Here is a 72,089-nt window from a genome sequence, read left to right as displayed (position 1 = left end):
GGATCTACATAGAGGAAGACCATTGGAAAAGGAAAAAAATGAAGGTAGAATAAAATAATTTTTCCTTTCTTAATTGGTTTATAAGATAACTGTTTAAAGCAATGGCAGCATTAATATATAGGGTGGCTATAACATATGGATAAGTGAATGAATGATAACTATGTTACAAGTGACAAGAGGGAGAAATTGGCCGGGCGCGGTGGCTCAAGCCTGTAATCCCAGCACTTTGGGAGGCCGAGACGGGCAGATCACGAGGTCAGGAGATCGAGACCATCCTGGCTAACACGGTGAAACCCTGTCTCTACTAAAAAAAAGTACAAAAAACTAGCTGGGCGCGGTGGCGGGCGCCTGTAGTCCCAGCTATTCCGGAGGCTGAGGCAGGAAAATGGCGTAAACCCGGGAGGCGGAGCTTGCAGTGAGCTGAGATCCGGCCACTGCACTCCAGCCTGGGTGACAGAGCCAGACTCCGTCTCAAAAAAAAAAAAAAAAAAAAAAAGAGGGAGAAATTGGGAATACTATATTATAAGGTACTTATACTACATGTGAAACAGTATAGTGTTACATGAAAATGAACATTAGTTAAAATGTGTATTGTTAACTATAAGGCAATTACTAAAATATTTTAAAAAGTATAATTAATAGGAAAGAGAAGATACATAATGGAATCAGTAATACGGAGAAACTAACCCAGGAACAGAAAACAAAATACTGCATGTTCTCACTTAAAAGTGGGAGCTAAATGATAAGATCTTATGAACACAAGGAAACAACAGACACTGAGGTCCATTTATTTGAGGGAGGAGGGTGGGAGGGGGAGAGGAGCAGAAAAGATAACTATTGGGTTCTGAGCTTAATACCTGGGTGATGTAATGATACGTACAACAAACTCCCATGACATATGTTTATTTGTGTAACAAACCTTCACATGTACCCTCAAGCCTAAAATAAAAATGAGAAGAAATAAAAATAAAGACTGAGAAAACAATCCACAAAGAGAAAATATTTGCAGAAGACACACTGATAAAGGACTGTTATCAAATATATACAAATAACTCACAAAACTCAACAATAAGAAAACAGATGACCAAATTAAAAGTCAACAAAAGACTTTGACACCCACCAAGGAAAATATACAGATAGCAAATAAGCATATGAAAAGATGCTCCACACATGTCATCAGGGGAATGCAAATTAATACAACAGAGATACCACTACACATCTATTTGAATGATCAAAGTCCTGAACACTGAAAATATAAAATGTTAACAAGGATGTGAAACAACAGGAATTTTCATTGCTGGTGGGAATTGGTACAACCACTTTGGAAGACAGTTTGGCAGTTCCTTACCAAAACTTAACATACTCTTACCATATAATCCAGCAATCGTGCTCCTTGGTATCCACCCAAAGGAGTTGAAAACTTATGTCCACACAAAACTCTGTGCATAGATGTTTACAGCAGCTTTGTTCATAATTGCCAAACTGGGAAGCAACTAAGATGCCTTTCAGTAGGTGAATGGATAAATAAGCTATGGTACATCCAGACAACGGGATATTATTCAGCACTAAAAAGAAATGAGCTATTAAGCCATAAAAAGACATGGAGAAACCTTAAATGCATATTAATAAGTGAAAGAAGCCAGTATGAAAAGGCTATATACTATATGAGTCTAACTATATTATATTCTGGAAAAGGCAAAACTATGAAGAGAGTGCAAAAATCAGTGGTTGCTAGGGGTTGGAGGGAAGAAGGAATAATAGGTGGCAGCACAGAGGATTTTTGGGGCAGTGAAAATACTCTGTATGATACTACTGTATAAGGATGTATACAGTATAATACTGTAATTATACATTTGTCCAAGCCGCTGAAATATACAACATCAAAAGTGAACCCTAATGTAAACTATGGACTTCGGATGAGAATGACGTGCCAATGTAGGTTTATCAGTTGTGACAGATCCCACTCTGGTGCGGGATGTTGATAGTCGGGGAGGTTGTGCATGTGTGGCCAGGGGATATATGGAAAATCTCTGTACCTTCCTCTTAATTTTGCTGTGAACCTAAAACTTCTCTAAAAAAATGTAGTCTTTAAAAAAAGGAAAATATTCTTTTACAACTTTTAGTTCAAGTAAAATGCAACTTAAAAGTTCAAGTAATCTAGGTTATAATAATAATGATAATATCATCAAACCTTTACATTGTGGCTAAAACATTGCTCAGAGGCATATTAATAGCTCAAACTTCTCATATCTCACATAAAGATAAATAAAATATGGTAATTGTTTTTCCACCTGTACTATTTAGATAGTAAACAAGACAGTGAACCTAAACAAAATGTCAGAAAATAATACATAGAAAATAAGTATTAATACATTAAAAACCAGATTTATATTGGAATCAACCAATAAATTAAAGGTTATTTTTAAAGAAAAATATGGCAATTGGAACATTAGCTGCCTAAAGAAATCACAATTTCACAACACTTCAATTGGTGATTTAAAAAATCACAGGACGGGCGCGGTGGCTCATGCCTGTAATCCCAGCACTTTGGGAGGCCGAGGCGGACAGATCACGAGGTCAGGAGATCCAGACCATCTTGGCTAACACGGTGAAACCCTGTCTCTACTAAAAATACAAAAAAATTAGCCAGGCATTGTGGCGGACACCTGTAGTCCCAGCTACTCGGGAGGCTGAGTGAGGAGAGTGGCGTGAACCCGGGAGGCGGAGTTTGCAGTGAGCCAAGATCGCGCCACTGCACTGCAGTCTGGGTGACCGAGACTCTGTCTCAAAAAACAAACAAACAAACAAACAAAAACATCACAGGCACAGATGTAACAGGCACAGATGTAATTTAAAATATATATTTATTTATTTTCAAAAAGGAACTGGAAATACAAAATAAATTTAATCAGTTTCAAGGAAAATATGATTACCAAAATTCACTCCATGGTTCTGCAGACTATACAAGAAGCATAGTGCCAGGATCTGCTTCTGATGAGAGCCTCAGGAAGCTTACAGTCATGGCAGAAAGCAAAGGGGGAGCAACATTCTCTTTGCTTTTTGGTTATTTCATTTTTTTTTTTTTTTTTTTTTTTTTTTGAGACGGAGTCTCGCTCTGTCGCCCAGGCTGGAGTGCAGTGGCCGGATCTCTGCTCACCGCAAGCTCCGCCTCCCGGGTTTACGCCATTCTCCTGCCTCAGCCTCCCGAGTAGCTGGAACTACAGGCGCTCGCCACCTCGCCCGGCTATTTTTTTGTATTTTTTACTAGAGACGGGGTTTCACCGTGTTAGCCAGGATGGTCTTGATCTCCTGACCTCGTGATCCGCCCGTCTCGGCCTCCCAAAGCGCTGGGATTACAGGCTTGAGCCACCGCGCCCGGCTGGTTATTTCATTTTTTACTTGAGAGAAATTTTCACAGGTAGAAATATCCAGCAATATACAAAATCTACAAGAGAAATATATGCACTGAAATAATTGCAGGTATTAATAAAACATATGGATATAACCTCACAGTTCAGGTTTGAGGTCATTACAAGACGAAGGAAAATAGTGTGTTGATAATGTCTGAGAAATACATACCACTAGATGATGGTGAATTGCAAAAAAAAAAAATAGCCATAGCTTCTGCTGCTACTGCCATTTCCAGATCCTACTTCATTTAATGAGAATCATAAGCATCATTAGAAGCAAATAATATCACTCTGATCTGCAGTGAATGCTTCTTTAGAATGTGAGATTGGGGAGGTTTTCTGAACTGATTGATTTCAGAAATGCATGGAGAAACAGGAATTAAGGGGATTGTGGAGGGATCTGAAACATAATGAGGTATGTTTCCTAAGGAAAAAAAGTGAGTATTTAGTATTTAGCCAGAAAAGAATAGAGTACACCTCACTCAGACAGCGGCTTCCAAAAGACCCATACACTTGTTAGGATGCTCTATCTTACTGTTGCATCTTATTCTATGGGAAATGCCGCCAACTGAAGACTCTCTTATCAATTATTTTTTAAATAAAAATGAAAGTAAGAAACACATGTGCTTCAAAAAATCAATTCTATATTCACATTATCATTTGAATGAACCTCCCTTAAACTTGTTGAATTCACTGTTTTGGCTTGAGACAAAGTGACAGGCAGTTGTGAAGGATTATTACATCCTGCAGATGCTTAAAACCATTTCTTGATTGACTCTGTAATTAACCATTCTATGGGTAGGATCAAAACATAGGATAAATCATAACTTACCCAGAAACTGTTATCAAATCAAATCATCTTTCCATTCTTCCATCTGTCCAAGTAATTCTGAACACTTGTGGAACACTTACTATGGGCCAGAATTTGTCAATAAGAAATGATCTGTCTCCTTAAGGGGAACTCATAGACATGTTAGGAGTGACAAACAAGATAGCTAAATGTCAAATATAAAGTGTCAATAAGCATTATGACGGATGCTTGTACAAAGTGATATGAGGGCATAAAGGTCTAATACAACTGGGAGGAGGGAGCAAAGAGGTGTTGCATGAGTTGTACTTAACAGCAGAATCAAAAGCATGCACACATTGGTCCGGCCAGGCAGCAAGCAAACATATGAAAAATGGTTATCCAAGTAGTTAAACTTGGAGAGGAATTTGTGGGAGTAGGGCAGAATCAAGATGTGAGACTAGGGAAATAGAAGACAGATTGCTTCTACAGTCTGTACTTCTGTGAAACGGTAAAAGTCATTTAGAGTTTAAGCAGAATTGTAACTAACCAGATGATTCTCAGAGAGAATACCTTCTCTCCTTTCTTTAATCTCTCAGTTCCTTTTAGTTCCTTTTTTAAAATTCTATCGTAGTCACTTCCCTTATTTTTCCTCTTCTTAAAATCACCTCCAGCCTTAATCAAGTTTATCAGTCAACCAATTTTATATTATATATATGCAACTAATATATATTGAATATTCTGGATGCATTGCTGATCATTTTTGCTAATAGTTTTAGTTTTTGATCAGAAAAAAATTGTTTACCTACTATTATGCTTCATTTCATTTTTTCAATATTTGTGTGGTATTTCTTCATTTAATAGGCTGTGTATCTTGAATTTCCACTTGCATTTTGAAAAATCTATATTTTCTCACTGACAAATGTTAATTCTTTGTAAAGGGCATTTGAACTGCAAAAGTAAGGCTTTTATGAAATTAAAGCCATATAAAATCACATTTTGCTAGATTAATCTTCAAAGTTAGGCATTTTTGTTCTTTAAGATGTTTTATGTATATACAATACTGAATCATACTATTTTTTCTACTTTCTACTTCCACCAATCAAGTATAAGAGTTTCTACTTTCAAACACACTAGGATTAATCTGTGTCTCTCTTTTTTTCTTCATTTTTGTCTTTGCCAATCAGGAAAAATCAGTAAAAACAAAACAAAGCTGTTATTTTAAAATTGCATTTTCTTATGGATTAATGAGGTTTAATATTTTTAAATGAGTTTGGTTGTCACTTGTATTTTCACAATTGTGAGTTACTTGTTTTTATGCTTTTCTTTTTCTATTTAATTGAAACTTTCCAATTTGTAGTTAGCACACTAACATATATTTTTGCATAAATCATTTATATTTCTACTGATGAAAATATTGTTTCTTTTTCTCTCATTAAATTGGATCAACTAATATCAATTGACATTAAACTAAGAAATTCAGATTTCTAGAAAATAAGGAAATAAGAAAATTACTAATTTTTCTATTACTCAGAGAAAATAATTGGTAATTTCATTTTACTGTATTATCTTTGAGTCTTTAAAACAATACTTAAAAAAAAAAGAATTTACAGCAGTTTTAGGTTTATAGCAAAATGGAGAGGAAGGTACATGTATACCCCATATATCTCACATGTGCATAGCCTCCCCCATTAACATCCCCTGCTAGAGTGGTATGTTTCTTACAATTGATGAACCCACATTGACACATTATCATCACCCCGAGTCCATAGTTTACATTAGGGTTCACCTTGGTACATTCTATGGGTTTGGAAAAATGTGTTATGTATCTACTATTGTAGTATCAACAAGTCTTAGATTTGATACATGAATTTAGTAAATATTAATTAAGTACTATGTTGAGTACTTAAGTCAAATTTTTCTATTTTTGGTTTTATTGTTTGTGCTTTTGAGGTCTTGGTCATGAATGCTTTGACTATACCAATGTCCAGAAGAGTTTTCCTTAGAATTTATTCTAGTATTTTAATAGTTTCAGATCTTACATTTAAGTCTTTAATCCATCTTGAGTTGATTTTTGTGTACAATGAGATATAGGGATGCAGTTTTCATTTTTCTGTATCTGGCAGTCCAATTTTCCCAGCACCATTTAATCGTGAGAGTGTCCTTTCCCCAGGGTATGTTTTTGTTGACTGTGTCAAAGGTCAGCCAACTGTAGATGTGTGACTTTATTTCTGTGTTATCTATTCTGTTCCATTGGTCTATGTGTCTATTTTTATACTAGTATCATATTGTTCTAGGTACTATAGCCTGGTAGTATAATTTGAGGTCAAGTAATGTAATGCCTCCAGCTTTGTTCTTTTTGCTAAGATTGCTTTGGCTATTTCAGTTCATTTTTGGTTCCATACGAATTTTAGGATTGTTTGTTCTCATTATATGAATAGTGACATTGGTATTTTGATGGGAATTGTATTGGATTTGTAGGTTGTTTTGAACAGTATGGTTATTTTTATGATATTGATTCTTTCAATCCATGAGCATAGGATTTTTTTTTTTCATTTATTTGTATTGTCTACAATTTCTTTCATCAGGATTTTTAGTTTTCCTTGTAGAGATCTTTCACCTCATTGGTTAAATATATTTCTAGGTATTTTATTAAATATTTTTTGTGGGTATTGTAAATGAAATTGTCTTCTTGATTTGGTTCTTGCCTTGATTGTTATTGGTGTAAAAATGCTAATGATCTTTGTACATTGATATTTTATCCTGTTTTACTGAATTCATTTCAGTAAAAACTGTATCAGTTTTACTGAATTCATTTATTGAATCTAAGAGGTTTTTTTTGGGGAGGGGGAGAAGTCTTCCATCATGTGGAATATCTTTGGAAAAAGATATTTAACCTTTTACCTTCAGTGTATAAATGTCTTTACAACTAAGGTGAGTTTCTGATAAACAATGTATAGTTGGATTGATTTTTAAAATCCATTCTGCCAATCTATATATTTTAAGTGGAGCATTTAATTCACTTACATTCATGGTTAATATTGATATGTGAAGTTGTCCTCCTAAGGATATGACTATGATGTATGTTGAGTAAGAATGTTTGGCTTTGCTTCTGGGTGTGTTCAGCAGTGAAGTCTCTGTATGATTTCCTTGGTTATAAACAGTCTTAGTGTGGTGTCTTTCTTAAATGCTGGTTGTCGTTGTGGTGTTTTGGGCTGCTGTGTGGGCTCACTGCCTCCTGGGTAGCTGGAGTGGCATGGGTGATGGTGGTAGCAGAGATTGTAAGAAGCTTGTCTCTTACCCAAGTGTTGTACACTTGTGTCAACAGATGTTTACCATGATTTGTGTAGACTGACTTCTAGTCAAGGAGGTGGTGATTGCAGGTAAATTCAGAGGGAAAGGAGAGAGACCACTTAAGAATCTAACAAAGGACCACATCAAACAGATCTCTGAGTGAGAAAAATCTAAGTATATCACCCCATGTGCAAATAATGCAGAAAAAAATTTCTGACACTTTAAGATTCAAAAATTTAAATCATTTGTATAAATTATTTAAATAAAAATAAATATAGGAAATAATTTTTAAATGTAAATGTATACCAAATTTAAAATAAACACTCATATTTATGACAAAATAAGAAATCCTAATAGTCAATAAATATATGAAGAACATTAAAATTCATCTGTAATCAAAGAAATGTAAATAAAAAATAGAGTTGCTATATGTTTGTGAAACACTGTAAAAATTTAAAATAAATGAATTATATGTTATACATAAGCCTTTAGGAAAATAGACACCATTGTACCTTGCAATTCATAGTATAAATTATAAATCTTCTACAGATTATAATTTCAAAACATATATCAAATGCTTGAAAATTGCCATATGACTAAAATACAATTACAAAAAAATTTTCTTGAGGTAATAACAATAAATGAGCTAAAATATTTAGCTATTGGGCAAATATTTTACAATTATTTTAAAAATAGAAATAACCCAAATCCCCCCAAATAGAGAAATTATTCATTACACATCCAGCTGGAAGAGGGATTCAGCCTTATATATAGAAAAATAATACCATGGAAAAGTGTTCATAATGTGCTTTTAATTTAAAAGATAAAAGGTAGAACTCATAGATTCAAGAAGTGCAGTAAACAAGAGAGATGAATACAATGAAAACCATATCATAGGCTTATTGTAGTCACTTTGCTGAAACCAAAGACAAAAAGAACATATTTATGGTAGTGAGAAAAAGGAAGTTAGTATCTTCAAAGGAACAGCAAGAAAAATGATGACTATTCAATAGAAAATGTGAAAGCCAGAAGCATTGGAATAACATTTTATTATTATTACTTTATTTTAGGTTCAGGGGTGCAGTTTGTTACATAAGTAAATTGCCCATCGTGGGGATTTTGTGTACCGATTAATTGGTCACTGAGGTGATATGCAAACTACCTGATAGGTAGTTTTTTGATCCTCTCCTTCCTTTCACCCTCCACCTTGGAGTAAGCCCAGGGGTTTGTTGTTCCTTTCTTTGTGTCCATGTGCACTTTTAGCTCTTACTCATAAATGAGAACATGCAGTATTTGTTTTTCTGTTCCTGAGTAGTTTGCTTAGGATAATGGCCTCCAGCTCTATCCAGTCACTGCAAAGGACGTGATTTCATTCCCTTTAATGGCTGAGTAGGATTCCATGGTGTGTATATACCACATTTTCTTTATCCAGTTCAAGTGTTCAGAAAAATTAACACACTGGAATTCCAGATCCAATGACAAAAATATTTCAAATATGAAGAAAAAATAAAGACACTTTCAGATAAACAATAACTGAGAAGAAATCTAGGAAGCTTTTCTAGGCTGGAAAAAACTTTCCCAGATTACGGTAAATATGGAATGAAAATCATCTAAAAGGAGAAATATACTATATTGACTATTTAAACCACAACCAAAATAGCAACAACAAACAACAATATCATCTGGCATGATGATATTTGCAGACATAATTTTCAAAGGTTATTACAGTTGTTACTTTTTTACTGTGAGTATGTGACAATGAGGACTGCTACAATATCTAGTACAGGATGCCACTGTCTTGCTTTGTGCTGAATTTCACCTGTAGTTTTATTCTCCACGGCTTTTGCACGAAAATGAAAACACTCCTCTCTTATCCAACTACATATCTCTGTCAGGCCAGATGAACTTTTTATAATTCTAACGAAAGCACATGCTACAACAGATTTAATGCAGAGCAGATGCGAGAACTCAGCTGCTTCTATTCAGCCATATGCTGAAGGAATTTGCAAATAGGTAAAACCGTTCTGTTCTTCTTTATTACATTTTTGAACATATTGTTACTTTTCCTAAAATATAATATTTGTGGTAACTAATAATGCCTTATTAGTGTTATTTTTAAACATTAGTACATAAGCATTTAAGTTTTTAAGATTTCTAAACTGATAAATTTCAACAAACATAACCTACTTAAACAGAAGGTCTTTGGGGTCCCTAGTCATTTTTAGAACATAACAGAATGTCCCTTATTTTATCTGATATAGATAATGAACCCCCAACACATTTATTAAAAGAAAGAGAAGTAATACCCTAAGATTGTTAGTACACAGTACACTCATCTTTTTATCTTTTTTTTTTTTTTTTTTTAGAGATGGAGTCTTACTCTGTCACCCAGGCTGGAGTGCAGTGGCGTGACCTCCGCTTACTGCAAGCTCCGCCTCCTGGGTTCACACCATTCTCCTGCCTCAGCCACCTGAGTAACTGAGACTACAGATGTCCACCACCACCCCCAGCTAATTTTTGTATTTTTAGTAGAGACGGGGTTTCACTGTGTTAGCCAGGATGGTCTCGATCTCCTGACCTCGTGATCCGCCTGCCTCGGCCTCCCAAAGTGCTGGGATTATAGGCGTGAGCCACCGTGCCCGGCTTCGTCTTTCTTTTATTGCACATCTCCTAAAGACAATTACACGGTTTTGCAAATGGCCAAGGCATGAAGTTGAAGGAATAACATTTTCCCTATATTATGACTGATTCAGTTTTACTCTGAGCATGATGGGGAATGTTTAACAATTACCTTTCTAGGTGTCTCTTCAGGTAAGTTAGGTAGAGGGATTATTAATTGAAAGACTGATTTATCCATTTGTAAAAATAAAGATAGCAGTACTCAATTCACTGGCTTACTAAAAAAAATTAAGACTTATGTGACATCCTTTGCTCAAAGAAATGCTTAGCATAATAGAAAATTTCAGCATATGGTAGTGGATGTTGGAAGTAGCAGCACCAAGAGTAATAAATGTCATTAATTAACTTCAAGTCATCCTTAAGCACAGTCAAAATTATAGTCACACAGACCAGTCAGATTTCCCAGACAAGAAATAATTTAGCATTGAATGATTAATAAATGATTGTGGAATTGAGTAGAATCGACACAGATCTTTCATCTAGAGATAGAGACTACATCTGTGAGGTAGGTAATGTTTCACAGTTCAAAGTAACAGGTCAGATGTGACTAATTTAGGGACATTACTGTGAACGTTCCAGAGTGAGACAGTGAAATACCCACTGCAACCTAAATGCTAACATACTAGTCTCTTTATGGCATTTTTAATCTCTTTGTTTCTTAGGGTGTAAATGGCTGGATTTAGGAGAGGTGTGATGACTGCATAAAATACAGCAAGAAACTTGTCCACCCAGGGGATACTGACTGGCCACAAATAAATGAAGATGCAAGGCCCAAAGAATAACACTACCACCGTGATGTGGGCAGTGCAGGTAGAGAGAGCCTTGGATGTTCCACCCTTAGAGTGAAGGCAAACAGTAAACAGAATATGAGAGTAAGAGCTCAGCAACAGAATGAAGCAGATGGTTGCCAGTACCCCACTGTTATCATTTATCAACATTTCTAGAATATAGGTGTCTATGCAGGCTAGCTTGATTACCAATGGAATATCACAGAAAAAGCTATCCAATTCCCTGGATCCACAAAAGGGCAGCTTTGCAATCATAACTAGTTGACTTGCTGAATGCACAAAGCCAATAATCCATGATGTCATCACTAACCCAATGCACACATATCTGTTCATGATGCTGGAGTAATGGAGTGGCTTGCAGATCGCCACATAACGGTCATAGGCCATTGACACAAGCAGTACCATCTCGCCCCCTCCAAAGAAATGTCCAAAGAAAATTTGACACATACACCCTCCAAAGGAAATGGTCTTATTTTCCTTGAGAAAGTCTGTGATCATTTTAGGGGTAGTGACTGAGGAAAGACAGAAGTCAATGAATGAGAGATTGGCTAACAGGAAGTACATAGGGGAATGGAGATGGAGGTTAGTGATAATTATGATCACAATGAAGATGTTGCCTAAAATGGTAATCAAATAAAGTGAAGAAAATATCACTAGGAGGAAGTCCTGGAGCTCCCATGAATCACAAAGCCCAAGAATGATGAATTCAAACACCACAGACTGATTTGCTTCTTCCATTTAGTCCAGTCTGTTCTAAAGTCATCTGAAAAAAGACAGAGCATCACATTTTCTGAATAAACATTATGCGAATTTAGAGGATTTCTTTTTTTTAAAGAACTGATTCGCTTTACTATACTTGTCCTGATTATTTGTATAGAGTGCGGCAAGAATAATTATTTGTTTTTACATAGGCTTTTATATTGGTTTTGATGGAACTTTGTTGCATAGAAGGAATCTCAGATACAATTTTTTAAAGCCAAGCCCAGCCATGGATTTGTACCATCAAATACCTATGAGTTGGGTGAATTCCTCTCTGAGGTTCCAAGATAAACTTGGGGCTCCTAGGCCTGTCAGAAAGTGACATTCTAAATTAACTGAGACCTGTCTCAGATTTTTGGGGTTCACAACTTTATTCTAGAGCTTTCATTTAATCTCATCTAAATTGATGTTTTATTTTTAAAGCCTTCTTCACTGTGTCCAGTAATAACTAGTATGAACCCAAAAGTATCTGAGAACAGATCTCAATTTAGAAAGTTTATTTTGCCTAGGTTAAGGACGTGTTCGTGACACAGCCTCAGAAGGTCCTTACAACATGAGCCTAGTTAAGAGGATTTCTTAAACACCGCTGATGGAACCGAATACTAGTATAATCATTATGGAAAAACAGTTTGCCCTTATCCTGCAAAAGTTAACATTCACACATTCTATGGCCCAGTAATTTCACTTCCATTTACAACCTAAAATAAACTCTTGCATATGCATACAAAGAGAAATTTATAATGCCCATTGACAAAACAATGGGATACTATTCTGAACCATAACAAATGAAGTACAACTATATAAAATAATATAGAAAAATCTTAGTAAAATATAATGAAGGAAAAGTCCAAAATGGATCAATTCAGCATAATTTTTATGAGGTGAAAAGCAATAAAACACCAACAGTGTGCTTTGCAAGAACTTGTGTAAGTGAAAATATGTGTATGAAATAAAAAAAGAGAAAATGTAAGATGTTCTAAGTAACCTCAGGTGAGGGGAGGCAAGGGAGTTGTGAAGATGAGCACATAAGCATATGAATGCTTTATAAATTGTTCAGTTCTTGTATTGCATCATGTTTTCATAGGTGTAATTTCATTAATGGATAAACACATAATTGGCATGAAAGAGATTATGATGTGAATCAAGGATTATGATCCATTCAATACTGTGAACCTGAGGTAAAATAATATTCTTTTCTTTTCCTTTTTTTTTTTTTTTTTTTTTTTTGACAGAGTCTTGCTCTGTTGCCCAGGCTAGAGTACAATAACATGATCTTGGCTCTTTGCAACCTCCACCTTCTGGGTTCAAGTGATTCTCCTGCCTCAGCCTCCTGAGTAACTGGGATTACAGATGCCCACCACCATGCCTAGCTAATTTTTGTATTTTTTAGTAGAGATGGGGTTTCACTATATTGGTCAGGCTGGTCTCGAACTCCTGACCTCAGCCGATTAACCCATCTTGACCTCCCAACGTGCTTGGATTACAGGCATGAGCCACTGTGCCTGGCCAACAATATTCTTTTTGAAAAGCACATATTATTATTTAGGGACTATATGGTAGAAAAATAGTGCCTAAATATACATTTGAAATACTGGAAAATATTAGTACATTATTTGAAGGTCAATAATAGTTTCATTAATGAATAAATAAAGAGATCCTACTACTAGTCTTGACAAAATGGCGAAACCTTTTTCATCAATGAAAATAGCTAATTAAGTATAAGAGCAGATAAACCGGTCAAGGAGAAGGTGGTTAACCATCTGTGAAAGAATAAATGTTTTAGGCATAAGGAAAAATAATGGGGATTAGGAAGAAATGTTCTCTGATCATGAAACTCAAAGCTTGTGTAGCCTGTAAGAAATTACGCAAAACCTGAGGCATACTACAGCCACTGTGACTCCTGAGGTCTGATCTTCAATATAGAACTCTAAAATGTGTTCAAAAGGCCATGTTGCCAGACATGATCTATGACCATAGAATACACTGTCTTGCATTAAATTTCTAGTTCAAAAGAAGGTGATTTTTGAGAAGCTAAAGTCTGGAAATCTCTGCAGGGACTAAAATGAAGCAAAGTCTGTGGTGAAGACTGGGAGAGGACTGTGCATCAAGTTGCTATAAAAACAGATTTTAGTGTTACAAAGGAGAAGGCCCCCGGGACCCAAGACTCTGGCTACACATTTTCAGAATTAGATGATTCCCTCCATTTTCCAACATCACCACAGGAAACTATTTCCAATCAGTCTCATCTACCTTGGATGAAGAAGCTATGTTTTTTGAAATACATTATGTTTCCCCTAATCATCATTGGCAGAGTTTCTTTCACAATGCCAGGATAAATGGCATATACAAACTAAATAGATTCCTTACCAACAAGTTGTAGGAATTTGGTCTCTAAACTACTCATTTTTGCTATTAATTCCTTTAAAAATATAATTCTGTGAAGCTGGAAAATAGATTTACATTCTTTCTATTTCTTGCTTTTCCTCTCCTCTTTTGTGTTCTGTCTCCTAGTTTTCCTTCTTACTCTCCTTCTTTTTCATTTTTTAGATATCTGGATCTCAAAGGCTCCCTATAATGAATCACTTATTTCCAATACTCATGACAGTTTTCTGATGATTGGTGTTACACAGCCCTCTGTTAAGGTTGGGAGCCAGCTAGATTGTTGCTAGTTTAGATAGCATATATATATACACACACACACATATATATGTACGTGTATATATATACACACACGTACATATATATATGGAGAGAGACCTTTATAAATACATAACACATATATAAACATATATGTATAAAATTATATACACACACATATATAATTTAATATGTATATTCACACACACATACACACACACATATTGAGAGAGAGTATATACACATATCTTTGAGAGAGAGGAGAGTACACTCAGGGCTGTGCTAAACACTTCTAATTACTATTTCATAATCATAATAACAATTATACTCATTTTTACAGCTTAAAAAAGAAAGAGTGAACAAAAGGAAAATGTCCATAAGGAAATATTCAATAAATTCTTGTTGACTTGAGTAGAAAAAATAATCCCCTTCTAAATCTGGTGCTTTCTAATTCTGTTCTTATTTTTATCCCTGGTATCCAATAATACTATTGAATCTAAACAGTATTAGAATAATGCTGTTGAATCTGTTGAATCTAATACTGTTGAATCTAAACAGATAATAGAGAATCTAGTAGAGTTAGCTTCTAGAAAGAATGCTTATTATAAATAGTTTAGTTATTATAAATAGTTTAGTTTGGTTGGAAAGGAATATGATTTTTATGAATCATGACAAAATAATAAAACTCTTCCTAAGACTATGTGTCCTATGAAAAGGTAACTGACATAAGAAATACAAATGGAAAATAGCTACATGAAAAATATTCCATGTATCCATAATAATTCTGTTATGATTACTTTTGGAACTTATTGCTTCAAGTTTTTTGCTTGAGTCTGGGCTTATCCCCACTGTTGTGTATAATTGAAGTTGTTGATGTTGTTGTTTAGATTCAACAGTATTATTGGATACTAGGGATAAAAATAAGAACAGAATTAGAAAGTACCAGATTTAGAAGAGGATTATTTTTTCTACTCAAGTCAACAAGAATTTATTGAATATTTTCTTATTGTGTGCATTAATCTCTACTGGGCATGTCAGATAAAAAAGAAATAGACTATTGGTACTATGCAAACAGAGTAAAAGCCTATGCCTGCTTTTTTACCTTATTATTTTAAAAGTTGTTAGTATTATTTTAGTTAAATTACAAAAGATAAAGTATTACTAATAAAATAAATTATAATTTAATATCAATACTAACAATACAAGTATAATTAATTTTCAGACATATCCTAGAGAGAAGTTACTTTCTAAATTGCAAGAGTATACATATATTTATAAAATGGAATGACTTAAAGCAGAACTCATGAAAGAGATGAAAATGTAGGGAAAAAAAGAAGCATAGAAAGAAAATGAAACCATTTCCATTTCTTTTGGAGTTGCTGCTTTTAGGGTCCTTTGAAAAACTAAAACCCTCTTTGTGTCACCCTATTTCTCTGAATACCTGCTGTGTGTCTGAAACTTTCACTCACATTGTCTAAATTCATCTTCACAATAACCCCATGAAATGGGTCTTATTCTGAGTCTGACTCTCCAGGCAATTTGTTAGAAGTTTCAGAGCTCAGAATGAGCATGTTTGGGAGGCACACCCAATGTTCTCTGGCATTTGTCCTTCTCCTCATGTGGTTTATCCTGCATCTCTTTCTGTTCAGTTCCAAGAGCATAATTTTATTTCCATGGCACCATTGACAGTTATAGCTTTTAACAGATTGCCTTCCATATTTTCTACCAAGTTTCTTCCTTATCTTCATAAATTATTAACAATTTTCTCCCTGCTTGAAAATTTCTGCTAACGGCAGCCACATATCTGTACCTAGAACAGTCCCTTAATCCAGGAAAACCATGGATTCTGATGATTACGGATATGGAAGTTCTCATTTCATTTTGCCTCCAATATACAGGGTTGGTTTGTTGTTTGAAACAGAGTCTCACTCAACCAGGACATCTATCGAGCTGTGAGACTGTCTAGAAATCATTCCCTTTGATGCTGTAGGGAGTACAGAAGTCCCAAGATGCAGCTGGGAGAAAACTCTTGATAACTCTGGAAGCTATCCAGCACTTTCAAACCATCCTACTTAGTATGTGTGGAAAAATGGTGTTAAAACATCGTGAAATTCTCTTAAATGTGACAGAGGAAGTAAGGGACAAGTTAGAATACAGATCGTATCTTACCAGATAGACATCATTATTCCACCACATTTTTCTCCCATGGATAAAGCATTGCCCATATTTTAACTAAAGCCTGAAATAAAACCCTGTTGCGGCAAAACAATGCATTTTCTGCAGTGACCAGTGTTTGTGGGAGAGTGTGAGGCATATATTCACTGCAGAGTAGTCTCTGGGGTGGAAGGCTTTCAAACTACCTATACCGTATTCCTTTGGGACCTTATAGTTTCTGAGTTTCTCTGAATTGAGAATATCACTTAATGGAGAGCCTTTTGTTAAAGACAAAGAGACCTAGTGAATACAGTTATAAAGGTTCTAATGATAGAAGTTAAGCCATTTAAAAATATTTATTTGTTTAATTTTTTAAAAGAAAAACCAGCAGAAGCCAGATGACTTGTGTTGGTGGACATGAATGACAGGCAGTGGGAGATGAGCTAGGCACTGACGCAGCAACCATGCCTATGACAGAGCAGCCAGCCCTGAACCACTGGTTTTGTATGAAGCATACATAATGAAGAGTAGAGAAGCATGTTAAGGTCTCAAAACTTTCTGTGTTTTTGTGAGCAACGTTCTAGGTTTAACATATTATGTAAAAAATAAAATTATTAATATTATAAATAACATCAATAGCAGAAGCTTATCTTTTGTTTTCATTGATAAGGTATTATGCAAATTCAGGTTTACTGTTCAAAGTTCCAACACTTTAAAGCTTGAGAAAGATATATAATAATCTGCCTCTATCACCTTTTATTACTTTTTTTTTGCCAAAAATAACTTTTGAGCATATTTTTAGGGATTTTGTTCCAGTTTCCTTTTCATATAATTACATAATAGCATGTGCATATGTTAACATATATATTTTGATGAATTATGTTTGTTTTTTGGTACAGACGTTCCTTGACTTACAATGGGGTTACATCTCAATAAACCCATGATCAGTTGAAAATATTATAAATTGAAATGCATTCAATACATCATAGCTTAGCCTAGCCTGCCTTAAACATGCTTAATACACTAACATTAGCCTACAGCTGGATGAAATCATATAACATACAGTCTATTTTACAGTAAAATATTGACTATCTTATGTAATTTCCTGAATGCAGAACTGAAATTTTGTGAAAAATAGAATGATTGTATGGGTACCTAAAGCATGGTTTCTCTGAATATGTACTGATTTTGCACTATTACAAAGTTGAAAAATTCTAAGTAGAACCACTATAAATTGGGGATCATCCGTATATGAAAGGTATTTTAATATTTAATTTATTAAAATCAATTTATGCTGAAATAGCTTTCATTTAATGGAGCGATTGCTTTTAGAGAAATGAGGAATTAAGATAACATTATTTAAAAGATACCTCCTTTTTGTTCAAAAGTAAAAACATATTTTGAAAGTGTTCTCCTTACACTTTAGGAATGAGTGCTTGGGTTTTGGGAAGAGATTGTGGCACAAGGGTGGGATTACTGGGCTTGACATTAATCAGGTAAGTGGTGATGAGTCCTCTGGTCAACTAAGCTGAAGATCAGGTAAAGGAAGGTCTCAGGTCTTGAGACATAACCTAGAAAATATTTTACCTAAAACTATAGTTGATTATTTACAAGGAATGGAAAGAATAGATAAAAAGTTGTAAATAAACTATTCAGATTCCATTGTGTGAATATTCTAAACAATATGATATCAGCATATTTAAATATAGCAACATATTTAAATATAGCATCTAAACAATCTGAGGAGGTGTATAAACTGGCATTATATATGTATAAACTAGATCTATTATCACCATGTTAGAGATTATACCTTCACCTGGTTTATCTGAGCTGCTTCGGTTACTTTCCAAAAATATATAAGAAAACAATAAGTAAACAAACAACATTAAGATAATACAAGAACTCCTATTTTACATCAAAAACATATGAGGCTCGGCATTTGGAAGTTGATTAATTTCCCATAGTTCATAAGTAATTGTGTTAGTGAGGGTTCTCTAGATAGAGCTAATGGAATATATATAAAAAATATAATTATAATATATTTTTATGACACATATATGAGTTATTATTACCTCACTCACTCACAAGGTCCCACAATAGGCTGTCTGCAGGATGTGGAGCAAGGAGGGCCAGTTTGAGTTCCAAAACTGAAGAACTTGGAGTCCAATGTTCAAGGGCAGGAAGCATCCCTCACAGGAGAAAGATGTAGGCTGGGAGCCTAGGCCAGTCTCTCCTTTCACATTTTTCAGCCTGCTTATATTCTAGCCATACTGTCAGCTGATTAAATTGTGCCTACCCAGTAAATGTGATGATCATTTATGAGAATGTTTTGAAATATTTGTCTTCAGCATGGACCCATTAGTAGAAGAATCCTGCATTAACCTTGAATGATTTGGGGAAGTAAGTAGGCTATCAATAATAAGTGACGAACAAAGTAACCCACACACCTGGAGATTTCATCATGCCTGACCATACAAATCTAGAGAAGGCAAATATTTTGGTACATATAAATCTGATTCTCTTTGTATGAGTAAATCTTTTTCAAAGTATAATGCTTGATCAAAGTTATATAATGGGCAGAGTTGGCAAATTTTCAGCCTATTTTTAGAGTGTAACTTGTTAATTTGATTACTTAAAGATAAATGTGTCATTTTATACTTGATTAACTGGATAATTCTGCTTGAATTACTAAAATAAATGCAGCTATATATACTAATATAAAACCAGTTATATAATCTGGCAGATCTGTAATTATTTTTCTTTTGTCACCTGGAGAAATGAACATGATTCATTACTGCAAATTTCCATCCTCAGATGATTTATTCCCCAGCCTTTGTTATGGTCATTGGTCACAAATGGCCCGTAGTTAAAGCATTCTTAATTGGTGGGAGACAGGGTATATTTATATCTTAACTCCAAGGAAGACTCAAATCTGAAGTTCTCTAACTTTAAGATAATGCTTTTCCCGAATTATTTTTAAGGGGAAGAAGAAAGATGATTAAATCATCTCTGGGATAAAATATGTGTATTTTCAATAGCTCCATTCAAGTATAGTAGATGTAAAATATAAATTGGGTGAGCTACAGTGTCAGCACTGAGCATCTTAACTCCAGGTTAGTAAAGAACTTTTGTAATAAATATGAACATGTATGAGATATAATTTAAATAGAGACTAATTATTATATTATCTTATATATTAAATCATTGGATTACGTCATAATAACTTGCAAGTTAAAATTAATGTTTTTCATTATTAGTTGGATTTCTATTTTAATTTAAAAATACCATTGGTTTGTATACAAAATCAGTGTCATTTTTTCTGATTACAAACTTAATGTTTATTTGCTTTTAGATGATTTACACATCATAAAGAGTTCTCAGAAATTAGAACTATAATTGAGACTATTTATTACATTTCTTTTAATATCCATTTTAAAAGCATTATTGAGGTATAATTTATATATCATAAAGTTCACTTATTTTTACATGTACAATTGAATGATTTTTCATGCATTTACATAGTTGTACAACCATCACCAGTATCTAACTGTAGAACATCTTTGATTCAATAGCAAATTGAGTTCCTTTATGTTTGTTTCCCGAGTTTTCCACTTGATTATTTCAACTTTCTGTTCGCTTAATCTTCATAAAACAGTATATTAAATACAATTATATTTTAGATTTACAAGTGAAATTTTTCAGGGGCATAAAAAGGAAAAGAATATCAATAAAAGTGTAGCTCTATGACCTGTGATGTGTGTGCTAGAATGGATATCAGAAGAATCTAAGTAAACTTCCTAAGAATGCTTGCTTTGTGATTATGTCCCTTGTGCCCACTGGGGATTTTGGCTTCAGATTTAAAATTTCAGACTAAAGGTGGGTAGCATCTAATTGTCAAAAAAAGTGTTGCAATTAAATGATTTAATGTAATGCTTTAATAAAAATTCAGGGAGAACCAAAGGAATTTTGAATTTTCGTTATCTTGACAACAGTCTGGGTGAGATGGGTGCTATTTGAGTGGACTAAAGAAGATATGGTAATCATTAATCCCTTTAGATTCTAAAAATCTATTACTGTATCAAATTCTCACTGTTAGGCTATTTCACAACTAGAATAAGTTACCTTATTTCCCTGTAGAAGTCTTACAAGACTTTTCTTTTATGGTATATTCTTCAGTTTTATAAAGGAGCAACATTAAAAAGCTCATATGAAGGAGAGTCCTGCATCTTTTTTGTAATTTCTATGTGATACCCCTTATAAAAAGGTTTATACAGTATTTTCTTCTCAGTGAGAAGAGTGAGACTCTAGTTTATTGCTCATAAAAAATAACTAATAATGGAACCTATGAATTCTGTTCCATTTCATCTACAAACTCAGAGCTACATTTTAAAATAACATGATGAACTTATTAGTCAATCATATGTAATGGTGAAAACCCCCCAAAAAAATTATTTCATAGGTTTTATGCTCTGATCCTTGTTGAGAGGTCTTGGAAATATCTTTTTCATTGAAAGTCATCCTAACTACATTTTTATATGCATTAATCATCCTCCCTTTATCCTCCAACCCTCCCCACTACCCTTCCCATTGTCTAGTAACCATTTTTATACTCTCTGTATCCATCAGTTTATTTTGTTTAGCTTCCACATAATAATTTAAAGTATTTTTTAAAAGAAAGTCATTCTAAATCATCTCAGAGAAAGTTTATAAATAATAAATCTATCTATAAATCAATTAGATCAATGGTTTTTTTATCCCAAATGCAATTAATTTAAAAATGATAAGAGCAAAAATAAAAATCTGTGGGGTGAGGAAACTAAATAAAACCTAGGTTAAGTGATTTATTTCTTCTTGTATTGACTGGTTTTTATACCAAATAAAGTGAGATGAAAAAAATGTGTTAGTGTCTTATAGATACAGTCTGAATGAATGAGTGTGTAAGTGAGTAAATGAATAAGGAAGAAGATAGCTTGACTACTGCCAGGAGAGGTCCTAGAAGGGACTGAGATTTTCAAAATTCCAAAGGAAGTATTATGGAGATAACCAAGTTTGTAAAATAATTTAAAAATAATTGAGCAAACATTTCAAATAGGTGATTTTATAGTGATTGGGGAAAAAAAGAAATATTCCAAGCAGATTTAATATGGGAGAAATCTCAACATTATGGCTCTATAGAAAGCCATTTCTTGAGCTGAAATTTAACTGGAGTATAAGATATGAATGCCCTGAACCAGATCTGGATCCTTTTTCACTCATTTAATTAAAAGCACTACAACACATTTTACCATAAATATTTTTATTCATTTTTGAGAAAAAATATAACACATTAAAAGCATGATTATAAAGAAATATGTTAATAAATATAATACTGTATGTCTCTGTTAGACTGATAAGTATCAGTCTACACTCTTCTCTCTTCCTCCTTCCACCTTTTATCTCTTGTTTGCTGGTTACGGCCCATATTTCCAGCATATTGAAATATTCTATAAGTCTGTAAGTAAATCATCTCAGATTTGTGCTATCTGCAAACCTGCAAATTATGTCATATCCAGCTTGTTGATGAAGGGCAAGGAAGAGGAAAGAATCCTGTGGCCTGCAATTATAGGCTGTCCTCCCTGATAGCATAGATTAACACTTTAGATTAAAACTTTATGAAACTGAGCTATTATTTAGATCAAATTTTCCTCAAAGATATCATATGAGAATATGAGAAAAGCTATTCTACAACTCACATATAACACAATAAATGAGACTTTTATAACATTACTAAGCAACATACATAACTTGGGTACACGATTTGGGAGCTCATCTGTATTTATACATCATCCCCCACCCATAGTTGTTATATCCAAAACATGCGTTTTAGCTTAAAGTAATTTTTCTCCTTTAAATTTTGTCATTGAGGAACAAAATTTGCTTCTCTTGGATTCAGGAGAAAGACATGTTAATCATATTTAGATACATAGATATATCTACCTATCAACATGCCTTTGCTAGGTTTTGTTTTGTGTTTGTGTGTGTAAATGAGAGAGAGGAAGAGGAAGAGACACTTCATAATGTACATTCCGTTGCCCATGTTTTACGTGTTGACATTATTTTTAAGTGAAGCTTGAACTTCAATATTTAGTGCTTAAGAATAATTAATTACCCATTGGGCAATGATATCGACACAGATGGTGAGAAGATGGTACCCCTGAAAAAATCTTCATCTTCTCAGTCCTCTTAAGGAATTTTGGTTCACCTACTACACTTGATTGATCCATGTTTTTATACGGACAAAGGCCATGGAAAGAAGGGGGAAAAAAAGTTCCTACAACTCTCACCTATGCAGAAGTCTTTCAGAATGCCTAATTGCCCCTCAGGAATCACTGAAGTTTGAAAAAGGCAAATATACATGCTTGGTAGTATATGACATTCTGTATTTTAGAGTATCTCTTGCAAGTTAAAAATTATACAGAGATAGCACTCAGTTGATCACTTTCATGTGCCAGGCAATTGACAGGCACTTTTGCTTACTTCTTTTCTTCCTTCCTCTCCCTCTCTCTTTCTTTCTAATTGACAAATAAAAACTATATACCTTTATAATGTACAACATGATGTTTTCATATATGTAAACATTATGGAATGGCTAAATCACATACTTATTTTCTATGATGAGAATGCAAAATCTATTCTCTCAGTGATTTTCAAGTGTATAATATATTGCTGTTATCTATAATCACTATGATGACATCACTTGAATTTTTCCCTCCGTCTAATTGAAACTTTGTTCTTTGATAAACTTATCCCTCACCCTCCTCCTTCCCAGCCTCTGGTAACCACCATTTTACTTTCTATTTATGTAAATTTGACTTTTTTATATTCCACATATTAAGTGACATCTTTTGATATTTGTCTTTCTGTGCCTGGCTTATTTCACTTAACACAATGTCCTTGAGGTGTTGTTGCAAATAACAGGATTTTGTTCTTCATTTAGATTACAAACGAAGTCTGAAACTTGAGGCAATGCACATGCAGAACTATTCCTTGGTGTCAGAATTTGTGTTGCATGGACTCTGCACTTCACGACATCTTCAAAATTTTTTCTTTATATTTTTCTTCGGGATCTATGTGGCCATTATGCTGGGTAACCTTCTCATTTGGGTCACTGTAATTTCTGATCCCCGCCTGCATTCCTCCCCTATGTACTTCCTGCTGGGGAACCTATCTTTCCTGGACATGTGGTTGGCTTCATTTGCCACTCCCAAGATGATCAGGGATTTCCTTAGTGATCGAAAACTCATCTCCTTTGGAGGATGTATGGCTCAAATCTTCTTCTTGCACTTTACTGGTGGGGCTGAGATGGTGCTCCTGGTTTCCATGGCCTATGACAGATATGTAGCCATATGCAAACCCTTGCACTACATGACTTTGATGAGTTGGCAGACTTGCATCAAGCTGGTGCTGGCTTCATGGGTCATTGGATTTGTGCACTCCATCAGTCAAGTGGCTTTCACTGCAAATTTACCTTACTGTGGCCCCAGTGAGGTAGACAGCTTCTTCTGTGACCTCCCTCTGGTGATCAAACTTGCCTGCATGGACACCTATGTCTTGGGTATAATTATGATCTCAGACAGTGGGTTGCTTTCCTTGAGCTGTTTTCTGCTCCTCCTGATCTCCTACACTGTGATCCTCCTTACTGTCAGACAGCGTGCTGCCGGTAGCGCATCCAAAGCACTCTCCACTTGCTCTGCACATATCATGGTAGTGACGCTGTTCTTTGGCCCTTGCATTTTTATTTATGTGTGGCCTTTCAGTAGGTTTTCTGTGGACAAGCTGCTGTCTGTGTTTTATACCACTTTTACTCCACTCCTGAACCCCATTATCTACACACTGAGAAATGAAGAGATGAAAGCAGCTATGAAGAAACTGCAAAACCGACTTGTGACTTTTCAATGAATTCCAGCCTTCCATAGTGTTACATGTTTCTACTCATACAGTGGATATAATTTCTTTAATATAACTCTGCTCAAAGATTTCATTCTGATACTACATTGATATAATTTGTAATGTGTTATATTACAGGGAAAGAGTTGACTTCAACAAAAAACATATCATTTTATTTTATATTACACATTTGTAAATATCGTGTATTACATATATACATAATGTATGTATTTATATAACAAATATATACATGTATTTATATATATTTTTGTATATATATACAAAGCTTAAAATATATATACATACATACATGTATATATGCAATATAAAATGATATGTCATTTATTCAGAAAAGCTATATATATTACTATATATTCAGAGAAATGATATATACATCATTTATTCAGCGAAACAGTTGATTTCAACAAAAATATATCATTTTATTTTATATTACAAATATATACTTACATGTATGTATGTATATATGTATTTTACATATACAGAAATGTATGTATTTTATTACAAATATATACATGCTTGCATGTATATATGTATATATGTAATGTATCTATGTATGTATATATTAGTAAAATAAGATAAAATATATATCTGTGAAAATATAGCTGTGTGTGTATATACACACACACACATACACACATATGTATATATATCTTCAACTCCACACATACATTTTGGAATGAACTCTGCATTTTCTAAAACCAGATTTAGCTTACTAGTTTATTCTGCCCCAAAAGTTAATATGAAAAGGAATTTTTATTTCCTAATCATGGCTCAATACTGCAAAGTGCATTATTCAAAACACAAGACTTTAGGCACAGGGAGGCACGCCTGGGATTAAATAATGCCCAGCGAATATTTGTCCTAATTTTGGAAGCTTGAAAGGAGAAAAAAGACAGCGCCATTTCAAGATCCTATTGATTTTAAAAATATACTTTTCCTAGTAAATGTGTACTATACTGAACACTTTTATTTAAAAAATGAATACATTCCAGTGATTTTCATTACAGAAATTCATTTTAACTTTGAAAAATCCATATTTTACAGCTAAATATTTTATAATGTAAACATAATCGATAGTGTTACATTTAATATGTATTCAATTATTAAATTAACACATTTTCACTCAAACTAGATTTTCAATAAACACTGCATCTCTTTCTGATTTGATTCTGTCTCCTGGGGAGTTATTTATTAGGAAGTGTATGTTTGAATGCCACAGATGCAGATGTTGTGCTGAATTTTTACATGTCCATGGATCTTAAGAAGACAATTATAAACAAGAGTTAAATTTCATTTTTACTAAATTAACGTGCAGGGAACTCAAGCAATTTTCTCCTGGGTTGACTGTGAGATATTAAACCAAAGGAGAAAATTGAGTAATGATTGAGTTACTTAAGCAATTGAATGGAATGTCCAATGACTTTGGATATTGTATTCAATCCAGGAAGGCATGCTTCTGGGTACTTACAACTTGCCCTATAATTGCAATCCAAACATATGCATAAATATAAAAGAACACAGAAGGAAAAGAATTTCTGCCTTAAGATAAAGTCCCCTTGCCTATTATAATACTCTTTTTTTAATTTTATAGACTTTGAACATAGTCAAGTTTTACAATCAATTACACCTATATATGTGAACATTAACAAAAACTTAAAGAGAAATCAAGATCTGCCTTAAAAGTATTTTTCTTTGTTGTTATTGATGTAATACTGATCACTGACTTGCTGCAGACTTTGGACATAATTTTTTAATCAAAATATAATAAATACGATCTATATATTTATTTATTCAATTATTATATGCTTTTCAAGTACCTACAACATTTCAGATTTCAGGCAATGGTCTAGGAGTGAAGATAGAGTATTTAAGAACATACATTACCAGACACTTGGATCTTTTCAATTAGTGAAATAAAGACAAGTATACAGACAATCACAAAATATGAGGCAAAATGAAAACTATGATAGAAATAAACAGGATATCCTCTGAAGGCCCATCAAAGAGAAACTTAATCCAATCCTGATTTTTAGGAAGACTTTATTCCTTCAACTTTTCTCTTATTTTCTAGGATTCTTTCTTATTAAATTATATATGTATAATTATATATTTAAAATATATTTATATATAATATATAGTGTGTATATGCTTTATGCACTATAAATACATATGATATATGTAAATATAATGTGTGTATGTGTGTGTATATATATGTATATAGTCAGTGTGTGTGTGTGTTTAGCATAGGAATAGTCATGTAGTAAATGCCCAAATATATACGAGATCCCATGAGGTGTTTCTGAGTTCTCAGAACTATCCAATGGCTCATGCTCCATTCCTAATCTCTGCTCAGCTCTCCACATTGCTTTGTCCAGATCCATAAAGATAAATGTGGATCATTGCACTCTCTAGGCGCAGACATTCCTGGGGTTTATCTACTAGTTTGGACTGAGTAAACACGGCTATTGATAGGTTAGTGAAACTTGAGAGAAATCACCAGTTTTTGTTTTTCATAAACAATGTGCATTTGCAGAGAACTTGTCACCGTCAGTTCATAAGAAGCCATATTTCAAATTAGAGGAAGCTTCCTGAATTGTGAGGAAGCATTTACAAAACTCATTTTCTGATTTTGAAATGAGGTAAGTTAAATACCTATTACAGTGAATGTTTTAAAGTGCAAATAATATGGTTCCATAGTTGGCCAGCTGAATTTGAACGTTAGGAACCAATCCCAGAAATCTGCTTTTTACTATAAATTGCCTCAGGGGATTTTCATTCACTGTTATGACTGAGAACCACTGAATAATTGCTGATGTTATCTGCAGGAGTAAATGCTATTAAGGAATGGTTGGAAGGGTTTTCTTAATGTATAAGTCTCTATTAATGGACCAGGATGCATTTTCATAATTAAATATCCTAGAAATACATCATTAGGATATACTAATTTTTTAAAAAAACAACCTCCTAAGATACATTATTGATGGTTATAAGACCAGGTCAATGATAAGTTTCTGTGAAATTGAAGGAATCTTAAATATCCCTCCATGTCTCTAACTGCAATCATTAAGATATCTGCTGCTTCCTCTCCTAATTCTCTTTGATATATTCATGCTTTTCTTCAACATGAATATTAAAACAATGTTAAAATCAAATTATTTTGTCTGAAGACTTTTATTAATGTAAGTCATTTTAAATGCAAAATTTTCATAAAAGAGTTTCAAATTTAAGGGTTTTCTTTTTTTTTCTTTTTTCTTTTTTCTTTTTTTTTTCAAGGTGGAGTCTTGCTCTGTCACCCAAGTTGAAGTGTAGTGGCATGATCTTGGATCCCTGCAAGCTCCACCTCCCAGGTTCATGCCATTCTCCTGCCTCAGCCTCCCAAGTAGCTGGGACCACAGGCACCCACCACCACCCCTGGCTAATATTTTGTATTTTTAGTAGAGGGGGGTTTCACCGTGTTAGCCAGTATGGTCTCGATCTCCTGACCTCGTGATCCGCCCTCCTCAGTCTCCCCAAGTACTGGGATTACAGGTGTGAGCCACCACGCCTGGCCTAAGGGTTTTCATATGAAGTAAAATGTCTTTCCTATAAATGCGCAAACTATTTTTTCACTTAATTTCTTCCTATTTGAACTCAGAAGCAGTTTGAAGAGGATGAGGTCAGAAAGACTTTTAAGAAAATGTATCCCCAAACATTGGCTTTTGTGGCTCCCTCCATCATGAGTGACCTGTGGATCATGCACAGGGTAGTGACTAACTTCCGCAACTCTAAGATTTCATTTAAGCAACCTTTTCTCCCCAGTATCCAATATCTAGAATCTGATGTTCTATCTAGGAATGGTATGCTTGCATTATATTTTGCAACATTTGGTGGCTCTGTGTTTAAAATAAAAAGCTTTTAAAAGTCAATTGTATTTCTATACACTGGAAATGCAAAAATGAAATGTAACCCAAAGAAGAGCACTAAAACAATGATACATGGAACAATATCAAAAAAGATTAATAATATCAGCACTTAGTGGTATAAATTTTCATCTCAGTATTCCTTTTGTTTTGTCCTCTGAATTTTGGTATGTTATATTTCATTTTAATTCAGTTTAATGTATTTTTTATTTCATTTCAATTTTGTTTCTATGACCATGTCTTATTTATAAGTGATTTGGCTTGTTTCCAAGTGTTTGGAGATTGCCTCCTCTTTCTATTCTTACTTTATAGTCTGAATGAATCACAGCTAGAGAGCATCTTCTATATGATTTCAATTATTTTACATTTTTTTAGTTTGTTTTCAAAGCTGTATACTTTTATTTTGATGGCTTCTGGCAAATGTCATGCAATTTTAATATTGTTTGTTACTTTTATTTTAAGTTCGGGGGTCCATGTGCAGGTTTGTTACACAAGTAAACTCGTGTCAAGGAGGTTTGTTGTGTAGATTATTTCATCACACAGGTATTAATCCTAGTACCCGTTAGTTATTTTTCCTGATCCCCTCACTCTTCCTACCTTCATCCTCCAATAAGCCCCAATGTCTGTTCCTCTCTATGTGTCCACTTGTTCTCATCATTTAGCTTCCACTTATAAGTGAGAATATGTGGTATTTGGTTTTCTGTAACTGTGTTTGCCAAGGATAATTGCCTCCAGCTCCATCCATGTCTCTGCAAAGGACATGGTCTCGTTCTTTTTATGGCTACATAGTATTCCATGGTGTATATGTACCACGTTTCTTTATCCAGTCTATCACTGATGGACATTTAGGTTGTTGTGTTACGTTTCAGGATATAACTTATCTTGGTAAACGTTCTGCGGGTGTTTGAAAACGATGTGCATTCTGATGTCACTGAGGGAGTGTCCTAAAAATGTCAATTAGGTCATGTTGCTTGTTAGTGTTGTTGAATTCTTCTACATACTTAATGAACTATCTCTATTAATTGTGTAAAGAGGCATGTTGAAGTATCTAATTATAATTGTAGATTTGTCTATTGGTTCTTTCAGTCTTATCAGTTTTTGTTTAACATAATTTGTCGCTAACTTGTATAGTATATACATATTTAGAATTGCTATGGCTTGTTCCTTTTATCATTGTGTTATATCTTACTCTGTCCCTGGTAATTTTCTTTGCTCTGAATAAACCTGATACTAGCACAGTTACTCTAGCGTCTTTTTGATTAATGTTTGCCTGGTGCGTCTTATTTCATCTTTTTATTTTTCACACACCTGTGTCATTATATTTGAATTGAGTTTCTTCTAGATGGCATGTAAAAGGTCATTTTTTTCTACTTTGCCAATCTCTGTCTTTAAATTGGTGAATTTAAACCATTTATATCTAATGTAATGTTGATATGTTAGGATTAAGTCACCTATTTTATTTTTGATTTTGGTTTCTTCCCTCATTTTTAATTTGTTCTATTTTCCCTACTATCCTGTGGGTGACTGTAATTTTTTTTAGAATTTTATTTTGATCTATCTATAGAGTTTTTGGTGTATCTCTTTCTACAGGTTTCTTAGTGGTCATTCTAGCTATTACATTATGTAATCAATTTACCAGTTCAAATATAGTATAGAAATCTTATTCTTTCAGTCTCTTTATCCTCCCATACTTTAAATACAAAATTGTCCTAACTATTTATATACATTGGGTACAACAATAAATAATGCAATAAGTTTTGCTTTTACTGTCAAATTCAATTTGGAAAACTCAAGAGGAGAAGTAAAGGCTATTGTATCTACACATACGTTTCTTTTTATTGTTTTTTCTTTTGGTGTTCTAGGATTCTTACATTTTCAATGTTTATTGTTTTGTCTTCAAGTTTGCTGATTTTTCCCTCTGTCCTCCCAAGCATGCTTTTAATTCCATTCACTGAGGTGTCCTTCTTGCTTGCTTTTCTGTATTTCTTCTTCCTTTTTCCTTTCCTCCCTCCCTCCCTTCCTTCCTTCCTTCCTTCCTTCCTTCCTTCCTTCCTTCCTTCCTTCCTTCCTTCCTTCTCCTTCCTTCCTTCCTTCCCTCTTTCCCTCCTTCCCTTCCTCCTTCCCTCCTTCTTTTCTTCCCTCCCTACCTCCCTTCCTTCTGTCTCTCTCTCTTTTTCTTTCTTTCTGTTAATGATATTTTTCAGTTCTATAATAAAACCTCCACTTCCGTTTGTCTCTTTTTTATATCTTCTATTTATTTGCTGAGACTTATATTTTGTATTTCCTCCAAACATGCTTGTAATTTCTCAATGAAGAATTTTATGATAATTTTAGTATCTGTTTTATCTTAGAATTGGCATCTATTCACTGTTTTTTCATTCTACCTGAGATTTTTCTGGTTTGTATGGTGAGAGTTTTTGTTTTTGGTTTTTAAATTAAATCCTAAATATTTCAGTGTAATGAGACTCTGGATACTATTTAAATCTTTTGTTTTATCAAGCTTCATCTGGCACTGTGCCATCTGCAACATGGAAATTGAAATTAGATTCCCCTCTTGGCCTCTGTTGATTCTATAGAGAAGGCACGGCAGGGTGCCTCATTACTGCTGGGCAGAGGTGAGGGTCCAAGCTCCTTACTAGGTCTCTGCTGGCTGGGAGGGAAAATTTTCATCTCAGTATTCCTTTTGTTTTGTCCTCTGAATTTTGGTATGTTATATTTCATTTTAATTCAGTTTAATGTATTTTTTATTTCATTTCATTTCAATGGTTATATGAATACTCAAAGTATGGTTTGTGCACCATCTTAAAGACAAAAAATTATAGGGTAAATCATCATAACTCAGGGACCATCTGTAGTTAGAATAATTTAAAATTGAAGGAAAAAAATAAAGCAAGGTAGAGAAGGCAGTGAAGGCTTAGAAAAAGTGGTTTGTACCAGTTCTAAATGATAAACTAAATGGAAATAGTGGATGAAATAAAATTTGATGAGATGAATAGATGAGATGAAAAAAGACAATCTGATAGAAAAACAGATTTGATTCAATAAAAAAGTAAACAGATTAGTTATAGTGTACAGTTGAATGATGAAGTCAGTAATAGGACTATTTTTTAAATTTATTTCATTAAATCAAAATATTCCTATTACTGACTTTATCATCTAACTCATTATTCAAAAAGTAATTATTTTAACCTCAGATTTTCTGCTTTGAAAAAATCACATCAATGTCTCATGTCTCCTGGTCTCTCCAAGTAAGTCCAGTTCTCACCCAGAGCTTCTGCATGGCTGACTTTACCTCTTTGTTCCGAAGTGTGTAGATGAGGGGGTTTAGCATTGGTGTAATAACATTGTAGAGTACAGACACCATCTTGTCCACAGAAAATGTAGAGAAAGGACGAGCATAGATGAAAATACAGGGTCCAAAAAAGAGTGTTACCACCATGAGGTAACTATGAGGTGAGAGGCACACGTGGAGAGTGCCTTTTGCCTTCCTTCCTTGGAGCGAATCTTGACTAGGATAGTGGTATAGGAGGAAATTAACACCACAAAGGAACTGGTGGAGATCAACCCACTGTTAGATACCATGAGCAATTCAGTGACAAAAGTGTCAGCACAGGCAAGTTTGATGACAGGGGGAACATCACAAAAAAAGTTGTCTACCTGGTTTGGCCCACAAAAAGGTAGACGGATAGTGAGAATGGTCTGGACAGTGGAGTGCACAAATCCTCCCATCCAGGAGGCAGCAACCAACACACAGCATAACCCCCGACTCATGACCGTGGTGTAGTGCAGGGGGCGACAGATTGCAACATAGCGATCGTAGGCCATCACTGTGAGCAGGAACACCTCAGCTGCCCCTATAAAATGCAGGAAGAAGAGTTGCACAATGCATTGGTCATAGGAAATGAGTTTCTCATGATTAAGAAAGTCAGCCAGAAGCTTAGGGGTCGTTACTGTTGAATAACATAGGTCCAGAAATGAGAGGTTGCCAAGAAGGAAATACATGGGTGATGAGTTCAGGTATTTATCAGATGCCACTGTGACCATGATGAGGACATTGCCCACCCAAGTGGACACATAGAAGAAAAGAAATAAAACAAATAGCCCTACTTCAATAGATGATGTCTGTGAGAAGCCTGACAAGAAAAATTCTCTCACCACTTCTGTTTGGTTTTTATCCATTTGACCTGGTTCTACCTAGATCGAAGAGATTAAGCAATAGGGCATTAGTGACATTTAAAATGAATGAGGTAATTCACATCAAATACAAGACTCTGCTCATTTCAAAAGAGATTTTTCATCCTCTAAGATACATCCTGATTAATTAGCTGGAAGAAATTATTTTCTCCTTACCTAATATAAATGTATATTATTTCACTAGCTGCAACCTTGAGACACTAATGACATGGTCAAGGTTAATTAGAACATGAAGTTACCTGGCTCCAAGCCGCTGACTTCCACATGATGCATTTCTCCCTTCCATCATTCAACACATTACTTCTCTCTCCTTTTCCACATTCAGTCTCAACAAATGTTGTATTTTTCTGAAATATTATTTTTAATAAAAATATTTGGGAAAAAATAAAATCAAAGGTAGAATTTCAGATTCCAATAAATGGAATCTGATTTAATTTAATTCTGTTTAATATTTCAAAAATGTCTTAAGTAAATATAAAAGTTTCCCCTTTCTTCTACTTCTGCCTCTACAGCACTGAGAGGAGAAGAGAGAGAGGGAAGAGAAAGAGAGAGAAAGGCTTTCTTCAATACAGTAATATATTATGGATGTGATTTCATGTGCTATATTCAGCTCTAATTATTATAGATTTGTAGAGCTTTTATTTGAGAAAAGGGAATTCCTGTACCCTTTGCCATCAAGAAAACTCTTGTAGGACTCTAACCTGTGCAAATAGCTACAGGAAAGATCACATTCCACTTGGGATTATTGCTAGTTCAATGACCTCTTACTATATTTTCTTTGATATGCCTCTCCAGCTTACCATATTCTATAATACACTTATTTCTAATTTATTATTGTCAATGATATATTTCTTATCTTAAATCACACCTGTGGGCATGTAGGTACACATTATGCTTATAATGATCTAAATATAATTATAAAATGGTTATTCATGCATTGAAATGACTCTTCTTCGACTAGTCTATCAAATCAAATAAAAATCAACTATTTCTCTGAGACAAAAATGGCAATTTGTATGTTGTGTATATTTTATCCGTTTACACGAGCAATAGCTGGAACATGCTACTGTATGAGATGAAATGGGTGATGGTCCACTGAGAACTGCAGGGAGGGGTGTTTTTGGTGTTTCATGAGAGCCATTATTCACTCAGATTCTACAGCTCAGTTCTGCCATACATAGAGCGACATTTTGAAGACTTAAGACGTAATAATTAGATAGCAATTTAAAGTTTAAATATTGAATTTTCTTCATCTTATTATAGTTTGTGCCACTTCTAAATCTATAAACTGTATACTTTCATTTAGCCAAATCAACAAGAATAAAAATATTAAAAATAAAATTAATTTTAAACTAAATAAAAGCTTAAAAATAATAAAATTTACATATTCCTTGTTTAAGGCAATTATGTAACTATAAAGATTACATTAATTATGTGCTAATGGTTAAAAATATCAAGACACTATGAGGTAAAATTTCCAAATTTAAATACTATTTTGTTGAACTGAAGTTTAAAACATATTTATTTACTTTAGAAAATGGTCACATAATAAGATAAAACACAGGACACAAAACTATATTTAAAATATGATACAATCTATATACACAGGAAAGTTAAATTATGTAAGACACTAGACTACATGTAAAGGCAATAAAATATTTATAAAAATTCACTTTAACAATTGAGACTTTTTTCTTACCTACTGAGAGTTCCTATGCATATCTGTAGGGTTTATGACATTTTATTTTTATACACAAAAATCAAAAAATGGATTTTTTCTCTTTCTGCAACTTAATTATTACTTAACATTTTACTTAATTTTCAGGTAATAATTTCTCTTAACTATAACCCATTTAACTTGTTTTGAGAGTAAAAGTTGTTGTCTAGAAATAACATCAAATAATCTCAGTTTCAGAATCATGAAAAACTTGAAGAAAATAATTATGTTCCCAATTCCCAGAGGCAAAGATTGTTAATTTTGCTAGCCATGTATTCTGAAAACCTTTTAAAAATGCATTGTTTGATTTATACACTATAACATTGCATAGACAGTATTATATTGAAAAAAGAGCACATTATTGAATACTGATTCTGCAGGTGGGTCCTGATGACAGGAGCATGAAGAAAGGCTGTCAGTACAATAGATTTTAAGTCAAATTACGTACCTTCTTGTCTGTAAATTCTTAGGTCCTGCAGTCATGGACTCCCGGCACATTAACAATATACAACCATCCTAGATATTATCGACCAAGAAAATTAATGAATTAAGATGAAAACCCCTGGTTACACTGGCCACCATTAGGAAATTTTGATGTTTAGGGATTTCAAGATTCAGCTACTCACAGTCAAATCACAAAGGAAATCATTAAAAATGTTTAATCAATCCTTTTTCAGAAATTATGAAACATAAAAATATATGTGTTGAGTGATACTGGGATGTGAGGGTAGAAAGCGATTAATAGAAGGGGAAAAGAAGATATGAGAGTTGTAATAATGTCAGCTGGATTTTATAGAGAGGTAAGGGTCCCCCTGGCCCACATGGCTGAGGTTAATGGAAAGGATGATGAAACATTAAGGAAAATTTGGCTTCAGAGATGTTGCATTTCTTCTACCAGTACACCTTTGCTTGTACCGCTTTATCTGGAGTACCTTTTCTAATCAGAATTAATGACTTTAGATTTAATTTAATTCTGTTTAATATTACAAAAATGTCTTAAGTAAATATAAAAGTTTCCCCTTTCTTCTCCTTCTGCCTCTGTACCACTGAGAGGAGAAGAGAGAGAGGCAAGAGAAGGAGAGAGAAAGGCTTTCTTCAATACAGTAATACATTGTGCATGTGATTTCATGTGCTATATTTGGCACTAATTATTATTACTAATTTTTTTTTGAGATAGAGTCTTGCTCTGTCCCCCATGCTGGAGTGCAGTGGCCCCATCTTGGCTTACTGCAACCTCTACCTCCTGGGTTCAAGCAATTCTCCTGCCTCAGCCTCCTGAGTAGCTGGATTACAGACCCATGCCACCACTCCCAGCTATAGCTCTAATTATTTTTTAACTGATATATGATATTAAAACCATCAAATATGGTATATTATAATAAAATATTCTATCAATGGCCATGTAGATCATCTATTATTTTATCATTATAATAAAAGGTTCTACAGTGAACAATTTGTTCATATTTCTTCAGACTGCTATTCAGTATTTGTAAGAGACAGAGGCTGAAAGTAAAATTTCTGAGACAAATGTGGACAAGTATTTCTTCCCCCAAAAAATGTAGTAATGCATACTTCCATGAGCCGTGTATGCAATGCTATTTTCATATTCTTTCCTACACTAGATAACATCATTCTTCAATTTTAATGATAATTTTTCAAATGTGATGTGTAATAAAGATAGTACATTTTAGTTTGCATTTGCCTCAGCAGCACTATGAATGAACATCTTTTCAGATTTTTATTAGTCACACACCTTTAATTCTAAAAATTGCATGTTCGTTTGTCTCTTTAATTCCTGAGTGTTTATCATATTTTCTTTATTAATGTATGAAAGTTCTCTAGACTTCAAGGATATTAAACAATGCAAATGTTTGAAACATTTACTGCAAACCTAAATTTACAGCTGATTGAATTTTTGCTTATGTAAACTTCCAACCAGATGGAGACAGAACATTAACAATGCCTCAAATGACTTCCTCACTCCTCCTCCCAACAAAACGCCTAAAGCTAACCTCTTTTATAACCTCTATCCCCTTTGATTAATTTTGCCTGTGTTTGAACTTTGTATAAATGGGATTGTAAAATATATACCCTTTCTATGTGTGTTGATTACGTTGATTTGACATTATGACTGAAATTTACTCTAGTTATTGCATGTATCATTGTATGTTTTTATTACTGAAAATCTTTGTTATTTCTTCCATTATTTAAGCATACTACAATTTATGCATTATATTGTTGCTGGACATTTGGGTAGTTTCTCATTTTTGGCTTATAGAAAAAAAGCTTTTATGAACATTCCTGTACATATTTTGACGGACATTACATTCATTTTTGATGGATGTACACTAGGAGTGTAACTTTTCAATCCTAAAGTAGATGTATATCTAATTTGATAAGAAACTATAAAACATTCTTCAGATACAGTTGTATCAATTTACAATACCACCGCTGATGTAACAGAGTTTACATTGCTCCACATTCTCCTCAACATCTACCTTTAAAAAGAAAAATAATTTAGTCACTCTGCTGGGTACTAATTGTGGTTAATTTGCGTATCCTTGATAAGTAATGATGCTGAACATCTCATATGTTTATTTTCTATTTGAAACTCTTTTTTTTTATGAAATGTCCATTCAATTTGTTTGCTCAATTGTTGAGTCACTTGCATTTTTTTCCTGACTTATAGGAATCCGTTATATATGATATAAACAACTCCTTTGTTGATATATGTATTACAATTATCTAATGTTATCTGTGGCTTACCTTTCTTAGTGGTATCATTTAGTAAACAGAAGTTCTTAATTTTCATGAAGCCTAGTGTGGTAGTTGATTTTTAGTTACAAATGGATTGCATTAGTGGATATCCAGATAGCTGATAAAGCATTATTTAGTCTCAATCATTGTATTAGTTATTCTCAATGCTTCAGTAGGCACTGAACCTGTCCTCCTTCTTCTGGAATGGAAATCCAGGTGGTTTGGCACTTGATTAGAATGACTGGGCTGCCCAAGGTGTGTCTATAAAGGAATTTATGTAGGAGATTGCTGTGAGAGTCGGGGAACTGAGTAGGGAATATCCTCCCTCAATGTGAACAGGTACCTTCCAAGAAGCTGAGGGTCCTGGTGGAGAAATTCTCAGCTTTCATAATCAGTGAGCCAGTTTCCCCTAATAAATCTCCTCTCTCTCTCTCTCTCTCTCTCTCTCATCTTTCTCATCTCCCTCTCTCTTTCTCTCTCTATATATGTATGAAGAGATATATAATATATATTCTTAATTTTCTTTATTGACTGTTCATAATTAGTGTATAGAAATACAATTGTTATGTGATAACTTGTGTATCCTGTTAATTTGTATTGAGGTAGTTTCCTTCTATTCCTAGTGTTAAGTGCTTTTGTGATGAAAAGATGTTGCATTTTTTCAGATGATTTTCTGTATCGTTTTCTCCCTTCATCTGTTAATTCAATATGATATATTATATTGATTTTTTGTGCTAAAACATATTTGTATCCTAGGAATAAATACCACTTGGTCACAGTATATAATCTTTTTAATGTGCTATTTAATTCAATTTACTAGTATTTTGTTGAGGATTTTGCAACAATGTTGAGAAGTGACATTGGCCTATCGTTTTCTTTTCCTGTAGGTTTTTTTTTTTTTTTTTTTTTTTTTTTTTTGGTGCGGCTATGATATCAAGGTGATACTGGTCTCAAAGAATAAATTAGGAAGTATTCCCTCCCCTTAAATTTTTTGAAAAATTTTTGAAGAGAATGGATGCAAAATAATTCTTCCTTAAATGTTAGTAAAATTCACTAGTGAAGCCATCATGTCCAGGCTTCTCTTTGTTGGGAGACTTTGATCACTAATTCAATCTCCTCACTAGTTATAGATATTTTCATACTTTTTATTTCTTCATTATTAAGTCTTCCTGTGTCTCGTACTAGAAATTTGTACATTTCATCCAGGTTATTCATTTTATTGGTATGCAATTATTCATAGTACTCTTTTATATTTCTTTTTGTTTCCCTGGAGTTGGTAGTAATGTACTGTTCTCATTTTTATTTCTGGTTTTAGTAATTTGAGTCTTCTCTCTGTTTTTGTTAGTTCAGCTAGCTAAAGTTTGGCAATTTTGTTGTCTTTTCAAACAACCAATTTGTGATTCCATTGAATTTTTCTATGGTTTTATGTTCTCTATTTCAATTATCTCTACTTTTTATTATTTCCTGCTTCCTACTAGGGTCAGGTGTAGTTTGTTTTATTTTTTCCAAGTTCCTTAAGTTGTAAAGTTAAGTTGTTGATTTGAAAACTTTCTGGGTTATATTTCTTTAATGTAATATTTTCAAATTTTAGATTCAGGGAGTACATATCCAGGTTTGTTACATGGATATATTGTGTAATGCTGGGGTTTGGGCTTCTATAAAAACCACTACCCAATAGTAAACATAATATACAATAGGTAGTTTTTTTTTTCCTTCCAACATTTATTTTAGGTTTGGGAGTATATGTGCATCTTAAATGTGGTAAATTGGGTGTCACACGGATTTAGTAGACTGATTATTTTATCACCCAGATAATGAGTATAGAACCATATAGGTAGTTTTCTAATCCTCATTCTCCTCCCACCCTCCACCCTCAAGTAAACCCCAGTGTCTATATTTCCCTTCTGTGTGTCCATGTGTACTCAATGTTTAGCTCCCCCTTATAAGTGAGAATGTGCAGATTTTGGCTTTCTGTTTCTATATTAATTCATTTAGGATAATGGCTTCAAGCTCCATCTATGTTGCTGCAAAGGACATGAGTTCATTCTTTCCGATGGCTTTGTAGTTTTCAATGATGTATTTGTACTCCATTTCCTTCTTTCAATCCACCATTGATGGACATCTAGGTTGATTCCATGTCCTTGCTGTTGTGAATAATTCTGTGATAAACATATATTTGCATGTGCCTTTATGGTAGAATGATTTATATTCTTTTGGATATGATATGGTTTGGCTGTGTTCTCAAACAAATCTCATCTTGAATTAGAGTTCCCATAACCCCCATATGTCATGGAAGGGACCCAGTGGGGAGTGACTGAATCATGGGAACAGTTTTCCACATGCTGTTCTTGTGATTGTGAGTGAGTTCTCCTGAGATCTGATGGTTTTCTAAGCATCTGGCATCTCCCCTACTAGTACTCATTCTCTCTCCTGCTGCCCTGTGAAGAGGTGCCTTCCACCATTATTGTTTTCCTGAGGTCTCTCCAGCCATGTGGAACTGTGAGTCAATTAAACCTCTTTTCTTTATAAATTATCCAGTCTTTGGTATCTCTTCATAGCGCCGTGAAAATGAACTAATACAGCAAATTGGTACCAGGCGTGGAGTGCTGCTATAAAAATACCCAAAAATGTGGAAGCAACTTTGGAACTGGGTAACAGGCAGAGGTTGGAAGAGTTTGGAGGGCTCAGAAGAAGAGAGAAAAATATGGGAAAGTATGGAACTTTCTAGAGCCTTGGAGGGCTCAGAAGACAGGAAGATGTGGTAAAGTTTGGAACTTCCTAGTATGAACCCCAAAAGTCTGAGGCAGGTCCCAGTTAATTTAGAAAGTTTACTTTGCCAAAGTTGAGGATGTGTTACCATGCATCAGTAGGTACTAACAACATGTGCCCAAGATGGTCAGGGCACAGTTTGGTTTTATACATTTTAGGGAGACATGAGATATCAATCAAAATATGCAAAATGAACATCGGTTTGTTCTGGAAAGGTGGGACAACTCGAAGCAAGAGCAAGAAGACTGGAAATGGGGAGGGGGCTTCCAAGTCATACGTAGATAAGAGACAAATAGTTGCATTCTTTTGAGTTTCTGATTAGCCTCTCCAAAGGAGACAATCAGATATGCATTTATTTCAGTGAGCAGAGGGGTGACTTTAAATAGAATGGGAGGTAGGTTGTCCCTAAGCAATTCCCAGCTTGACTTTTAGCTTAGTGATTTTGGGGTTCTGAAATTTATTTTCCTTTCACACTAGAGACATATTGAATAGCTTTGACCAAAATGCTGATAGTGATATGGAAAATGAAAGCCAGGCTGAGGTGGCCTCAGATAGAGATTAGGAACTTGTTGGGAACTGGAATAAAGGTGACTCTTGCTATGCTTTAGGAAAGAGACTGGTGGCATTTCATCCCTGCCCTAGAGATCTGTGAAACTTTGAACTTGAGAGAGATTATTTAAGGTATCTGGCTGAAGAAATTTCTAAGCAGCAAGGTGTTCAAAGAAAATTTGCAACCTGATGCTGTGATAGAAGAGAAATTCAACCCAGCTGCATCAATTTGCATAAGCTATGATAAACTGAATGTTAATCACCAAGACCATGGGGAAAATGTCTCCTGGGCATGTCAGAGACCTTCCCAGAAGACCCTCCCACCAAAGGCCCAGAGGCCTACCAGGGAAAAATCGTTTTGTGAGCTAGGCCCAGGGACCCCGGTTCTGTGCAGCCTCAGGACATGGTGCCCTGCATTCCAGCTGCTTCAGCTCCAGCTGTGGCTAAAAGTGTCCAAGGTACAGCTCAGGCTATTGCTTCAGAGGCTATAAGCCCCAAGCCTTGGTGGCTTCCACATGGTGTTGAGCCTGTGGGTGCACAGAAGTCAAGAACTAAGGTTTGGGCACCTCCTCCTAGATTTCAGAGGATATATGGAAATACCTGAATGTCCAGGCATAAGTTTGCTGCAGGGGTGGGGCCCTCATGAAGAACCTCACTAGGACAATGTAGAAGGGAAATGTGAGGTAGGAGCACCCACACAGAGTTCCCACTGAGGCACTACCTAATGGAGCTGTGAGAAGAGGGCCACTATCCTTCAGACCCTGGGATGGTAGCTCCACCTACAGTTTGCACTATGCACCTAGAAATTGCAGACACTCAATGCCAGCCCTTGAAAGCAGCTGGAAGGAAGGCTGTACCCTGCAAAGCCACAGAGGCAGGGCTGCCCAAGACCATGGAAGCACACCTATTGCATCAGCGTGACCTGGATGTGAGACATGGAGTCAAAGGAGATCATTTTGAAACTTTAAAGTTTAATGACTGCACTATTGGATTTTGGACTTGTATGGGGCCTGTAGCCCCTTTGTTTTGGCCAATTCCTTCCATTTTGAATGAGTTTATTTACCCAATGCCCGTACCCCCATTTTATCTAGAAAGTAACTAACTTACTTTTGATTTTACAGGCTCATAGGTAAAAGGAATTTGCTTTGTCTCAGATGAGACTTTGGACTTGGCCTTTTGGGTTAATACTGGAATGAGCTAAGACTTTGGGAGACTGTTAGAAAGTCATGACTGGTTTCGAAATGTAAAAAGGACCTGAGATTTGGAAGGGGCCAGGGGTGGAATGATGTGGTTTGGCTGTGTCCCTACCCTTATCTCATCTTGAATTATAGTTCCCCTAATCCCCATGTCATAGAAGGGACCTGGTGGGAAGCAATTTAATCATGGGAGTGGTTTTCCCCCTACTATTCTCATGATAATGAGTGAGTTCTCATGATATCTGATAGTTTCTAAGCATCTGGCATTTGCGCTGCTGGCACTCATTCTCTCTCCTTCCACCCTGTGAAGAAGCGCCTTCCACCATGCTTGTAAGTTTTCTAAAGCCTCCCCATGTAGAACTGTGAGTCAATTAAATCTCTTTTCTTTATAAGTTACCTGGGCATTTCTCAAGTATTTCTTCCATAGCAGCATGAGAATGGACTAATACAGGGTAAACACACAGTAATGAGATTGCTGAATACTCAATAGTTTGTTTTTTAATCCTACTCCTCTCCCTCCTTTCTCCATTTTGGAGAATACAATGTCTATTATTTCCACCTTTATGTCTGTGTGTGGCCATTTTTTATCCCCACATGTCAAGGGAGGGACCTGGTGGGAGAAGATGCATTCATGGGGGCAGTTTTCCCCATGCTGTTCTTGTGATAGTGAGTGGGTTCTCATGAGATCTGATGGTTTATAAGTGTTTGGTAGTTCCCCTCTCCCTCTTTCTCTCTCCTGACGCCATGTAAAATGTGGCTTATTTCCCCTTCACCGTCCATCATAATTGTAAATTCCCTGAGGCCATGTGAAACTGTGAGTCAGTTAAACCTTTCTTGTTTATAAATTACCCAATCTCAGGTAGTTCATTATAGCAGTGTGAAAATGGACTAATACACAAGTTGCAGCAAACAGCAGGATTTTATTCTTTTTTATGGTTACATAATATTCAGTGGTGTATGTGTACATTTTCTTTCTCCAGTCTACCACTGATGGGCACCTAGGGTGATACTATGACTTTTCTGACTTTACTATTATGACTAGTGCTGTGATAAACATAGGAATGCAGGTGTCTTTTTGGTAGAACAATATCTTTTCTTTTGAGTAGATGCCCAATAATGGTATCTATTGCTGAGTCAAATGATAGTTCTGCTTTTAGTTCTTTGAGAAATCTACATACTGCTTTTCACAGTGGCTGAACTAATTGACATTCCCACCTACATTGTATATGTGTTCCCTTTCCATTGCATTCTTGCCAACACCTATTGCTTCCTGACTTTTTAATAATAGCAATTGCGACTGGTGTGAGAGGAAATCTCATTGTGGTTTTGCACTGTATTTCTCTGATGATTCATGGTGTTCAGCATCTTTTCATGTTTGTTGACTAATTATATTTCTCTTTTTGAGAAATGTCTGTTTATTTGCCCAGTTTTGAATGGATTTTGTTTTTTTCTTGTTGATTTGTTTAATTTCCTTATAGATTCTAGATATTAGTCCTTTGTTGGATGAATAGTTTGCAAATATTTTATCCAATTTTGTATATTTTCTTTTTATTCTTGATAGTTTATTTTGCTGTACAGAAGCTCTTTAGTATAATTAAGTCCCAATTGCCATTTACTTATTTATTTATTTATTTATTTATTTATTTAAAGACAGAGTTTTGCTCTTGTTGCCCAGGCTGGAGTGCAGTGGCCCGATCTCAGACCACTGCAAACTTTGACTCCAAGTTCAAGCGATTCTTCTGCCTCAGCCTCCTGAGTAGCTGGGACTACAGGTGGCCACTACCACACCTGGCTAATTTTTGTATTTTTAGTAGAGATGGGGTTTCACTATGTTGGCCAGGTTGGTCTTGAAGTCCTGACCTCAGATGATCCACTTGCCTTGGCCTCCCAAAGTGCTGGGATGCTAATTTTTATTTTTGTTGCTTTTGAGGTCTGAGTTATAAATTATTTGCCTAGGCCAGTATTCTGAAGATATTTTCCTAGGCTTTCTCCTGTGATTTTTATACTTTGAGGTCTTACATTTAAGCATTTCATCCATATTGAGTTGATTTTTGTATATTGTTAGAGGTAATCGTCCAGTTTCATTCTTCGGCATATGTTTAGCCTGTTATTTCAGCACAATTTATTGAATAGGGTGTCCTTTCCCCATTGTTAATTTTTGTCGAGTTTGATGAATATCAGTTGGTTGTAGGTGTGAGGCTTTATTTCTGGGTTCTCTCTTCTGTTCTCCTGATCTGCATGTCTATTTTTGTACCAATACCAGGCTGTATTGGTTACTAGAGCCTTGTATTACAGTTTAAAGTCAGGTAATGTGATGCCTTCAGCCTTGTATTTTTGCTTAGAATTGCATTGGCTATTTGGGCTCTTTTTGGTTCTGTATGAATTTTAAGATTGTTTTTTCTAATTCTGAAAAAAAATTATGTTGGTAATTTTATAGGAATTGTGTTAAATCTGTTGATTGCTTGGGGCAGTATGGCTATTTAAATTATATTGATTCTTCCAATTTATGAGCATGCAATGACTTTCCATTTATTTGTGTCAACTATAATTTCTTTCCTCAGTGTTTGGAAGTTCTCTTTGTAAAAATCTTTCACCTCCTTGATTAGATATATTCCTAGGTATTTTATTTTATTTTTTCTTATTGTAAATGAAATTATGTTCTTGCTTTGGTTCTCAGCTTGAATGTTATTGGTGTTTATAAATGCTACTTATTTTTGTATGTTGACTGAACTTTACTGATAAACTTTGTTTATCAGATCTAGGATTATTTTGGAGAAATATTCAGTGTTTTCTAGATATAGAATTGTAATTAGTGAACAAAGATAATTTGACTTTTTTTTCTAATTTGGATGCCTTTTTTTTCTTTCTCTTTCCTATTTCTTCTGGCTAGGACTTTTAGTACTCTACTAAATAGGAATCATCAGAGTGAAAATCCTTGTCTTATTTCAATGCTTTGGGAAAATTCTTTTTTTTGTTAATTTTTTTTTATTATTATACTTTAAGTTCTAGGGTACATGTGCACAACGTGCAGGTTTGTTACATATGCATACATGTGCCATGTTGGTGTGCTGTACCCATTAACTCATCATTTACATTAGGTATATCTCCTAATGCTATCCCTCCCCCCGTCCCCTCCCCACAATAGGCCCCGGTGTGTGATGTTCCCCTTCCTGTGTCCAAGTGATCTCATTGTTCAGTTCCCATCTATGAGTGAGAACACGCAGTGTTTGGTTTTCTGTTCTTGCAATAGTTTGCTGAGAATGATGGTTTCCAGCTGCGTCCATGTCCCTACAAAGGACACGAACTCATCCTTTTTTGTGGCTGCATAGTATTCCATGGTGTATACGTGCTACATTTTCTTAATCCAGTCTGTCACTGATGGACATTTGGGTTGATTCCAAGTCATTGCTATTGTGAATAGTGTTGCAATAAACATATGTGTGCATGTGTCTTTATAGCAGCATCATTTATAATCCTTTAGGTATATCCCCAGTAATGGGATGCTGGGTCAAATGGTATTTCTAGTTCTAGATCCCTGAGGAATCACCACACTGTTTTCCACAATGGTTGAACTAGTTTACAGTCCCACCAACAGTGTAAAAGTGTTCCTATTTCTCCACATCCTCTCTAGCACCTGTTGCTTCCTGATATTTTAATGATTGCCATTCTAACTGGTGTGAGATGGTATCTCATTGTGGTTTTGATTTGCATTTCTCTGATGGCCAGTGATGATGAGCATTTTTTCATGTGTCCGTTGGCTGTATGAATGTCTTATTTTGAGAAGTGTCTGTTCATACCCTTAGCCTACTTTTTGATGGGGTTGTTTGTTTTTCTCCTGTAAATTTGTTTGAGTTCTTTGTAGGTTCTGGATATTAGCCCTTTGTCAGATGAGTAGATTGCAAAAATGTTCTCCCATTCTGTAGGTTGCCTGTTCACTCTAATGGTAGTTTCTTTTGCTGTGCAGAAACTCTTTAGTTTAATGAGATCCCATTTGTCAATTTTGGCTTTTGTTCCCATTGCTTTTGGTGTTTTAGATATGAAGTCCTTGCCCATGCCTATGTCCTGAATGGTATTACCTAGGTTTTCTTCTAGGGTTTTTATGGTTTTAGGTCTAATATTTAAGTCTCTAATTCATCTTGAATTAATTTTTATATAAAGAGTAAGGAAAAGATCCAGTTTCAGCTTTCTACTTATGGCTAGCCAATTTTCCCAGCACCATTTATTAAATAGGGAATCCTTTCCCCATTTCTTGTTTTTGTCAGGTTTGTCAAAGATCAGATGGCTGTAGATGTGTGGTATTATTTCTGAGGACTCTGTTCTGTTCCATTGGTCTATATCTCTGTTTTGGTCTAGTACCATGCTGTTTTGGTTACTGTAGCCTTGTAGTATAGTTTGAAGTCAGGTATTCTTCCAACTTTTGCCTGTTCAGTATAAAGTTGGCTCTCCTTTTGTGATACGTAGCTCTTATCACATTTCTTTGATGCCTAGTTTGTTGAGAATTTTTAGCATGAAAGGATGTTGAATTTTATCAAGTGCTTTATTTGTGTCTATTAGGATGGTCATATTGTTTTTGTTTTTAATTCTGTTTATATGGTAAATCACCTTTATTGATTTTCAGGTGTTGAACTATCATATTCCAGGAATAAAGCCCAGTTGATCATGATAAATTATCTTTTTGATGTGCTGCTATATTCGGTTTGCTAGCATTTTGTTGAGGATTTTTGCATCTATGTTCATCAGGGATATTGGTCTATAGTTTTCTTCTCCTTTTTTTTGTTGTGTCCTTGCCAGATTTTGGTATCAGAATAATATTGGTTTCATAGAATGAGTTAAGGAAGAATATCTCCTCAATTTGGAGGAATCGTTTTATTGGGATTAGTACCATCTCTTCTCTTATGTCTGGTAGAATTCGGCTGTGAATTCATCTGGTCCAGAGATTTTTTTAGTTGGTAGAGTATTTTTTATTTTTCTGATTCAATTTTGTAACTCATTATTGGTCTGTTATGTGTTTCCATTTCTTCCTGGTTCAATCTTAGAACACTGTGTATTTCCAGGAACATATCAATTTCCTCTAGATTTTCTAATCTGTGCACATAAAGATGTTCATAGTAATCTCTGGGGGTCCTTTATATTTCTGTAGTATCAGTTGTAATGTCATCTTTGTCATTTCTGACTTTGCTTATTTGGATCTTCTCTCTCTTTTCTTTATTAACCTAGCTAATCCTTTATCATTCTTGTTTAGCCTTTCAAATAACCAGCTTTTTGTTTTATTGATTCTTTGTATTTTTTTGTGGTCTGAATTTTATTGACTTCTGATCTGATCTTAGTTATTTTTTTCTGCTAACTTTGTTTAGTTTGTTCATATTTTTCTAGTCCCTTTAGAGGCAAGGAAAGATTATTAATTTGTGATCTTTCTATCTTCTATTTTTTTTTAGATGGAGTTTTACCCTTCTCACCCAGGCTGGATTGCAATGGTGCGATCTCTGCTCACTGCAACCTCCACCTTCTGGGTTCAAGCGATTCTCCAACTTCAGCCTCCCGAGTAGCTGGGATTACAGGCGCCCGCCACCACGCCAGGCTACTTTGTGTATTATTTTTTAGTAAAGATGGGGTTTCACCCTGTTGGCCAAGCCGCTCTGGAACTCCTAACTTCAGAGATCTGCCTGCCTCAGTCTCCCAAAGTGCTAGGATTACAGGCATGAGCCACCACGCCCGACCTCTATCTTCTTGATGCTAGAAATTTACCACTATAAACTTTCCTCGTAACACTGCTTTCACTACTCCTTAGAGGTTTTAGTATGTTGTGTCTCTGATTTATTTCAAATAACTTTTTGATTTCTACCTTAATTTCCTTGTTTATCTGACAGTCATTCAGGAGCAAGTTGTTTAGTTTCCATGTATTTGTGTGGTTTTGAGATTTTTCTCTTGGTATCGATTTCGATTTTTATTCCACTATTGTCTGAGAAGATGCTTTATATGATTTTGATTTTTTTGAATTTATTAAGACTTACTTTATAATTGAGCATGTGGTCAATCTTAGAGAATGTTCCCTGCATAGATGAGATGAATGCATACTCTGTAGTTTTGGGGTGAAGTATTCTGTAGATGTCTATTCAGTCCATTTGGTCAAGTGTACAGTTTAAGTCAAGAATTTCTTTGTGAGTTTTCTGCCTTGATGGTATGTCTAATATTTTCAGTGGTGTGTGGAAGTCCTCCACCATTATTGCATGGCTATCTGTATCTTTTCTTACATCTAGTAGTAGTTTTTTAATAAATCTGGGTGCTCTGATGTTGGATGCATATGTATGCAGGATAGTTAAATCTTCTAGTTGAATTGAATCCTTTATTATTATATAATGCCCTTCTTTGTCTTTGTTACTGTTATTAGTTTAAAGTCTGTTTTATGTGATACAAGAATAGTGACATGGCTGGGTGTGGTGGCTCATGCCTGTAATCTCAGCACTTTGGGAGGCCAAGGTAAGTGGATCACCTGAAGTCAGGAGTTCGAGACCAGCCTGTCCAACATGGTGAAACCCCATCTCTACTAAAAACACCCAAAAAAATTAGCCGGGTGTGGTGGTGGGCACCTGTAATCCCAGCCACTCAGGAGCCTGAGGCAGGAGAATCACTTGTACCCAGGAGGCAGAGGTTGCAGTGAGCCGAGATCGCACCATTGTACTCCAGCCTGCGCAACAAGAGTGAAACTGTCTCAGAAAAAAAAAAAAAAAGAATAGTGACACCTGCTCTTTTTCCATTTGTGTGATAGATCTTTCTTCATCACTTTACTTTGAGCCTATTGGTGTCGTTGCATGTGTGATGGGTCTTTTGAAGGCAACAGAAGGTTGTGTCTTGTTTTATTATCCAATTTGTCACTCTACCTTTTAAATGGAGCAATTAAGCTGTTTACATTCCAGGTTAGTATTTATATGTAAGGGTTTGTTCTGTTGTAGTGTCGTTAGGTAGTTTCTTTGTAATCTTGATTGTGTAGTTGCTTTATAGGGTCTGTTGGCTTTATACTTATGTGTGCTTTTATGATAACAAGTATCATTCTTCCATTTCCATTTTTAGAACTCTTAAAAATTTTTGTTGGACTGAATTTGGTAACAAATTCTCTTAGCATTTGCCTGTCTGGAAAAAATGTTAGTTCTTCTTTGTTTATAAAGCTTAGTTTGGTGGGATGTGTAATTCTTGGTTGGCATTTATGTTTTCTTTCAAAATACTAAAAATAGACCCCCAATCTCTTCTGGCTTATAAGGTTTCTGCTGAGATGTCCACCATTAGTCTGATGGTATTCCCTTTATGGGTAATTTGACCCTTTTCTCTAGCTTCCCTTGAGAATTTTTTTATTCAACATTAACCATGAATAGTCTGATGACTGTTTGCCTTGGGGATGGTCATATTGTTTAGTATCTCTCAGTAGTTTTCTTAATTTCTTATATCTGGATGGCAATGTCTCTAGCAAGATTGGGGAAATTTTGTTTAATTATTTCCTCAAATATGTTTTCCAATTTGCTCACTTTTTCTTCTTTCTCAGGAATGCCAGTAAGTCATAGGATTTTGTTGTTTAACATCATATAATATTTCCTGAAGACTTTGTTCATCTTTTAAATTCTTTCCCTCTATTTTTGTCTGATTGAGTTAATTTGAAACATGGCTTTTGAGCTCTGGCATTCTCTATTCTGCTTCTCTAGTCTGCAATTAAGTCTTCTGATTGCATTTTGAAATTCCTGTAGTAAATTTTTCAATTTCAGAAGTTCTGTTTGGGTTTTTGTTAATATACCTATGTCATCTTTCCTATCCTGAATTATTTTACTGTTGTTGTTGGTTTTTTTTCCTATTGGATTTCAACATCCTCTTGAATCTCGAGTTTCCTTACAACCCATACTTAGGATTTTTTAATCTGTCATTTCAGACATTTCAGTCTGGTTAGGTTTCAGGGCTAAGGAGCTAGTGCAATCCTTTGGAGATGTTGAAACACTGTGATTTTTTGTACTGCTGCAGTTCTTCTGCTGATTTTTCTCGTCTGAGGAAAGTTTTGCTTCTTTTTTTGAATTTGTGTTGTTTGGATGGGGCTCTTTTTTTTTTTTTCCCTTGAGGGTGTAACTGTGGTGGATGCTATGTATTATCTTTTGGCTTAGTTTATGAATGTGTTTGGTGGCGGACAAGGCTCTATATGTTGGTTGTAGGTACGTTTTGCATGGTGGCTTTATCAGACATTGTTTGGTATAGCCATGTATTGTTTATTTGGTGGTGCAGTTCAGGCTGTAGTCCAGTATATAGCACTTAGGACTGTGATATGGCAGGTAAGCTACTGCCCAGTGGATGAATTTGCACTGATGAGGGTGGCAGGAAGAGATCATGATGCAGTGCCCTGAAGCTTCCAGGAAAGAGACGGGGGCGGTGCACCGGCTCTTCATCCTGAACTAGCAGAAATGTTGTCTACTTCCCTATCATATCCCTGTCACAGGTCTCATGACCTTGTTTGTAAAATCTTCATCCTTCAGTTCCCAGCACAGTGCCTTTGTGGGCCATGGATCTGCCTCTGATGGCTACCACCATAACGAGGGTCAGGGTAGAACCTCTTCCTCCAGTACAGGACACACAACTTTGTAGTCTATCCTCTGTTGTCAGGGTGCTACCACTCTGTGTTGGAAGGGGGAGTTGGACCCCACCCCTTGTGAAAGCCAGAGCAGGCACAGTCTCATTTTCAGCAGGGGTGGATCCACCACACCTGCTGAAAGCACGAAGGATCACTTTCTTTCAATGTCCACTCACCAGGACTGGCAGGAAGAACTGCTGCTGCGTTCATAACAGTGTACAGTGGATTAAAGGTGGGAGACAATCCTCTTCTTCATAATTATTCCTGGATATTGATGCTGTCTCGTTCCTCGGTTGCTACCACATCTATATTTCCTTTGTCCCAGGGAGTACTTCGGCAGGCTGTGCTCCCCAGCTCCTTAAAGGGTGGTTCCTGGCTGAGAGTAAGATTTTCAGAGAACCTACAATTCCCCAGGCACCCATTGGTCCCCTGTGCTTGTCAAAGTCAGAGCAGGTTGTGGAGTATATTTGCAGGTGGTCTGGTGGTGCAGTGACTTAAGGGCAGAGGATCCTTGGGAAGGACAGTGACACACTGGTGCACAACTAGTATTGTGCCCACCATACTCAGTTCCGGTCCAAGGGGAGAGTAGGTGTGGCTGTGTGAGCTGGAAACTGGTTATGTATTCTCAGGAAATTCTCTAATCATCACTGATTGTGTTGCCCTTGCTAGCGAGAGCAAAGGGGCTCCCCAACCATTTAGCACTCGGCAGGTCGTCAGAGGGGTGTAGAAAGAAGCAACTTCCACCTACCCTTTTGGCTGAGCTCTGAGTTGCTCAGCGGTTGATATCAGCCAGAGTCTTGCTGCATTCTGCTTCTGTGCCACAGCTTCTTCCCATGGGCACTCCAACAGGTCCTCTCTTCTCTACACTTTCCATTCAAAACTTGCTCATTCACTGGTAACTTTAATCTTTCTGAGAAAAGCTGGCATGTAATTTCCCTAGTCAGCTTCAAAAGAAAAAACTTTTTGTTTTTAGAATGTACACATTTATCACTATAAATTTTCTCCTTAGTACTGCTTTTGCTGTATCCCATCAGTTTTGGTATGTTGTGTTGTCGTTTTCATTAGTCTCTAAATATTTCCTAATTTCCACTGTGGTTTCTCCTTTAATCAATTGATGGTTTAAAAGCGTAGTTAATTTCCACAATTTTGTCAGTTTTCCAGTTTTACTTCTGTTATTGATTTCTAACTTCAATTCGTTGTGTTCAGAAAAGATATTTTGTGTGATAGCTATCTTTTAAATCTACAGAGACCTAATTTGGGCCTAACATATTTTCTATCTTGAAAAATATCCCATATACACTTGAGAATAATGTGTACGCTGTTGTTGGGTAAATATTCTATATATGTTAGAACTATTTGGTTTATTCTAAGTCCTCTATTTTCCTTAGCTATCTTCTATCTGGTTGTTTTATCCATATGGAAAGTAGGGTATTGAAGTCTTAAACTGTTATTGTAGAATTGCTTATTTCTCCCTTCTATTATGTCAGTTTTTGCTTCAAATATTTGATGGTTTGTAAGAAGTTATGATTGTTATATCTTCTTACCATATTTAACCTTTCATCAATATATAATGTCCTCCTATGTCTCTTGTAAACATTTTTATTTAAATCCGAATTTGTCTGATATTAGTATAGCCACCCCTGTTCCCTTTTGACACAACACCCTACTCTCTTGACTTTCCTAGCCAGGTTTTAGTGAAAAATCCTGTTAAGTCAGTTTGGTAAGAATCCCTGCAAACTTGAAATCAAATTTGTTTTTTTACCACCAATGTTTGATATCTAAGTTCTTGGCCAGCCTTTAACAAGAATCCTCTTAAGCCAACCAGCGATCTCTGACTGATGTTCTGAAGAAACAAGAGGGATGGATAATGTAAAAATCTGAATCAATATTTCTAATTCTGGGCACATATTGGAATTGACTAGTAATCCCATGTTAGCTTGGTTCCAACAATTGCCCAGTTCATGGAAAGCCTTCTAATTTAGTTTACTTTGGATATTTTTAATTATTTTGGTTTACTCTTGTGGAATATATTGGTGTTGTACTCTCTGTGTAGGAATGTAGTATAAACTTATTCAATGTTTCCTTAAATTAAACACTTATTAATCTTCCAGATATCACCATTGGTCAGAACTTGGAATTAGGAATGGCCCTCACCATACTGTTGCTTTCTGACTGAGCTCCTCTCTATCCCAAATACAGGGGACCCTAATAATTAGGCAGGAATATCATCGCCCCTATTCAGCCTGAAGAAGTTTCAGAAGATGGATTTTCATCCCTTTGCAACCCTTAGGATTAAGGATTCTCTTATAAAAGTGAGGGAGGAATGTCAGAGGTGTTTGAACCAGAGTGACTCCATCTTAAATAGGAGCTAGGTAAAATAAGGCTGACATCTACTGGACTGCATTTCCAGAGGGTTAAGGCATTCTAAGTCACAGAATAAGCTATGTCAGCATAAGCTACAAGTCATAAAGACCTTGCTGATAAAACAGGTTGCAGTAAAGAAGTCAGTTAAAACCCATCAAAATCAAGATGGTGACAAGAGTGACCTCTGGTTGTCCTCACTACTACACTTCTGCCAGCACCATGACACTTTACAAATGCCATGGCAACATCAGGAGGTTACCTTATATGGTCTAAAAAGGGGAAGCGTGAATAATCCACCCCTTGTTTAGCATATACTCAAGAAATAACCATAAAAATAGACAACCAGCAGCCCTCAGGGCGGCTCTGTCTATAAAGTAGCCATTCTTTTATTCCTCTACTTTCTTAATAAACTTGCTTTCCCTTTACTGTATGTGCTCAGTCTGAATTTCCTCTTGCATGAGATCCAAGAACCCTCTCTTAGAGTCTGGATCCAGACAGCTTTCCTGTAACAACCATGTATGAATTGAAGAAATGATTAGACAGAGTGAAAAACAGATAAAAAATTAGTACTTAGTGTATGATTGCAATTTTCTAAAACTCTACAAAATTCAACTAATCTAAAATGACAAAAAGTAGGCCAGTGGTTCTCTGCAGGGAGGAGAGTAGACAGGATCACCATAGCATTACAAGGGATCCTTTGGGAGTGATTTGTATATTATAAGTAGTGATGTTTTCTTATTAGTTTAACACTTACTTATTGTTTGTTTGCTTGTTTACTTGCTTTCTGTGTCCCCTACTAGAACTGATTATCTATAGCAAGAGTTGGCAAATTATGGCCCCATGGCCCAAATCTCACTTATAATCTGCTTATGTATGGCGCACAAGATAAGAAGAGTTTTTATATTTTTAAAGGGATGTGAAAAATAAAAAAGTGCAACAGTGAGGAACAATATGCAACAGAGACTATATGCACCTCATAAAGTCTAAATATTTGATATCTGGCCTGTTACAGAAGAAATTTGCCAATCTCTATATGATCAATTATCTTGTATTCTATTCAGCCTGTGTATTACAAAATAGCTAGAAGAGAGTGTTGGAAATAAATTTTTGGTGCCACAAAAGAAATAGCACTTGAACATGAATTTTCTCAGCAAGGCAATTTTACTTCTATAGAAGAGTGTGTCTCATGGATGGAGCAATGGTGACAGCATACCTGAACAAGGGAAGGGAAGGGGTTCTTATCCCTGACACAGGTAGCCCCTACTGCTGTGTCATTCCCTATTGGCTAGGGTCGGACTGCACATCTAGGCTAATTTGGATTGACTATTTTAAAGAGGACAGAGGCATAAGCCAGAGTGGCAGGATGAGTAATTTGGTGGGAAGGATGGTTACAGAACAGGTGACTCAGAATGACTAAGAACAGAGCAGGTGACCAAGGATGACTAAGGTCAGAGCAGGTGAACAAGGGTGACTAAGGTCAGAGCAGGTGATAGAGGGTAGGAGGGGGTTGTTTACTGAAACTAGGGGCAAGGAGACCTAAAGAACAAGGAAATTCAACTTTAAAATGAAGAACAAAGAACGGGGAGCTGAACATACTGATACATTGGTTCTTTGGAGGGGATCTTGGAACTCATTGTACTTAACAACTTACAGGCTAAAACCTTTGAGGAGGAATTTATGATATCCTACAATATTCCCCCTTTCAATTTTCATAGTACTTCCTCTTCAAACTTTTTTTAACATATTTTGTCTTTGCTGCTCGACTTAATCCTCTAAAAGAAAAAGCTGATCTGAATAGGGTGAAGGAGAGCTAAGGGAGGTTTTAGTAAATCCTGCTTCTATAAGTCTTTGCACTAGCCCACGGATGCATGGTATGACACAACTCCCAACAAGAATGAGTACATTCGTTCTACAGAACGAATTCTCTTGCAGAACTACTACACTCTCTTGCAGAACTACTACAGCTGCAAGAGAAGTAAGAATTGAGGCTATGATTCCTTTCCATTTATTGAACCATTTGTCTAGCCACCCTGTGAGGGGTTCATTTACTCCTGAGTTTTTGGCTAACTCATTGGACAGGGCAGTTAGACTTTGCAGTGCCTTTGTTATACTTCATCACGGGCGGTATTGTTTGGGATGAAGGTACAACATTGAGTTTTAATCATGACACAAACTCCTCCTCTTTCTGCTAATATTATGTCTAAGGCTATTCTATTTTCCCAAGCCATCTGGCTAGTAGGCCCTAATTGCTCAGCTATTCCTTTAACAGTATCTCTAGTGTAGTTAATAAACCGCTGTTGGTTGTAATAAACGTAATTTATCCAATCTATGTTTTTATTCATTGTCACCCACCAAAATATTGACTCAAATCCTGCAGCTATTTGATCTCTGGCTTTAAATTTATCTGGTACTCCTCATGGGACTCCAGTTACATCTAAATAAATGTGAGAGTCACAAGACCCATAAAGGGCTTCCATTGTTTTACGATGTTGTATTTTTCCTCTCTCTGGTTGATGAAATGCCAGGGTGAAAGTGATAGCCAATTAAACTAGAGCACAAGTGCTGCTCCAGTTACTTGGCAGAGAATCCAGTAAAGGCCCACCAAAATACCACCATACATCTGCTCAGGGATGAACAAGGGCTGACTGATTGGTAAGGTCTTGGAAAGTCTTAAGCTCACTGCATTCTTTCAGGTCTCCAAGAAACACTAAGTTTCCTCTCTGTCGTGAGAGACAAGAAGTGAACTTAGTGTTGTGAGATGGAAGCTGGATGGCCTTCGGGGGCTAACCTGCAGAGTGTTGAACTTCAGGATATAGCAGAGAGAGAGCTTGGCATGACTTGTTACCCCAGGCTGTGTAATCCTGGAAAAGAGCTACCATGCAGCCCATGCCTGGTTGACTGGAGGACCACCCTAGTGGAAAGGGGTTAATCTGGGCCTCTGGTCTGCCGTCTGCTCAAGCATAACAATTGCTTTTGTTTAATGTGTGGATGGAATATTTGATCTATTCCAACCAGGCATTTGCATTTTGATATCCTGTCTCTATTGCTAAAATTTGTTTTAAATCATTTACTTCTACAACGTCTACTTTGGTCCTATCATTAGATGGAGGAGGAACAACTGTTTCATTGTGAGAGGTTTTGGAAGAAGGCTTAGGGGAAAGTGTAGGCAGTGGGGGATCAATGAAATATATTTCAAAGTATCTGATAGAGTCTGTTCCTGAAACCTCATCCTCCATACCATAAAGCCGGCTTAAAGAAGGGAACCAGCTTAGAGAAGGGGAAAAGCTTTGAGGGTTTGGGATAATAACTTGTATTGGATTGCACTGGTTTAGCTGACAGCTAGGTAAAGCTGTTCCTTTAGTAAAATGAATGTATGGCTTTAGGAAATTACAACTACTGGTTGAGGCAGCCCATCCTTGCTCTTTAGTGGTCCACAGAACGTTGGACCAACTGTGGCATAAAAGCTTTGTCTATGGGGGGCAAGACTCGCAGTTGACACTGGGGTCCTCATTGAAATCTTCCCAGACTAAATGATCCCAATTCACTAATGTCCAGTCTGAGGAGAGCCAGGAAGGACAGAGGTACTTTTCTGAAGTAGAGAGCTATCTTTGACTTAAAATGTCTCCACAGGATGTAACACAGCAAGCATCAAATGTAATAGTTTGAGGTGAAATTGACTTGGTTACATTAATAACTAGGTGGTCAGCAATAGAGCGAGGAAAGAAGTAGTAATAGAATGGATGAAAGAAAGCTAAATTTTTCTTAGCTTTAGTTTGGTAGGGTTTTCCCCTGGGACTATGGCCCATGACTCTGGAGGGGACGGTGCTTTCTTGATGCGGGTGTAATGGGTCCATCTATTTTCTGCTATAAGCATTAGGTAAGTTCCTTCCCAGGCCGGTTCCAGTTTTTCCTTCTCTCCAACTTTTGATGGGGATGTGGTCCCCAGGTTGAAGTTGGTGTACTGGAAACTCTAGAGGTGGCACCTGTGCTAAAAGACCTTTAGTTCTGAGGGAAGATAAAATGGAAGATAAACCAAGTATATAATTTCTGAGAGACTGATCTTTTGTTTCCAATGTAGGAAGATCAGTAGTGGAATGTAGATAAGGCGATCCATTAGGCCTATGTCTTTTCGGGGAGCAGTTCAGACTCTTAACATGGTAATAGGCCTTTCTACTTTCCCTAATGAAGATGGGTGCCAGGGCGTATGATATTCCCATGTTACATCCAGTACCTGGGATAATTTCTTAATGACATGTGCAGTGAAATGAGTCCTATTATCTGAATTAATGTTTTCTATTAATCTAAACCTGGGTATAATATTTTCAACTAATGCCTTGGCTACATTATTAGCAGTTGTACTTGAAAAGGGAATAGCTTCTACCCAATGAGTACGGTGATCTACTACTAATAATAAATACTTTAGACGACCAATTGGAAGCATCTCTGTGTAATCAATCTGGATAGTTTGGAATGGCCTTAAGCCTGGACTCCTTCCCCCAAGGTGTAATCTTTTACTAAGCAACTATCTGTAACCCATTTGGCCAGGGTATAAACTCCTATGCACCCATAAACTCTGAGGACTGTCACACATGGCTTGGGGCCCACAATGGGTCCCTTGATGCAGCTGGAACAAGATTTCCCTTATAAGGGGCTTAGATAACATTTCTCTCTAGCAATGTCCATTTTCCTTCTAAATTCTCTGCAGCACCTATTTTTATTAGTTTTTAGACCAAAGAAAGCCAAACACCACTTTATATTTGACAATGCTTCCTGTATGATTTTATACCAGATAAGCTAAATTTCACCTTTATATTAGTGTGCCATTAATGTTAAACTCAATTTTAATAAAACCTTGTAGGCATATTTATCCAATTTCAATATCTGGCCATAAGGTAAACATTTTTATAGACTCTTTTTAAGCCTTCATAATTTTTGTTAAAGAACAGGTTAGTGCTTTAAGAAAAACCCGTTGTGCTTTTATTTTAATGTCCAGTTTACAGAAAAACTGTACCAGTCAGCCTGAGCTCTTGTTATTTGAGTAACTTCGCAAGGAACTTGGGTACCCTCTTTAGTGAAAATCATAATATTCGGAGACTTTTTTGCATACTAGGAATAGGAAAAAGTGTGTGAGAGGATAAGCAGAGAATCATGTTTTCTGGACAGAGCACACTGTACTGCACACTGTAATACACAGTAAATGTATTACTGTAAGCAGTAATACATCTAAACAGTGTGCCATCTGGATCAAAGAAACCAAAAAACAAAATACCACAAAACCTGTGTAGGGAATCCATTCTGCTATTTTCTAGCTTTATAATCTTGCACTATATTCTTAATATTTTTTACCTTATTTTTATCATATGTTAAATGAAAGGAATAAATATATCCTGCAGATATTTTAAAGCTTAAAAAGATGTAAAACTATTACCACATTTCTTGTTGTACAATGTTAACTCAGTTGTAATTAGTACTAGTACCACAATATATCATGTGTTTTATGCATAAAATTAGAATATGCAAAAATATTGTAATATTTTGGAAGCATATTATTGTAAAAAGTTTTACTACTTTTTTATACTTATATTTTTTACTTATACTTTTTTATATTTAATTTTTTTCTTATACTTAAATGTTAATGCATAGTTGTTTTATTTTCATTTTGTTATTTCTTAAATAACTCGGAACCCTTTGGCTCAGAAACATTTTTTTCCTTTCACTAATAGGCATTATTGAATCCCTTTAGGAGACTCTAAAGACTGAAGTCTGGAAAAAAATCAGTTAACATTATACCAGATCATGACTAGAACCCATTAAAAAAATACAGGAATAGCCTTGAATGCTATAAAAGAGGAAAAGCCTAAAATAGCCTGTAGTAATGAATCCCCAAAAATCTTGGTCTTGTAAGTGATCAAGGAGGGGTAAATGTATGATGAACTCTAACGTCTTGAAATAGAGTTTTGTCATTTTCAGAGCCTGCATTGGGCAATTTAAAAATGAAATGTCAACTGAATTTAAAAGTCCACATAGAATAATTATAATATCTACCAAGTACTAATATAAAAATACTCTAAGAAGATAAGATCATGAAAATCTAGGGGGAGAACGTTTTATACTAAGATTCAGACTCCTACTATCATGAAGATAAGTGGTAGACAATTATAACTCATCTCTGGTTCCCCAGATTATTTTATCAATATTAAACAGAAATTAACATAGGCAAATACAAAACACACCAGTAAATAAATTTGTTCAGGTGGTTGTTTTTCATGAAGAACATATATTAAGCAGCCACTGTGAAGAAGGATTTGTGAAAGTGTTGAACGCAAATGCCTTCTGCTTGGTAATGCCCTTTTACATTTTACTGTATCTTTCACACCATTCATAGATGTGTCTTCATGTGCTGTCAGATATATAGTGCAGTATAAAATGCATTCTTATTTAGATCGATCATATGTTGTATATCACATATCATATACTTATAAATAGATCTATTATCTCTGTGGCTTAGAGATATGCACCTATCATTACTCCAATGTTGGTGTGAGCAGTACTGGTTTCAGAGGGAGAGATAACAGTAAATTAACCACTTACGAGGCAATATCATTTTCTCAATATCATCAAATTCTATATCTTGAGAATTTTTAAAATAAAGAATACAAAGTAGGAAATTTAAAAAAAATACAATGGAGAAAGAATATTTAAAATCAATAAAGTTTATTTCATGAGTTTTTATTATCATTACAGTTTACTTCAAATCAATCAACTGACCTTTCCCATAGGTCAAGTTGATTTGCTTTAAGGTTACAGTGAATCCACTTGTAAGTGTATAGAGACAGAGCTAAAGTGGTAACAGTGTCATAAGTTTACTCTGTTTCTAGGAAAGAGCTTTTCTTATGACTACAGAAATCTGACCAGGCTTCAGATACCGACTCTTCAGTTTTGACATAGCTGCCTTCACTTCTTTGTTTCTTAGCGTGTAGATTACAGGGTTTAAAATAGGTGTGAAGATGGTGTAGAATACAGCAAGGACTTTGTCAACTGAGTAACTGCTGAAGGGCCACACGTAGATGAAAATGCACGGTCCAAAGAATAAAGTGACCACAGTGATGTGAGCAGTCAATGTGGAGCGGGCCTTCGCCATGCTCGCAGAGGACCGATTCCTGACTGTAACAAGTATTACAGTGTAGGAGACAACCAAGAGGAGAAAGGAACTCAGAGAGAGAAAGCCACTATCTGCAACTATTAGTAGGCTGACAACATAAGTGTCTGTGCAGGCTAACTTGGTCACTAGAGGAAGGTCACAGAAGAAACTATCTACCTTATTAGGACCACAAAATGGCAGGTTAACAGTGAATGCTAACTGGCTGGTAGTATGGATGAAGCCCACAAACCAGGAAATGAGGACGAGCACAACACATACACGGCGGCTCATGATTGTCATATAGTGGAGAGGTTTGCATATAGCAACATAACGGTCATAGGCCATGGAAACTAGGAGCACCATTTCACTGCCAGTGAAGAGATGAACAAAGAAAATCTGGGCCAGGCAGGCATCAAAAGAAATAGTCTTGCGCTCAACCAGAGAGTCTGCAATCATTTTAGGGGTAGCAAAAGAGGCAACACATACGTCTATAAATGACAGGTTTGCAAGCAGAAAGTACATAGGGGTGTGAAGGCGGGAATCTGAGGTCACAGTGAGGATGATGAGAAAGTTGCCCAATAGAATTGCTAGATAAAATAGTGAAAATATAAGAAACAAGAAAGGTTGGAGCTCCCTTGAACTAGACAGTCCCAGCAATACAAATTCTGTCACCCGAGAATGATTTGTCTCGTTCATTGATTTTGGAAGGGACTTAGTTTCAGTTACCTGAATAGGAGAGAAACAGAGGTCAGTTAATGAAGTGAGCATGGGTTTGATGTTCCATTTATGTGTCTGGGTTTTCACGAGTTATTACAAATTATAGAGTTAATACAGCTAAGTATGGAAGGTTGAGTTAAAGGGGAGCATTGTCAAGGAGATGTTCAACCAACTGGGATATCTAAACACATGAATTTAAGAAATAAATTGACAATTTAAAAATGAATTTGAGCATCTGAAGTTTTTGTGACACTACAGAAATCCAGTCTAAAAATCTATAGACACAAAATCTAAACCAATTTTTCTAAAGTAAATGATATAAAAATTTTTTGAACATCTGCCACAGGGGAAGATAATTTCACAAACTTAATGATGACTTAAAAAGTTAGACACAGAAGAGTATACCCTGTGTTGGTCTATTTCAATGAAGTTCAAAAATGGCAAAACTAAGATGTAGAAAAACCGCATAGCAGTTGTTATCCTTAAGGGACAGGAAGCGGAAATGGGAGGGGCTTCTGAAGGGTTGGTAATATTGTTTCTTGATGTGGTTGATAGTTACATGGGAGTGTTTACTTTATGAAAACTTACTGAAATATGAACTTTTGCTTTTTTCACTTTTGTATACATAAGTTGCATAATTATGAAAACTAAAACAAGAGAGAAAGAGAGGCAGCATTAGATTTGTGTAAGAGAGCTCACAGGAGGAATCATTGCCTTAAGTGATTATATCTTATTTCTTCTCTACAGTTAAAAATTATATAAACTACAGTACAAAACCCTGGCAAAATTGAAGGCCCCAAATATCATTGGAACTCTTTTATGATTCAGCTCTTCATGGAGTTCTACTTTATCGTGAAACCTAGCACACTGGTTCCTTTCAATTAATCCCTGAAGCTATGAAGCTTCTTTGAACTGAGACATTGGTGTTCCTAACCATAGACACTATATTGAGCTATGATTGACATTTGATTTGATGTGATGTGGCTTAACAATTTATAAGTTATATTGCTTGCTATAAATACTAATATAACTAATAAGTTATATTATTATGAATTCAGACCAGGAAAAATCTGATTTTTCTTTTCTACTCAGTTACTCTATATTCTATGTTATCAGAACTTTCTTCCTTTTATGTTATTTTTATTTGTAGAAGCTATTTAGAACTTGGAAAGGTTTATGGTAAATAAAAAAAATAAAATGTGAATTGTAAAGGAGCATTATATTATCTGATTTTGAAGAATCTTTCTCTACATCTTAATCAGCTCTTGGGAGAGGATCTCTTATATTTTTCTCATTTCTAACCACTTGCAATTTTTGATACTAATGTCTTGGATTGTAACTGCAAATTGCTTAATCTCTCCTTGGGTTAGAATGGAGGGTTTATGTATAAGAACAGAACATGTGATAAATAATTTTAACTCCCAGAAACCAAATTTAGACTCACTTCTGTATTTCAAATCTCCAATTCTCCCCCCTAAAATACAAATTTTCTCCATTATTTGCGGGTGATGTTGTCCAAGACCCCTAGTAAATGCTTGAAACCACTGATAGTACTGAACCCTATATAAGCTATATTTTTCCTATATGTGCATACCTAAGATAAAATTTAATTTATAAATTAGGCTCAGTGAGAGAAGAAAAGTAATAACTAACAATAAAATAAAAAATTACAACAATATACTGTAATAATGTTTATGTGAATGTGTTTCTTTTTTTTTTCTCTCTCTCTCAAAATAGGTTAATATTTTTGGACCACAGTGGACCTCAGGTAACTGAAACTGCTGAAAACAAAACCATGGATAGGGGGAACTCTTGTATTATCACAGATTGTATCAAAACTATGGCTCTAGGCTTTTTAGAAGAGTTTAACAGGTGGAACTTATAGGTAAAGCAGGCTACAGATAAAAATATACTAATCTCGCTTTCTTCTCACTTCCCAGAAGCCCTGGCCCTTCAATCCTGTGACATAAATACTGCATTGAATCCCTAAGGCATGAATAGAAGTAAAATCTAACAAAATCAGTGAATAAGAGTTCATAGGTACTCCATTAGAAAGAGCAAAGCCATAAGCACAAGAATGAGTGTCCTACGGAGACCCTCCGGTGCTACAGCAGATAAGGGCATCAGGAGGCATTTCTGAGCACAGAAACTTCCTGGCATCTTTAGGCTAAAACACCTAATCCAACTGTGTGAAAGACAGTCATAAGAATCATCCTCCCAATAGCTTTTCTGACTCTTCTGCAGAGCTCTATTGTTCCATTTTCATCGGCTTCTTCAGGTGCTCAGAAAAAGAAAAGACTGTTTTTCACGGAGAAAAACATTGGGCAAATTGATTCAACCAAGAACTTTCTTAGTACATAAGATGAAAGTGGTGGAGCACATGAACTGTAAACTTGTTTCTTACCTAAACCCATTCTTTTTTAGTTCACTTGCTTTATATAAATTTAAATGCCTGCTTTTCCCCAGGCACTGTGCTATGCACTGGTGATAAAGCAGTTAGGTTTACAACTTGCCTCCCTAAAAATTATTTGCTAATATTAATAACCCTTTGTTTATTTAGACAAGCTGATGAATTCACTTCCCTTTACCCCCAGTACATTCCCTATTAGATAAAATTGACTGTCTTTTTTTTCCCAATAAAATCACTGTACTTCAGTGAAAACAAAGCTATTATTTTAAAATGTTCTATTTTGTATCACTGGGTAACTGTGTGATGCTGAGCAGTTCCTTTAGCCTTTCAGAGACTATTATCATCAAATATTAAATCCTGAAACTATTAACCTCAAAGAGATACTAAACATATTTCTTAAAAGATTATGTAGATGAAAATTATTTAAGCAACTGTAGTGACTAAGTATATGTATGCATTCTTAGTAATGTATTATTTTAGATCAGAAGTAAATATTTTCTCATAATTGTATATTATGTGGTCTGACTCACACAAGAATGAGTTTCCAATAAGTAGATGTGCTTATGTAAAGACCGTTTTTAAAAAGAAGTTCTTGAAAATTTGAAGATGGATTAATGCATGTATAAAGGGCTGTGCTAGGCAAACCTCAGTTCCCTCCTCTTTTAAATTCTGTCAAATGAATCTTGCCTCAATATTTCTATCTCAGATATTATGACTGACAGATGAAGTGAAATAAATAGGTATCATATGCAGGGGTCACTAAACTCTACCAGTTCAAAGAGGTATCTTTCACAAACTTCCCAATATTGCTGTTCCCCTGACCCTCCCACTCCAAATGCAGATCAGAGAAATAGCAGTCTCTGTTATAGACTATATTAGAGACAAACGCTGGTGCATGGTCTTCAGAAGGATGCTGACAAAACACTTTCACTTACCTAAGATGAAATGGAAAGTGTGGAGCTATCCTATAATCGATAGTCATTAATGCTTGGGAAGAATTTCATTGCTATTCCACATCTCCTAAGAAAACAGAACAATCCCTGAGGAGATAAGTCATAAAGAATTTACTTCTAAATAAGACAGAAGTGGATTCAGGGTGTCTTTAGCTGAGTTGTCTTCAAGGAGGTGAGACAAGTCTCGATGCTGTATCTTCATCTAAGTCTTAGGCAACTAGAGGAGCATTTGGAGCAGTGGGGAATCTGAAAGGAGAAAACGAGTAGACTGAAAAGAAATGCTGAAAACAAAATCTTCTGCTTCACAGTTTTGCAAAGGATTCAGCCTCACTGGAGCTATAAACTGGAGAATGTTTTAGGAAGTACCACCAATAATAGTGATTTTTGTATGATTTGGGACCTGTAAAGACTCTGAAGTAGTAGGAATATTGCACCATTTTGTCAAAAACTTCATCAGGGAAGATTTAGGGTTTTCTTCCTTTCATCTGATTTTCCCTTGATTCAAAGTATAGGTGACTTTTTACTCGCTTCTCACAGATGTAATATACATATATATATATAAAATCATTACATAACTAAATCAAACATCTTGTACAGTAGTGATATAATGAATTTGCCATAATAGTAGTAATATTTTAAAATATATTTTAAGGAATTATACATGGGATAGCTTTCGTTCACAAATAGAATATATATCCAGCAATAAATGTTGGATTTCATTAGTGGTTTATATTACTACTTTCTAGTCATAGATTAAGAAGGACCATTCTAAACTATAAGCTTTAAAAACCTGAAGTTCAAATCAATGGATGCTGTCCAAAGACATTATGGACTATTAAAAATGTATTAGCCATATTGAGTACAATGTACACTACTTGTGTTTGTGGGTGATTGGTGCACTAAAAATCTTATACTTCACTACTATATAATTTATCAGTGTAACCAAAAACCACTTGTATCCTAAAAGCTATTGAAATAAAAGAATATATTCATTTTTAAAAATTAAATACATATATTTAGCCTAGGATATAGAAAATATATTTTCCAATTCTATCTTTCACTAAATACCTTTATAATTATAAGTAAATTACATACCCTGCCAGGTGCTCTGTGTTTCCTCAAAAAGAGTAGAATTCCCTCTCCCAAACGCATTCTCCGGTTTTTGAAAAACATGATCCAAAATGGGTAAGTCAATTCAAAGATAAGAATAATTACAAAAGATTATATTGAAATTAATGTATGTCCAATTAAAATAGTAAAACACCTGGTTTTAGTAAAGTCATGCAGCAATCAATCTTCGGAGTTAGGTATTGGGACAACAGTAGGTAAAATGGGCACAGAATATTCAAAGATTAATTTAAAACAATATGGAGGATAATTGACTGTCTCTGGTCTCTGTTCTCTGTTCTGACTCAATCCCTGTCCTTGGCCTTAAAATATCAGCACCTACCCAGGAAAACAAACTTCACCGGGACCCACTGGATGAGGGACAAAGATAGAGAACCCATGTCTTTCCAGACTTCAGTCTTCACCCTTTACACTCAAGTATCAGTATACTCAGCACACTGATATAAGAAAAGCCATCACAATTATTACAAACTAATTAGGAATTTGACGTCACTGGGCTGTAATGACCAAGAGACCCAGAGGAGAGTTGCGATAGCAGAAATCACCTTAATCAGGGATAATTATGTGAGACAATTTGTTTGCCCACAAGAATTAAGTGCATCACCTTAAGGATTTCGCAAATGGAAGAAGCAACAGGGCTAATGGAAATGTTTTGTTCTGTAAGAGATGTAACACATTTTTTTTAAAGCAATGAATAATTTTGTTAGTTAATTTTTTATGCTTCCAAAGAGCTTTAGAAAAGCACTATTGGGAGTGTCAAAAATTGATGGGGATTCATCATGTGACTCTGCATATTACATGGCAAACACCTTGGCATTTTGACAGCTTCACAAGAGCCATATGCTTGGTTTCTAGGGTAAGGATTCTAGAGTAAACAAGTGAAAGCTGCTTTATTAATACAATAGAAATGCTGTATCCTACAGAGTAGATTCTAGTAAAGAGACTCCAAATAATTTTGCAAAAATTTATATTTCTGAGTTCAAATAAAGAATCTGAGCATTAATGGGACTCTAGATTCATAACACAAAACTCAAAACTCTGGTACCATGCAATCTAGATGTATCATGATAAAAGGTCCCCTGTGCACCCCCTTTACAGATAGCCACTTCCCCCACCTCAAACACCTGGAAACCATTAATCTGTTTTCTGTGCCTACAGATTTGCCTTTTCCAGAACATGATACCAATGAAATTGTACAATGTGTAGCATTTTCAACTGTCTTCTTTCATTCAGCAATATACATTTAAGATTCATTCTTCTTGTTGCATGGATTAATAGCTCATTCTTTTTTTATCATGGAATAGTACCCCATTGTATTATCTACCACAGTTGGAGTATCCATTTGTATATTGAAGGACTTCTTGGTTGCTTTCTCTCTGTTTTTGGTGATTATGAATAAAACTGCTATAAACATTTGTTTGTAGGTTTCTATGTTTATGTTATTTTTCAGGTCAGGTGGAAGATACGATTAGATAAGAAGATATGTTTGATTCTATCTATTTTAAACTCTGAAATTAGGTGCAAACAGATAAGGACTGGTATATCTTCATGATTGATTAAGCCCCTTATCATATGACATGCTTCTCTTTACTTTTGATTATAGTTTTTCTTCTGAAATCTACAGAGTCAGATATTGATATGACTGCTTTAGTTCCTTTATAATTACTACTTGCATTGTATTGTATATCTTTGTTCATCTTTTTATGTTTAAGTAGTCTGTGTCTTCATATTTAAAGTGGATTCAAGGTAGGCAGCAAATAGTTGGCTCTTGCTTGCGTTGTTCATTCTAGCAATGTCTGCCTTTCAGTTGACTTCTTATACTGTTTACATATAATGTGAATGATTTGTTCAGTTTATATCTACTACCTTGCTAATTTTTTTTATTTGGGACTTCCTTTACTTTCTATTTTTGTAGTAGAATTCTGTCAACCATGATATGCCTTACTTTTGTTTGACTTGAAAAGTCTTCACTTTCATTTTGAAGGATGCTTTTCATACTTAAGTGATTGTGTTGACTGTGTTGTTTTCGTTCTGTTTTTTAACAATTCTAATCATGTTTTATAATAGTAAGTATTCAGTTATTTGAATTCTGGTTTTTCAGAATGTGGTTGTTCTTTTATCCATGGCTACTCTAAGATATTTTCTGTATGAAAAGTTTCCCTTATGAATTGTGATATGTCTTCTTGTGATTTTCTTTTGATTGATCTTGCTTGAGGTTGGTGGAACTTCTTGACTTTTTAAATTATAACTTTCAATCAAATTCAGAACATTTTGGTCCCCATTTTTAAATATATTTTTTCTATATGTTCCTTTTATCCTTTCCTCTGGAACTCCAATGACATATGTGTTAGGCCAATTGGCATTCTCTTACATATTACTGTGACTCTGTTCAATTTTTTCTTTCATATCTTTGTCTGTGTACTTCGGTTTAGAGATTTTCTATTGCTGTGTCTTCTAGTTTACTGATAATTTCCTTTGTGGTGTCTAACATTTTTCACCTCATGAAATTTTGATGTTGTTAATATATTCCATTCCTCTCTTCATTCTGTTTATATTTTTATTTATATACTTGAGCGTATTTATGACAACTCTCTTAAAGTTATTTTATTCTAATTTCCACATCTTGATAATTTCTGAGCTTATCTGAATCAGTTTCCAATTCTACTCATTATGATGTATATTTTTATGCTTCATCACATTTATTGATGGTGGAAACGAAAAATATTTCTGAGTGCTGGATTCTTTCTTTTTTTATTCAAAAGTAGTAGTCTTTGTTCAGTCAGCAAAGTTACTTATGGGCTAGGCTAATTATGTCATTTTATTTTAAAATATTTTAGAATGAGTTTAGAGTAGGCTTCTCTAAGCTACTTTAGCCTTGGTATTAAGGAACTATCTGGTATTTAAGGAATTGCCCAGGATCGACTAAGGTCTTAGGTATTTTTTATTTATTTATTTATTTATTTAGATGGAGTTTTCACTCTTGTTGCCCAGGCTGGAGTGCAATGGCACTATCTCGACTCACCACAACCTCTGTCTCCCAGGGTCAACTCATTCTCCTGCCTCAGCCTCCCAAGTAGCTGGGATTACAGGCATTCACCACCAACCCTGGCTAATTTTGTATTTTTAGTAGAGATGGGGTTTCTCCATGTTGGTCACGCTGGTCTCGAACTCCCGACCTGAGGTGATCCACCCGCCTCGGCCTCCCAAAAGTCCTGGGATTATAGACATGAGCCACAGTGCCTGGCCAGTTTTGGGAATTTTTAAAACTCACGCAGTTATAGAGTTTCTATATCCCATTGTAAGGATATAGAATTTTTAACTCACACAGTTCAGCTTAGAGCTCTACAAAATTTTTCCTAGATTTTAGGAGCTTTAGCCTTTGTGTACTCATCTTACTATTCAATAACAACTCAAGTGGGCCCCATAGAAATGTCTGGAGAATTTTTTCTGTGTAATTTTTCTGTTTTGTGGTTGTTGTTGTTGTTGTCCTGGATGTAGATTTTGGCCATCATCAACCTTCTGAACTCCATTTTCTGTATTCTCACTCATGAAGTCAGTTGTGCCCTGCTTTGAATTACCTGTGCTGCCCTGAAATGTAGAAAGTACCTCCATGGAGGAAACTGGGTTGATCATAATATTAATCTTATGTTTTATTCTCTCAAGGATCTTAGTCTTGTGTTGCATGTAGACCAGTGCTTAAACACAATGTAGTGATATATTTTATCCAGTTTTCTTGTCGCATAATTATGAAGGGAAATTAAATCCAGTAGTACCTCATGGCTGGAAGTGGAAGTTCATACTGTCTTTTTTATTAAATAAAAAAAATCATGAATACTGTTTACTTCTCTTTTAAAATGATTTATAATTCATTTACCATGAAATTTGCCCTTTTAAAGTGTACAGTTCGGTAAATTTTATCATATTAACAAGGTTATGCAGCTATCACTACTGTCTAACTCTAAAACATTTTCCACAACCCAAAAAGAAACCCTGTAACCACTAGCATTTACTTCCCATTTTCCCTAAATGCAGCCCTTGGATACCATTAAACTATTTTCTGACTCTTTGGGATTGTCTATTCTGGACATTTTAATAAGTGATATGACATAATAATAATGTGTCTGGCTTCCTTAACTTGGCATATTGTTTTTAAGTTTCATCCATGTTATGGCATGTATCAATACCGTATTCCCTCTTATAGCTATGTAATATTCCATTGTAAGGATATAGAAATTTTGTTTATTCATTCATCAGTTGAAGGGAATTTGGGTTGTTTCCAGTTTTGATTGTTGACAGTACTGCTGCTATGAATACTTATGTACAAGTTTGTGAATAAACATCTTCTTTCTCTGAAATGAAATAAAATGAAATAGAAACCTATGAACTCTGACTAGAATTGGAATTTCTGGGGCATATGTTTCACTTTTTGGGGAACTACCCAGCAGATTTCCAGAGTGGCTACACCAATTTACATTCTTACAAGCAACAGATGAGGAATTTAATTTCTTGACAATTTTGACAGCATTTGTTATCTTCCATTTTTTAAATTACTTACAACTATCCTAATGGTTGTGAATTGGTATATCATTGTAGTTTAAATTTCCATTTTATTAACAACTAATGGTGTTGAGCAATATTATGTGGTTAAGTTTATGTGCATATCTTGTTTGGAGAAAAGTCTATTCAAATCCATTGCCCATTTTTAAGTGGGTTGTTAGTCTTTAGTTGTTATTTTTGAGAGTTCTTTATATATTCTGGATACAAGACCCATGTCAGACATTAGTTCACAATCTTTTTTTTCGTTTGGTGAATTTTCTTTGAATTTTCTAGATTGTGTCATTTAAACCTCAACAGTTTCTAATTTTGATAAAATTAATTATCTATTTTTCTTTGGTTACTTGTGTTTTAGGTGTCAAATCAGAAAAATTATTGCCTAATCCAAAGTCACAAAGATTTACATATGTTTTAGTATGTTGTGTTTTCATTTTCATCTTAAAGCATTTTATAATTTCCCTTGTAATTCTTTCTTTGGTTCAATGGATATTAGGAATATGTTGTTGAACTTCCACTATTTGTTAATTTTTCAAGTTTTACTGTGTTAGTGATCTCTAATTTCCTTCCATTGTAATCAGAAAACATAGTTGGCATGATTTTAATCCTTTTAAATTTAGTGAGGCTTGGTTTAGGGCCTAATATATCGTCTATCCTGGAGAATGTTCTATGTGCACCTGAGGAAACTATATATTTTACTGTTGTTTGGTGGAGTGTTCTATAAACACATTGTCTGTTTGGCTTACAGAGTTTTTCAAGTCTTTTATTTCCTTGCTGATCTTCTATCTTAGTGCTCTACTTAAAATTAAAAGTATTAACATTTTGGTCTATTATTGTCAAACTGTCTATTTCTCCCTTGAATTATGTAAGTTTTTTCTTTATGTATTTTAGGACTCTGTTGCCATTTAATGAAATAATAACATACACACGTGTACAAAATTGTTTAATCTTCTTGATGGGTTTATGCTGTATCATTACACAATGTCCTTCTCTTTCTCTGTTATAAAGACTTTTTGTTATAAGGTCCATTTTATCTGATGTTGATATATCCACTCCAACTCTCTTTTGCTTACAGTTGGCATAGTTTCTCTTTTTTCATGAATCTTCTGTCAACCTATTTGTATGTTTGAATCAAAAGTGAGTTTTTTTATAGGCATCACATAGATAAGTCGTGTTTTCAGTCAATGCTTATATCTGCCTTTTAATTGAAGTATTTAATCTATTTATATTTAGTCATTAATAATAAGGTAGGGCATCTTCTACTCTGTTATTTGTTTCTATATGTCTCATATCTTTTATGTTTCTCTATTTCTTATTATATTCTTCCTTCATGTTAAACATATATTTGCTAGCATATTGGTTTAATTCTCTTGTATTAGTGGTTTCCATGGAGCTTACAATTATCACCTTAACTTATAACAATCAAATTTGGATTAATATCTATTTAATTTCAAAAATATTTTTAAAACTTTGCTTCTGATAGATAGCTCTGTTTTTCCCTTTTCTCTGGGCTGTTATGGTCATGCAAATTACATCTTTATATATTTTGAGCTGAACAACAAGTGGGTTTGTAGGTGTTTCTTTGTGAAGTTATCTTCTAAATCATATAAGAGAAAAAAATATTACAAATAAACTACATACTTATGTATTTTACATTGACATATGCCTTTACCTTTATTAGTCCTCTTTATTTCTTCGTAAGTATTCAAGTTACTGTCTAGGACTTTTATTTCAACCTAACGGGCTCTTTTTAGTATTTACCATTAAGAACCGAACTACTTTTCTTTAATAAATGTTCCCTGGGTTGCTGTAAGCCTTTCTTTAATCTCCAGGGTTTGGAAAATGTGGCTCTGTAAATTTTTGTCAATTTTTCATTTCTTTATGGAAGAGGGATTTTTGTTTAGCTCCTTGCTTTATCATTTTTGGTGGCATAACACTCTATTTTGTAGGTTGTTTTTTCTTTTACCATTTTTACTGGATATATATTCAGTAGAAAATAAATCATTCTACCAAAAATGCACATGCACTTGTATGTTCATCACTGCACTATTCACAATAGCAAAGACATGGAATCAACCCAGGTGCCCATCAATGGTATAACAGATTGGATTTTTTATTTTTTTTTTTATTTTTTTTTTATTTTTATTTTTTTTTTTTTTGAGACGGAGTCTCGCTTTGTCGCCCAGGCTGGAGTGCAGTGGCCGGATCTCAGCTCACTGCAAGCTCCGCCTCCCAGGTTTACACCATTCTCCTGCCTCAGCCTCCCGAGTAGCTGGGACTACAGGCGCCCGCCACCTCGCCCTGCTAGTTTTTTGTATTTTTTAGTAGAGACGGGGTTTCACCATATTAGCCAGGATGGTCTCGATCTCCTGACCTCGTGATCCGCCCGTCTCGGCCTCCCAAAGTGCTGGGATTACAGGCTTGAGCCACCGATACACCGTGGAATACTACACAACTATAAAAAAGTGTGAAATCATTATTTGCAGCAACATGGATAGAGCTGGAGGCCATAATCCTAAGCAAATTAACTCAGGAACAGAAAACGAAGTATTGCATGTTCTTACTTGTAAGTAGGAGTTAAACATTGAGCTCATATAAATATAAATATGGTAACAATAGACACTGTGGACTACTAGAGGGTGAAAAGGGAGCTTGGTTTAAAAACCACCTCTCAGGTACTATGCTTACTA

At 35.2% G+C, this 72,089-nt stretch overlaps 4 protein-coding genes across 4 annotated transcripts; 1 reads left to right on the top strand and 3 right to left on the bottom strand.

The window, feature by feature from the left end:
* Positions 1-10,784: 10,784 nt before the first annotated feature.
* LOC103231308 (olfactory receptor 4K3-like) lies at positions 10,785-11,696 on the bottom strand. Its single transcript, XM_007990607.3, has one exon. It carries the CDS (start codon positions 11,694-11,696, stop codon positions 10,785-10,787), a length of 912 nt encoding a protein of 303 aa, XP_007988798.3.
* A 7,757-nt stretch (positions 11,697-19,453) lies between these two features.
* OR4K14 (olfactory receptor family 4 subfamily K member 14) lies at positions 19,454-24,564 on the top strand. The gene is made up of 2 exons (XM_007990608.3): positions 19,454-19,621; positions 23,485-24,564. Exon 2 carries the CDS (start codon positions 23,514-23,516, stop codon positions 24,444-24,446), a length of 933 nt encoding a protein of 310 aa, XP_007988799.1. The 5' UTR covers positions 19,454-19,621; positions 23,485-23,513; the 3' UTR covers positions 24,447-24,564.
* A 7,016-nt stretch (positions 24,565-31,580) lies between these two features.
* LOC103231310 (olfactory receptor 4Q2) lies at positions 31,581-32,533 on the bottom strand. The gene is given in 2 exon segments (XM_007990609.3): positions 31,581-31,805; positions 31,808-32,533. Coding segments are annotated over 2 exon segments (951 nt in total).
* Positions 32,534-59,362: 26,829 nt separating this feature from the next.
* Positions 59,363-60,351, bottom strand: OR4K15 (olfactory receptor family 4 subfamily K member 15). Its single transcript, XM_007990610.3, has one exon. The coding sequence runs from the start codon at positions 60,334-60,336 to the stop codon at positions 59,374-59,376; it is 963 nt and encodes a 320-aa protein (XP_007988801.2). The 5' UTR covers positions 60,337-60,351; the 3' UTR covers positions 59,363-59,373.
* Positions 60,352-72,089: the final 11,738 nt, after the last annotated feature.

This window comes from Chlorocebus sabaeus, chromosome 29 (assembly GCF_047675955.1).
Source record: "Chlorocebus sabaeus isolate Y175 chromosome 29, mChlSab1.0.hap1, whole genome shotgun sequence".
NCBI classification, from domain to species: domain Eukaryota; kingdom Metazoa; phylum Chordata; class Mammalia; order Primates; family Cercopithecidae; genus Chlorocebus; species Chlorocebus sabaeus.
This window is presented reverse-complemented; position numbering and strand designations above follow the sequence as displayed.

What these genes read in the sequence shown, in the direction of transcription:
- OR4K14 (XM_007990608.3), top strand. Translation starts at nt 23,514, where the DNA reads ATGCACATGCAGAACTATTCCTTGGTGTCAGAATTTGTGTTGCATGGA.
- LOC103231308 (XM_007990607.3), bottom strand. Translation starts at nt 11,696, where the DNA reads ATGGAAGAAGCAAATCAGTCTGTGGTGTTTGAATTCATCATTCTTGGG.
- OR4K15 (XM_007990610.3), bottom strand. Translation starts at nt 60,336, where the DNA reads ATGAACGAGACAAATCATTCTCGGGTGACAGAATTTGTATTGCTGGGA.